The sequence below is a fragment of the Triticum aestivum genome, chromosome 2A (genome assembly GCF_018294505.1).
Source record: "Triticum aestivum cultivar Chinese Spring chromosome 2A, IWGSC CS RefSeq v2.1, whole genome shotgun sequence".
Lineage (NCBI taxonomy): Eukaryota > Viridiplantae > Streptophyta > Magnoliopsida > Poales > Poaceae > Triticum > Triticum aestivum.
This window is the reverse complement of record NC_057797.1, coordinates 435,430,199-435,502,287: the sequence shown is the minus strand read 5'-3', so window position 1 is coordinate 435,502,287 and position 72,089 is coordinate 435,430,199.

The following is a 72,089-nucleotide window of genomic DNA, read 5'->3' as shown; positions in this document are numbered from 1 at the left end:
ATGATGACAATGATTTCCCCCTCTAGGAGGGAAGTTCCCCCAGCGGAATCGCTCCGCCGAAGGGCAAAAGTGCTCCTGCCCAAGTTCCACCTCGAGACGGCAGCGCTCCATCTCGGAAGTCCTTCCTTATTTTTTCTAGGTCAAAATGACTTATATACCATAAGATGGGCACCGGAGGTGGGCCTGGGGGAGCACAACCCACCAGGGCACGCCTGGGCTCCCTAGCGTGCCCAGGTGGGTTGTGCCCACCTGTTGGGGCCCCCTTTGGTACTTATTGGCTCCAATATTCCTCATATATTCCATAAAAATTCTTCGTTAAGTTTCAGCTTGTATGGAGTTGTGCACAATAGGTGTCTTGATGTAGCTTTTCCATGTCCTGATTTCTAGCTACCGCAATTCTCCCACTTTGTGTGTACCTTGCATATTATGAGAGAAAAGGCATTAGAATTACTCCAAAAAGCATTATTATGCATAAAAACATCATAAATAATAGTAAGAAAACATGATGCGAAATGGACTTATCAAGGAGCACGGAGGGCGTATGCCTGCTTGAAGACACACTTCCGCAAGGTCGACGCAGTGACGGTGGCCAAGGGTCCTCCACGGACAAGCCTCATACTGTGGAGAAGTTCTATCATGAGATGGAGTAGGGAGCTCGGGTTACCGAGGTCATGTGTCCAAAAGATAGCTTCTATTATTAGGTAGCACTTCGGAATGCCGAAGCTATGGAATGTATAAAGCATTATTTTTTGCTTAAATGACTATGGCTTTAAATTTCGTGTGTGTTTTTCAATTGTTTTTACTTCCTAGGTGATTGTTTTAAACTGAAAGTGGCCAGTTGTTGGCTTCAGCCCCAATGTATATTATACAAAGGGTGTTCCAAGATGCATTTTTGACCCTTAGTCGACGTCTCGGTACCCAGAGGCGGTCTTCTGCTCATAGGAACTGAGGCAATCAAACTATAGTGGCTTGAGAGCTTTCACGTAGTCCTAGGAGTTTGACTGTGGGGACTGATGACCAGCCCTCGGTGTGGGAAGTGGTCGGCATAGAAGGCCAAGCTCTAGGCCATGACACACTTCAGCTTGAAATTAAAGCCCTTCGTTTATCACAGGTGATCTCTATCGTCACATCGCTTAACGCGGTCTACACTTGGCTGACTAGTTTGCGCCGACCTATATAGTCAGTTTTTGGCTTTCTCCACCGAGGCGCTCTGCCAGTTAACCTGACGGCATTATCATAGTGGTTTTCACATTACACCCTTAGCCAAATTCATCGGTATTGTAACGGGTACACATAGGAGCCGGGCAACCCAACTATTGCTCGAAGAGTGTACGGGCTGCTTCCTCGGACGCCTGTACCTCGACTACGAAAGTCATGGTCTGCTCCTCAATCCGGAGTGAGCGCTCAGTATTACCATTGACTGTTATAATACCGTTGGGTCCCAGTATTATGAGCTTGAGATAGATGTAATGTGGGACTGCGTTGAAGCATGCGAAGGTTGTGCGCCCTAAAAGCGCCTGGTATCCACTCCGAAAGGGGACGATGTCGAAGATTAACTCCTCGCTTCTGAAGTTTTCGGGCGAACCGAAGACTACCTCTATGGTGACAGTTCTGGTGCAGTGGGCTTCAACATCTAGGATGACACCTTTAAAGGTGGTGGTGCTTGGCTTGATCCGGGATGAGTCGATGCCCATCTTCCTAACTGTGTCCTTGTAAATGAGGTTGAGGCTACTTCCTCCATCCATGAGGACGCATGTCAGATGGTAACCATCGACGATTGGGTCGAGGATGAGCGTCGCCGATCTGCCATGCCTAATGCTGGTCGGATGGTCATGCTTATCAAATGTGATTAGGCAGGCCGACTAGGGGTTGAACCCCGGGGTGACGAGATCCAACGCGTAGACATCCTGAAGTACTTGCTTCCTCTCCTTTTTAGGGATGTGGGTAACATAGATCATATTGACCTCGGTTGCCTTATGGGGAAACTTATTTTGGTCTCCATTATTGGGCTGCCAAGGTTCATCCTCGTCTCTGCTGCTATTTCGGGTTTTACTTGGACCCTCCGTCATGACCTTGCTAGCTTGTTTAAAGACCCAGCAATTCCTGTTAGTGTGGGTTGCCAATTTGTCCTGCGTTCCGTGGATTTGGCACGGATGGTCCAGAATCCTATCGAGCTGGCTAGGTTCGTCTTTATTCCCTTTAAATGGCTTCTTTTTATGTCTGGATTTAGGTCCGGTGAACCCCGCGTCGACCGCAGCGTCTTTGATATCGCTTCCACCATTTTTATACATGCGCTTGTTTTTATTGTACTTGGGTTTTCCATTGGCATCGCGTGTTTCCAAGCTGCGTGCCTTGCTGTTGTGAGAACTACGGGCGAGCCAACTATCCTCTCCCGCACAAGTGATTCGTCTACAATGTATAGGCAGCCATAGTCATCGGCTTATCCTGGCCAAGGTGAAGGGCTAACCATTCATCTCAGATATTGTACTTGAATGTGGCGATGGCCTCGGCTTCCGAGCAGTCTATGATCTGGTTCTTCTTGGTGAGGAACCTATTCCAGAATTTCTGGGTTGATTCGCCTGGCTGCTGGGTGACACGGCTGAGGTCATCAGTGTCCCGAGGTCAGATGTACGTGCCCCGGAAGTTTGCTCGAAAAGCATCCTCTAGGGCCTCCTAGCTTCCAATAGAGTGGGAGGCAGACTGTTAAGCCAATGCCTAGCCGGCCCCTTTAGTTTGAGTGGCAAATATTTAATGGCATGGAGATCATCTCCATTGGCCATGTGTATATGGAGAAGGAAGTCCTCGATCCATACTGCTGGATCGGTGGTGCCATCGTATGATTCTATATGGATGGGATTGAATCCTTCGGGGAATTGATGTACCATCACCCCATCTGAGAAGCAGACCGGGGGGCAGACCTCAGAACCAAGGAGCATCTCGTCGGAAGTCGGGAGAGAGCCGTGAATAGGCCTGGTCTCAGACATGGCCATTCCTATCCATCTAGGCATCGTAGCCATCAAGCCCGTCGGGCGCGTGTCCTCTTGATCTGTAGATGGACCGAGGAGGTGCCTGTTTGCCTCGATGCTACGTCGAACGTTGTGAGGTGATGCTACTTGAAACTGTGTCGGTATTTGCCCATCGACAAAGGGATGATGTAGTACAACTATGGTAGGTATTTCCCTCAGTTATGAAACCAAGGTTATCAATCCAGTAGGAGAACCAAGCAACACTATGTAAATGGTACCTGCACACAAGGAACAAATACTTGCAACCCGACGCATAAGAGGGGTTGTCAATCCCTCCAGGGTAAAAAGATAAATTGTTTTGTACGAGATTGGATAAATAGATCTTGATCAAACATGAAATAAAATAAGTAAAGAAAAATTGCAGCAAGCTACTTTTGGTTTTTTTGGAAATATAGATCTGAAAACAAATATGGCAAAAGGTAGATCGAAAAGAAAATATGATAAAAGATAGAGCCGGGGGCCGTAGATTTCACTAGTGGCTTCTCTCGAGAATTAGCACATGGTGGGTAAACAAATTACCGTTGGGCAATTGAAACAAATTACTATGGTCTCCCTTGGGGTTGTCATCATCACCGGCTTCGGCCTTGCCATTACCGGCTGTTGCATTATTGCCGCTAGGTTCCCCATTATTGCCTCTTCCGCGTCTTCGCCGACGTCTTGGAGGGGTATTGGGGGCATCTACCGTGTAGACATCATAAGTAGATGTAGTAGTCCACCTGCCAGTTTTTACCAAAGGCGAGGTGTCTTCCAGGGGGCCATCAATGTCTTCATCCATGTCCATGGCCTCACCATAGTCCAATACGTCGGTTAGATCATCGACCATGGTGACTAGGTGGGTGGTGGGTGGGTTGGATATAAATTTCCCGATCGTCGGCCTTTAAGTCCGATATGGTCATAAGCCGAGGTCTTGCCGTCTGATATGGACATACTCTGGATACGGTCAAGCATCTCATTGAGGTGAGATAGCTCTTCATGATTCATCACTGGGCTGTAAGTGGGGCTAACTCGAAGTATGCCCAGTGTATAACTTGACATGTCTTCGGCGAGAAGGGGATCTAGGAGTGATTCCATGTTCTGCACCGAGGTCGGTTCTAGTCCTAACATTATGTCAGGGGTCTTTGGTGACGCCGCGATGGAGATCGGTTCCAGAGTTGAGCCTCCAAAGCCAGATGAGTTCTCGATTTGGCCAGGGACCCATCATGATAGGACGAGCTCACCACAGGAATCCATAATGTATTCGAGGCCGCCAAAGGTCACGATCCATCCTTGGGTGTAGTTCTCGACAGAGGCCAGATGACCTGTCAAGCCGGCGCAAAAGACCATGTTGTCGGACACAAAAAGCTGGCCGGGGGCGAAAACGCTCCCGAGGCCATTGGAGCAGTTGATCTGCAGATGAGCCATCCATCCTTCTCTTAATCGCACAACAGGACTCTTAATGAAAGCACCAGTGTCGGTGTCAAAACCGGCAGACCTCGGGGTAGGGGGTCCCAAGCTGTGGATCTCGGATCGAGGGTAACAGGAATGAAGGAGATGATGTTTACCCAGGTTTGGGCCCTCTTGATGGAGGTAAAACCCTACGTCCTGCTCTTGTCTATATTGATGAAGATGTATCAAGTATAGAGTTGATCTACCTCGAGATCGTAATGTGTGGTCTAACTCTAGGGCTAGGTGAATGATTTTGTGTTGATGTCCCCACTACGGGCTAAACCCCGAGGCTTCAATGGCGAGGTGCTCCTCCAAGATCTGGGGGTCGGCACAAATGGCAGCCATCGCGACCTCATCTGCGCGTGCGGCCATGATTTGCTTCTCTGCTGGCAAATGGTCCTTGAGCTCCTGGCTATACTGTGTGCACCATGGCTTAGGGCAGCGCTTATTTGCAGGATGGGTTGGTGATTTGGGTGGAAGGTGTCGCACCGGTTATCGGGGCATGTGGGATGTAGAAGGAGGAGGAGGATGGGGGTTGGGTGTGGATTACCTGCCTAGGTTGACAAGGCCGAGCAGTGGGAAGGAGGGTCACCGATGAGGAGGCGACGCTGCAAGCAAGCAGTGAAGGTTTGAACTTGGAAAGGAAGGAGAAAAAAAGGGGAAATGTGGCTTTTTGGTCAGGAGGAGGGGGAAGGTAGATATTTCCGGGTAAGCGATTTTTTTTGCTCGGTGCAGCGAAAAACTCACGCGCAAAGTGTCGTCAGACACGGTCCCTTATTCAGCATTGTGTATGATATGTGAACATCACAAACGGTTCATATAGCTTACCCGTGTGTGATGAGTTTGAACGTGCAAATTTTGGTTCGAATTTCCCTAGTTATAGTGGTCACCCACGTCATTGCATAACATGGGTACACAAAAGAGCCTATAGCACACCCACACTTCTTAATCGAGCAAGTTCAACAATTAAACAGAGCCAGCCAACCTAAGCATTACTCTAACAAATTAAAGACTGGCGCTCTAAACAAAGAGTACTACTCCGGCTTGCACTCACTGATCTCAGTTACCTCCTCCATGTCCAGCTCACGCCCGCCGATCTCCTGGGGAAGGGGCTCCATGGTGTCCATCACACCATACTCGGCAAGCATCTTTCCATCCACGTCTTCCATCTCTTCAGAAAATGCGACTACAAGCTAGGCATGGGCAGCTGTAGTCTGGGATTGGACGAGACCCCATCGTGGCAAGGTATGCCACGAACTAATGGACGGCTTCTCAAACGCTCTCGGTGATTGCCAACTCTTCGGCCGTGGGTTGTCGACCATTGTCGGAGAAGCTTGGTGTGATTTGTGCGGTGATCACTAGGAGATAGGCGTGCTCGGCCTCTACATGGTCGTGGGCGGCCTCCATCAGGGTTAAGGCGGCCGCTGCGGAATGGGTAGCTGTTGTGCCGCTCTCGTCAGTTGCTATCCCCGTCGCACATGTTGTTGTCGCCACCTGAGCAGCAACAGCAGCCGCTTAAGCTTCCTTGGCCGCCCAGTCATAGATTGTGACCGTGCTCATGCAGGTTGTTAGGAGGCTCATGGCGGCTGCGGCCGCACTCTTTCCAGAGTGGCTGCCGAAGTTACCCTCATGACACGGGTCCATGTCCCCATCTTTGAACGACGATGATTGAACAGTTAAATGATATTTTTGGAGCGAGCTAGTGTGCATGACGCGGCAGCTGTGGACTGTAGCCGACGAACCTTCTCGCGTAAGCCATATACTACTCTAAAGTTGCTCCAAGATATTTGGTACTGCATCTCACATGGTTGGTGATAATAAACTGTGTGATGTACTTGATTTTTCGTCTTGATTTGAAATACATAATGGGGTCACAGTGGCAAAGGAGGCTGTTTGAATTGCTAGAACTTTTATCTGCAGTGAACATGCAACTATAGGAGTATCATCAAATTTTTTGGAATTATTTAGGGTTCATTTGGACATTTTTCTACATGAACTGAGTTTTCTAGGCATTTAAGGTGCACCAAAATGGGTTGTAAAATCATACATGTGTCCACGGGTGTTTCCTTATGTCACATGCAAGAAATGGGAATGAATTTCAAACACCTCGGCACCATGGCTCAGTGGCAAATGTTGAGATACTTGGTTTTGAAATTCTAATAAATCCAAAACTCGTTTTAAATTCATGAAACTTGCATGCACTGGTGCAGAGTATGTGCTATACAAATGGTTTTTACCCCCTTTCCGTGACGGAGTTTTAAATCGTTGCCTAGTGAGTGTGCACATAGGGGTCTCCTTCCCACACGACCTAGAAATAGTCGGGGGTAGGCCCTCTGGCCACATAGGCGGGGACAAAATGAGCTTGTGTGCGGTCGGGTGAGACATCGAAGCCTAACCATTTTCGTTCGTATGTACATCCCACATAAGGAATCATAGGAAAACTTTTTCGTTCGTATATATATCACACACAGATTTTTGTGTGAAAAAGTTTGTGCAAGGTGGCCTAACGCAAATAGTTCTCCGCTGGAAGCCATGTGTGATTGTTAGTTGATGCAACACGCATACTTTCAAGAAACCCTGTGGGTTGTTTGAGTTCATCACCCACGGTGTTGTCTAAGTAACCGTATGCAATAGAAAACCCGAAGAAGAAGGGTAATTAGTCTATTACTGATAATCCATGTAGTAATCAAATTGACATTTCTTACAAAACACACCAGATATTTCATATTCATATAATGACAACTACGATGTCATAATCGAATTACATCGGATAGCTTCAGCACTCAGTTACACCAAAGAGGGACATAGCTAGCTAGGCCATTACACAACAGCACCAAGTTTCACATGCAACATCGGAAACCTTTGGAAAAGTAGCATCATACACAGTAAATAGACAGATGAATCTCATCTAGGAAACTATGGAAGCGGAAGGCGAATTTTGAGCCTTCAGTGATGTTGAATGTCCTTGCAACTTTAGGCCAGTGGCTATGGATAATTGCCCACCTAACCTTCATCCTCTTTAGGAAGACTTCAATATTGTACCGTGGGTGTTGCATGAATACCTTCCTTGCCTCTTGACCATGCAGGTGGTTTGAGAGGTAATCATCGGCGAACTGCTTTGAAAAGTACTAAAAATGAAGATATGCATAAATCATTGTTATGATTTTGAAATGGCGCAAGGGGTGAAAATGAGGTAAAAGAGTTAGTACCATCCTATAGTTGACTGATGTCTTCTTCATTGTGCAAACAAAGATCTTGTTGTTATTCATCGCAAGTTTCTTCATCCTAACAATCTTTATGAGTTTCTTGACTTGACTGATATTCATGGACATCTCATTTCCCCATATGCAAAATGGGTCAAACAATGGGTCTAACCCTTTGACAGCAAGACCTACATGTGCAAGACCTAATTGTAAGAAACCTAAATATTAGAATTATTCCTGCAACTATACAATAATGTGCTATTATCGAAAGGACCATGCGCGAGCAAACCTCAATGGTAAAACATAGTGTCTCCCATTGTTTTCGTGCAACACATATAAGGAACATCTTGATTAGGTTAACTGAGAGTTGCCATACTCTTAGTAGAATATGTATTGAGTACATCCAAATTCGATTTATTTTCTCACATGCATAACAATAAAAAATTGAACCCACAACAAATGAAAATCAAATTGCAGAATTGAACCAAACAGTTAAATGGACAGCATAACAAATGAACCAAAATAGTTAACTGCGCACGACATTGCAGAATAGAACATGTACTAGAAGATAAGAGAGTTAACGAAACCAAGAATGCTTGAGAACAATACTAAGAAATGTAGCAATTGTTGGACCAAACTGTTAGTCGAACATTACATTTCATACTATCATATTGCATATTAACATTACAAAGGACAAATCACTATAATGCACTGGCGGTGGCCTCGAGAAAATAGTACGAGCTGTATTTTAAAGTAGACAACCGTGTGGCGGTGTCGGCGGTAGCCTCGAAGACAAGGTGTGATACGTCTCCAACGTATCTATAATTTTTGATTGTTCCATGTTGTTATATTATCATTCTTGGATGTATTACAATCATGTTATATCATTTTTTGGGACTAACCTATTGACATAGTGCCAAGTGCCAGTTGTTGTTTTCTGCTTGTTTTTTACATGGCAGAAAATCAATATCAAAAGGAGTCCAAATGCAGTGAAACTTTTTGTGGATTTTTTTGGATCAGAAGACACCAGATGGGCCAGAGAAGCACCTAGGGGGTGTCCCGAGGGGGGCACAACCCGCTAGGGAGCGCCTGGGCCCCCAGGCGCAACCAGGTGGGTTGTGCCCACCTCGGTGGCCTCCTGCACCACCTCTTTGCTCTATAAATACCCCAATATTCCAGAAACCCTAGGGGAGTCGACGAAAATCAATTCCGGCCACCACAAGTTCCAGAACCACCAGATCCAATCCACACACCATCACGGAGGGGTTCATCATCCTCATTGGTGCCTCTCCGATGATGCGTGATTAGTTCATTGTAGACCTACGGGTCCGTAATTAGTAGCTAGATGGCTTCCTCTCTCTCTTTTCATTCTCAATACAATGGTCTCTTGGAGATCTATTTGATGTAACCCTTTTTTGCGGTGTGTTTGTTGGGATCAGATGAACTTTGAGTTTATGATCAGATCTATGTTTTTATCCATGAAAGTTATTTGACTCTTGAGCATGTTATAATAGATCTATCCGTAAGCAATCCTCCGTTGTTCTTCTTCGTTGTTTTTATGTGGGCATCACCACTTGGTATAGATTCGTCCTTGATATGATTACCGGTAGAAATTTCTTGATGTGTCCTCTCTTGATGCTTTTAATGCTTTGGGAAATTTAGTAGGATCGCCACCTCTTATGGTTAACGAAACAAATTTGACTCTCGAGCATGTTATGGAAAGGCTAGATGCTATTGAAAATAAAATGCTCATTGAACAACATATTGAAAACTTGGATAAAAAGATGCATAATTTTTCTAATAAAATTGGATCAAAAGCGGGAGAGGTTTTTTAAGTTGTTGAAAGAAAAGGTGACTGTAATTCATGAAACAATTGAAGAAAGCACTTCTTGGATCGATAAATTGGAAGAGATATTTAGTAATCTAAGCACGACTTTTGTTTTTGCTAAAACTGTTGAGAAAAATCCCGTAAAAATTAGCAAGATTACTCAAGCTACTAAGAACAAGCGTGCAACTTCTAGTAGTAACAATAAAGAAGATCTTAAGATGATTAGTATCCATCCCAATTTTATTGAAGTGATAAGAGAACCTACTTGCAAGAATGAATTTTTCAATCTCGTTCATAGGCGTATTGTAATTGAAAATTCGTATGCTAAATCCTTAAATAATTCCAAGTGTTTGATTGAAGAGTTAGGGAACATAGATGACATCACTTAGATCCTTCGCATTATGCCTAGCTAGGGGCGTAAAACGATATCGCTTGTTGGGAGGCAACCCAATGAATAAAAATTATTTTTATCTTTTTCTTTCTGTTCTTGAGTGTTTGCACAATTATGCTACTATTATGATTGTGTTTTTTGTGTCTTAATTAGTGTTTGTGCCAAGCAAAGCCTTTGGGATCATGTTAGGTGATAGTCCATTTGATCTTGCTGAAAAAAACTTTTGCGCCCAGGAAAATAATTTTAATTTTTAAAAGAAGCGCAATAATATACTTATTGTATTTGCATAAGATTAATATACAAATTTCTCACATTGTCCTAATTTTTCAGAATGTTTGGAGTTATAAAAGTATTCGAAATATCCAGATTGCTACAAACTGTTCTGTTTTTGACATATTCTATTTTCTTTGCATTGTGTGCTTGTTTTGATGATTCTATGGTTTTCTTTGAAGAGTTTTTGCCATAGAAAATTTGGAATGCAGTAGATATAATGCAAAAATACAATTTGAATGGGTTTGCAACAGTACTTATAGTAGTGATTTGCTTTCTTATATTAACGGATCTCACAAAGGTTTTGTTGTGTTTTGTGTGATTGAATTTTTCAAGTTTTGGGTGATATTACGATGTATGAAGGAATAAGGAGTAAGAAGAGCCTAACTTGGGGATGCCCATGGCACCCCAAGAAAATATTCAATAAGTATCATGCAACTAAGCTTGGGGATGCCCTCGAGTGGCATCCACTCTTTCTTCTAACAACTATCGGCATTTTACTTGAAACTATATTTTTATTCATCACATATCATGAGTTTTGCTTGGAGAGTCTTGTATGATATGAGTCTTTGCTTGTGCTGGACACACCTATTTGAGAGAGCCAAAATTATGTCATGACTTGTTAGAATTGCTCTCTATGCTTCACTTAAATCTTTTTGAGCTATGGAATTGCTCTAGTGCACTTATATCTTTTTGAGCACGGTGTGCTTTAGCTTTTTTTTGGAGAAATGCTCTCATGCTTCACTTAGAATTATTTGATAGTTAGTAATTTTTTAAGAAATTCTCTCATGCTTCACTTAAATTATTTTGAGAGAAGAATTTTTTTATGCTCATGTTCTTCACTTATATTTGTTTGAGCTATCAAAAGCAACATATGAAATTAGTCCCAAAGTGATAGATATTCAAGAGGGATATAATAAAAACTTTCATGAAGATCATTGGACAAAATAAATTTGATTCTTTGTAATAGTTTTGAGATATGATGATAGTGATATGTGAGTCATGTTGATTAATAATTATGCTTTAGTAAGAATATTGGTGTTAAGGTTTGTGATTCCCTATGCAAGCACGAAAGTCAATAGTTATGCAATGAAATTACATCGTACTTGTGGTGCATTATTCGGTGTTAGTTATGCTTAATGCCCGCTTATGAGATTTTTCAGTTGGATGCTTCTCAATCTTTTGCTAGCCTTCATTTGCACTAAGTATGATCACTACTTGTGCATCCAAAATCCTTAAACCAGTTTTGCCACCTGAGTCCACTATACCTGCTTATATGTGGTATTCTTTTGCCGTTCTAAGAAAATTTATATGTGCCATCTCTAATTTTCAAAATGAATTTCGCATTTGTGTGCTCGTACCGCTCATGAAACGATAGGGGGTGGCTAATATATTTCCATGCTAGATGTGTTATTCTCAAGATGAGTGCTTATCAGGGGCGGCGGTAGGGGTATTCTTCGACCTTCATGTGAATACCCATGATTTTTACAAAATAGTGTTGATTTTGGCAAAAGAGTGAAATTTTTCAAAAAACAACAATCATTTTGGCAAAATGAATAAACATGAATACCTGGTGTTTATTCACTTGTAATTGCACGAGAGTACGACAGAGGTATTAGGGATGCCCAGTCCCGAAATGAAAAATGAATTTATTTTATGTTGTCAAATAAGAAATTCCTTGGAAAGTGTTGGTATGGACGGCACCCGTGGATTTGGTTAGCCGTGGAATGTGAAAGTATGGTGGAAAAAGGAATAAACTTTATTTTCTGTTTGGGAACCGCCTATGATATATCTAGCATGGAATGTATTGGGAACTAATCGTCATTTTCGCTGATAGGAAAAGCATGCCACCCATAATGTTTTATCTCTATCTTTTTCGCTTTTAGCTCTTGCACCTCTACAAATCCCTACTTCCCTCCATGAAGGGCCTTTCTATTTACTTTATGCAATTTTTACTTTTACTTGAGTCTCCATCTTCTCTTATAAAGCACCAACTAAGAGGCACTATGATCGTACTTGAGCATTGGGTGTAGCTAATATGCGAGTGTGTTTCATAAATGGATCAATGATTGAGCATAATGAGCTAGGGATAACCTTCTTTAGCGTTGATATTTTGAAAGACATGGTTGTTTGTTGATGTGCTTGAGTATTAAAGTCCTCATGTCAAAACTAGACTATTGCTTTGGACCATATAAATGTCCAATTGTCCATGCCATAAAGGAAAGAATATGTGATGAACATTTTAGGCAGCATTCCACATCAAAAATTCTGTTTTAATCATTTACCTACTCGAGGACGAGCAGGAATTAAGCTTGGGGATGCTGATAAGTCTCCAACGTATCTATAGTTTTTTATTGTTCCATGTTGTTATATTATCATTCTTGGATGTTTTACAATCATTTTATATCATTTTTTGGGACTAACCTATTGCCATAGTGTCAAGTGCAAGTTGTTGTTTTCTGCTTGTTTTTTACATCATAGGAAATCAATATCAAACAGAGTCCAAATGCTGCAAAACTTTTCGTGGAGTTTTTTTTGGACCAGAAGACACCATATGGGACAGAGAAGCACCTAGGGGGTGTCCCGATGGGGGCACAACCAACCAGGGCGTGCCTGGGCCCCCAGGCGCGCCCAGGTAGGTTGTGCCCACCTCGGTGGCCTCCCTCACCGCCTCTTTGCTCTATAAAAACCCCAATATTCCAGAAACCCTATGGGAGACGATGAAAATCAATTCTAGCCGGCGCAAGTTCCAAAACCACCAGATCCAATCCAGACACCATCACGGAGGGCCTCATCGTCCTCATTGATGCTTCTCCGATGATGCGTGAGTAGTTCATTGTAGACCTACGGGTCCGTAGTTAGTAGCTAGATGGCTTCCTCTCTCTCTTTTGATTCTCAATACAATGGTCTCTTGGAGATCTATTTTATGTAACTCTTTCTGCGGTGTATTTGTTGGGATCTGATGAACTTTGAGTTTATGATTAGATATATGTTTTTATCCATGAGAGTTATTTGAGTTTCTTTGATATCTTATATGCATGATTACTTATAGCCTCGTATTTCTTATTCGAATCTTTGGTTTAGTTAGGCCAACCAGATCAATTTTTCTTGCCATGGGAAGATGTGCTGTGTGATGGGTTTGATCTTACGGTGCTTGATCCCAGTGATAGAAGGGGAAATAAAACGTATGTATCGTTGCCATTAAGGATAACAAGATGGGGTCTATTTCTAGATAAATAGATCTTGTCTACATCATGTCATCGTTCTTATTGCATTACTCCGTTTCTTCATGAACTTAATACACTAGATGCATGCTGGATAGCGGTCGATGTGTGGAGTAATAGTAGTAGATGCAGATAGGAGTCGGTCTACTAATCTTGGACGTGATACCTATATAATGATCATTTCTTGGATTTGTCATGATTATTTGAAGCTCTATCAATTGCCCAATAGTAATTTGTTTACCCACCGTATGTTATTTTTCTCGAGAGAAGCCACTAGTGAAATCTACAGCCCCCGAGTCTCTTCTTTATTATATTTTTATTTGCTTTTATTTTCAGATCTATTAATCCAAAAATACAAAAATACCTTGCTGCTATTTTTATTTATTTATTTTATCACGCGTTCCCGCGAGATCTATTTATCCAATCTACTACAATTTTACATATCTTTTTACCCATGAGGAATTGACAACCCCTCTCTTACGTTGGGTTGTAAGTATTTGTTCTTTGTGTGCAGGAGCTGTTTACATGGTGTTGCGTGGTTCTCCTACTGGTTCGATAACCTTGGTCTCATCACTGAGGGAAATAGCTACCGCAGCTGTGCTGCATTATCCCTTCCTCTTTGGGGAAATACCGACGTAGTTCAAGCCGCATCAAGGTGCTCCTCCAAGATCTGGCGGTCGGCACACATGGCAGCCATACCGACCTCATTCGCGCATGCAGCCGCGATTTGCTTCTCCGCTTCAAGATGCTACTGAGCTCCACATTATACTACGTGCAAAATGGGTGTGGGCGGTGCTTAATTGGAGGATGGGGCCAGTGATTTTAGTGAAATGTGTCGCTTCGTCGGTCGAGGCATGTGGGATGGGGAAGGAGGAGGATGGTGTGGGTGGGCTGTGGATTACCTAACCATATCGATGAGGCCGCATAGCAAGAAGAAGGGTCGCCGACAAGGAGGCGGCGCTGCAAGAAGAAGGGTCGCCAGCGAGGAGGCTGAGCTGCCAGTAAGCAGAAGTGAAGGTTTGAACTTGGAAAGCAAGGAGGAACAGTGTAAATGTCGCTTTTGGTGGGAGGGGGTGGGGAGATAGATATTTCCGCGGTGGTAGAAGAATTTCCCTCGGTGCCGCGAGAAACTGGTGTGCAAGTGTGGTTCAAGTGCGGGCGGGGGAATATAGACGACGAAGCTTCCCACATAAGCCAGACAAGACGGTGCGCCAATATATTTTATATCGCACCCCACACGATTCTTGCTAGTAAACTATTTTTGGTATACCTAATTTTTTTCGTTCTGTTTTGAAAGACAAAATGGTGTTTGAATTGCTAGAGAATTTATCTACAGTGACCATGCAACTATATGAGTGTCGTGTTAAATTTTGGAATTATTCCGGGCCATTTGGCATTTTTATGCATTAATTGAGTTTCTAGGCATTTAATGTGCATAACTAAAATTTTAACTACAAGCACATCCTCAAGTGCCGCAAAGTTTGTTGAAATATCACATGTGTGTCTTTGGGTGAATTTATAGGTCCCATGCAAGAATGGGAATGAAATTCAAATATTTGGGCGTCGTGGCTCGGTCGAAAACATTGAGAAACTTGGTTTTTAAATTCCTGTAAATCCCATACTCGCCTGAAAACCATGAAACTTGGCATGGTGTCAATTCATGGCACCAGCATGCTGTGGTAAAAAAATTGGCCGAATTGGGACAAGTTTTGGTATAAGCTTCTTGCAAATTGTAGGTTCTCTCGAGAAGGCGCATGATTTCGAGAGGGAATGTGTCACCTTTGTCTGCGAAATGACATACGTTGCCCCTCTTGATTTTTTACAAAGAAAACATAGAACCATATGAGTGTCGTGTTAAAATTTGGAATTATTCCGGGTTTGTTTGGCCCTTTTTATGCATTAAATGAGTTACTGGGCATTTAATGTGAATAATTCAAGTTTGAACTACAAGCACATGCTCCAGTGCACCAAGTTTGGTTGAAAAATCACATGTGTGTCCTTGGGTGAATTTCTAGGTCCCATGCAAGAAATGGGAATGAAATTCAAACATCTGGGCATCGTGGCTCGGCCAATAACATTGAGAAACTTGGTTTTCTAAATTCCTGTAAATTCAAAACTCGTCTGAAAAACATGAAACTTGGCATGGTGTCATTTCATGGAACCAACATGCGGTGGTAAAAACATTCGTCGAATTGGGACAAGTTTTGGTATAAGCTTCTTGCAAACCAGAGCTTCTCTTAAGAAGACTCGTGGTTCCCGAGGGGTAATGTGTCACCTTTGTTTGCGAAACGATATATGCTGCATCCCCCCCTTGAGTTTTTTATAGAGGCAACATAGAACTATATGAGTGCCGTGTTAAAATTTGGAATTATTCCGGGTTCGTTTCGCCTTTTTATACATTAATTGAGTTTCTGGCATTTCATGTGCATAATTCAAATTTGAACTACAAGCACATGGTAGAGTGCACCAAAGTTGGTTCAAAAATCACATGTGTGTCCTTGGGTGAATTTCTATGTCCCTTGCAAGAAATGGGAATGAAATTCAAAGATCTAGGTGTCGTGGCTCAGCCAGAAATATTGAGAAACTTGGTTTTTTAATTCCTGTAAATCCAAAAGACGCATGAAAATCATGGAACTTGGCATGGTGTCATGACCTGGTACCAACATGTTGTGGTAAATTTTTTGGCCAAATTGGGACAAGCTTTGGTATAAGCTTCTTGCAAACTGGAGCTTCTCTCAAGAAGGCTCGTGGTTCCGAGAGGGAACGTGTCACCTTCGTGTGCGAAACGACATACACTGCCTTCTCCCGCCTTGATTTTTTACACAGGCAGCTTAGACTAAATAGGAGTTTCATGCTAAATTTTGGAATTATTCAGGGTTCATTTGGCCTTTTTATACATTAGTTGAATTTCAAGGCATTTAATGCACATAATTCAAATTTGAACTACAAGCACATGCTCCAGTGCGCCAAAGTTAGTTGAAAAATCATTTATGTGTACTTGGGCGAATTTCTAGGTCCCATGCAAGAAATGGGAATGGAATTCAAACATCTGGGCGTCTTGGCTTGGCCGGAAACATCGAGAAACTTGGTTTTAAAATTCCCGTAAATCCAAAACTTGCCTGAAAATCATGAAACTTAGCATGGTGTCATGACATGGCACCAACATGATGTGGTAAATTTTTTGTCCGATTTGCGAATGTGCACACATTAACAATCAACGAAGTCATTTTGGAACAAGTGTTGTCACGTTACAAATCGGAAACACAAGTATTATTGAAACCGTGAGCGTTCTACTTACCATTTACGTGCCGCCACACGTCCCCTTTTTTATTGGCTAGGAGGTGCTGTGCGGGGTAGCTATTTGAGTATGGGAGGCATTCGATCAAACCCCTACGCATGCTCATTGGGAGGACAGCCCATTGACCTCTATCCGCCGCCCACCTCTCTTCTAACGTCTCCATTATTGACGCCCAAGCCCCTGTATAATGTCGTGGCTATGTCTCACTGGACTGAGATTTAAGAGAGAAAAAAGAAAATCTGAAAAGAAAGTTTTGCACGGATCTTGATGTAAGCTCCAACGGACCTATATAGCATCAATTGCGCCTTACAGCAAGACTGATGAATATAAGGATGATGAAAGTGGATAATAATTGTCTTAAATATTTAGGAAGATAATTAAAAAAATCCACATGCGGCAACGCCCGAAATACACAAGGGCAAAAGAAGAAGGAAGACACAGACAATGATCTGGCTCGCTGATCTCTACTTTCTTGATTCATTGCTGTAGGCCGCGGAGACTAGTTCTCGTGGTGAGCGGCGATAAGCTCTTTCGTGTCCTCAATACGCTGCTTGAGAACATCCGCGGATTCCTACACCAGCCTTTGGCGCTTGATGCGAAGCATGGCATTCTCGTCCATAACTTTCTTGACGATGACGCCGGTCCTCTTCAACAAGGCAGTGGCCTCCTTGTGCTACTTCGTCATTCCGGCGATCTTCACCCTGAGTAGGTCGCGCTCTGTGCGGAGCTTCGCCTTGTCCTCCCCTAGTCCCCGGATGACGCTGGTAGCATTTTCAAATGAGGCATTCATCTCATCCTGCAGCTTCATCCAGTCGGATATTCGACCCATCAGGTCATCGAGCATAGCGCGCATGCGCCTGTGAGAGTCCTCGCCTGCCCGCAAGACATTTTCCCAGGCCTCCGTGGTGCGGGAGGACATCTCTGCTGCATTTGCGGCATGACATGACATCTCTGCTGCTTCCGCAGCTCAGACGGGCTAGTCTGCTGCATCGGCAGTGCATCGGGACCTCTGTGCTGCTTCGGCGGCACGGCGGGACCTCTATGCTACTACGGCCATGCGGCAGGACATGCCGGCAGCTTTTGCGGTGAGGCGGGACATCTCTCGTGCTTCTGCTTCCATGCTCACCTCTCCCTGCTAGTAATCTCTCGACCCAGAACTCACGCTGGCCATGGTAGACGCAAGGGAACGACGATGAATGACTTGTTTGTTTTTGTGGATGAGGAGTTGAGGAGGAATGTGTAGTCATCTTGGAGTAGGTAGTATTTATAACCAAGTACTAATATGCTCCTAAGTGGGAAACTGTTTAGGTTTTGATCGGTGTGTAAATGTTGGAAATTATATATAGCGTGGTAGTAATTTGGAATGTGACGGGACGCAGGCTCAAAATTTATTGACGGATCTATATTTTCTTAGTGCGGCACTATTCCCGGACGGCGTAACATGGGCACGCATTCTCGTCCACAAACGTGGCGTTTGCACCATAGGGTGCACCACAATAGGTGATGTCAACACATGTACTATTCCAACAACCGTGCGCACTCGTTATTAACCACGTGCACGCTTATTTTAATTAGAATGTGTATCCATCTAGCACACACATGTTGATCTGTCTAACTATTTCTGTTTGTTGTGGATAATCACAAAAAGTTCATCCGTGTGAAGCGTATGCCGTCAATCACAGAAAACTTGATCTGGCTGGACATTTCTATTGTGTTTCCTAATAGCAAACAGTTCACCCGTCTGAAGTGTATGCCCTCAATCGCACACACCTTCATCTGGCTTCCCGTTTCTGTTGTTCCGGCTCATCACAAACAGTTAATCTGACTGAACTGTATGTCGTATATCGCACACGCTTCATTTGGCTACCCATTTCTGTTTGTCTGCCTCATCGCAAACAATTCACTAAACTGAACCGTATGCCCTGCATCACACACGCAACTGAAATCTGAACCGTGTTTGATGTATCCACCATGGCAAATGTTTGCATCTTTTTTGACGGGTTTTTACACCACCATTTGTGATTAATGCATCGCACACAGTTTCATCGAAGGGTCTCTGATTCTAGTGTCATGTTAGCAGCATCCTGCAGTACTGATGCTATCATGGAATGGAACCAACATGATGTGGTGAAAATATTGTCCCAGTTGGGGCAGGTTTTGGTATAAGCTTCTCACAAACTAGAGCTTCTCACAAGAAGCCTCATGGTTCTGGTAGGGAACGTGTCACCTTTGTGGGCGAAACGATGTTCGTTGCCTCTTCTTGCTTTCAATTTTTTTTCTAGTGGCAGCAAAAACCAACAGGAGTGTCATGTTAAAATTTGGAATTTTGGGGGGGGGGGGGTTCATTTAGATATTTTTATACATTAACTGAGTTTTCTAGGCATTTTATGTACATAATTCAAATTTGAACTATAGGCACATGCTCCAGTGCAGAAATATGGGTTGAACAATCAAATGTGTGTCCTTGGGTGCATGCTTAGGTCCCATGCAAGAAATGGGAATGAACTTCAAACACCTCGGCACACTCGCTTGGCCACAAACATTGAGATACATGGTTATTAAATTCTAGTGAATCCAAAACTCGTATGAAATTCATGAAACTTGGCATGCTATCATGGAACACCACTAACATGTTGTGGTAAAAAAATGTCCCATCTGGGGCAGCTTTTGGTATAACCTTCTCATAGACCAGAGCTTCTCACAAGAAGCCTCATGGTTCCGGTAGGGAATGTGTCACCTTTTGAGACGCAACGATATTTGCTGCCTCTTCTTGCTTTCAATTTTTTTCTAGTGGCAACATAGACCAATAAGAGTTTCGTGTTATAATTTGGAATTTTCCTGGGTTCGTTTGGACATTTTTATACATTAACTGAGTTTTCTAGGCATTTTATGTGCATAATCCAGATTAGAATTACGGGCTCATGCTCCAGTGCAGAAAAATGGGTTGAAAAATCAAATGTGTGTCCTCGGGTGCATTCTTAGATCCCATGCAATAAATGGGAATGAATTTCAAACACCTCGGCATCGTTGCTTGCCGGCAAAGGTTGAGATACTTGGTTTATAAATTCTAGTAAATCCAAAACACATCTGAAATTCATGAAACTTGGCATGCTATCATGGAATGGCACCAACATGTCGTGGTAAAAAACTTGTCCCATTTGGGGCAGGTTTTGGTATACGCTCCTCACAAACCAGAGCTTCTCACAAGAAGCCTCGTGGTTCCAGTAGGGAAGTGTGTCACCATTCTTGACGAAACAACATTCACTGCCTCTTCTTGCCTTGAATTTTTTTTCTAGATACAACATAGACCAACAAGAGTGTCGTGCTAAAATTTGGAATTATTCGGGGTTCGTTTGGACATTTTATACATTAACCAAGTTTTCTAGGCATTTTATGTGCATAATTCAAAATTGAACTACATGCACATGCTCTAGCGTAGCAAATTTGGTTGAAAAATGATATGTGTGTCCTTGGGTGCATGCTTAGGTCCCATGCAAGAAATGGGAATGAACTTCAAACACCTCGACATCATGTCTCGGCCGCAAACATTGAGATACTTGGTTTCAAAATTCTAGTAAATCCAAAACTCATTTGAAATTCATGAAACTTGGCATGCTATCATGGAATGGAACCAACATGGTGCGGTATTTTTCGTGTCCAATTTGAGAAGGTGCATGAATTAACAGCCAACAAAGGCATTTTGAAATGAATAGTTGCCACGTTATCATCTCAAACATTTGTATAATTTAAATCATGGGTGTTCTGTTAACCATTCACGTGACGCCATGCGTCACACTTTTAATGGCTAGGAGGTGTCGTGCGATAGCTACTTAAGTAGATGGGAGGCGTGCAAGCGCAGTCCAATGTGCAGGCTGGCCAGGAGGCATGGAAGTAGTCCTCTGATGCGCAGGCTCATCGGGAAGCGTGCGAGCTGTAGGCTTCGCATGCTCATTGGGTAGCAAGCCCTTTGACTTCCATGGTCGCCTGCCTCGCTCCCAACCTCTCCATTAATGGCGCTCGAGCCGCTATTTCTAGAGATCTTTTAGATTCCGCCACGGTTGGTACTTTTATGGAGCTTACTTTGGGTTAAGCTACTAAATTTCTTGATAATATTATGGCAAATTATTCGCAATGGCATACCGAAAGATCACCTACTAGTAAAAAAAGTTAATTTGATTGAAGAAATTAGTACTTTGAGTGAAAAACTTGATGCTCTTATGAAATTTGTTGCTAGTAAAAGTGCTCCTATTGATCTTAATGATATTCCTTTGTCTACTTTCATTGAGCAAAATAGTGATCCCGTAGATGTGAATTTTGTCCCATGAAACAATTTTAATAACAATGCTTATAGAGGTAATTTTAATCCTAGGCCTTTTTGTGGAAATTCCTCTATTAATTATGGCAATTTCTATGGTAATTCTTCTTACAATAATAGTAGGAACCCCTCTGATCTTTAGATTAATATTAAAGAATTTATCAATGCTCAAAAAGTTTTCAACACTACGATAGAAGAAAAATTGAATAAGATTGATGATATGTCTAGATGCATTGACAAAATTTCCCATGATGTAGAAAATCTCAAGATAAAAAAATTTCCACCCAAGGTTGATATCAATGAATCAATGAAAGCTTTATATATTTCTATGGATGAAAGTAACAAAAGAACCGCTATGCTTAGAGCTAAAAGGGAATTTTTAGAAAGAGCATTTTTTACTGATTGCTTTCATAAAAATGATGAAGATCTTAAAATGATAGGTGTTTCTTTTATTGATTCCTAGTTTAGTAAGATTAAAATTGATGATAAAGGGACTGAAGAAGAGTCAACTTTAGCTAGAAGGAATCCCGATGATTCGGAGGGTGAAAACCTTGTTCAAAAAAATTGATAAAAGTGGGTTTGGAGAGGTCAAAACTTTAACTAGTGATGTGACAACTCTTTTGGATTAAAAAGACTTTAATTATGATAATTGTCTTTGTTGCAATACATAATAAATTCACCCCATGCATACGAACAAAATAAAGCTTTTACTAAACATATTGTAGATGCTATGATGAAAGCTTTAGAAGAAAAGTTGGAACAAGAGATCTCAATTCCTAGAAAATTATATGATGAGTGGGAACGTACTATTAAAGTTGTCGGATGTGGGGTTCCGGCAAACCCTTAAGGTTTGAACACTAGGGTGCGGGCAAAGTCTTTCCCTCCTACCGATCTACGCTCTAGCTCGCTAAGATCTTGCGGATGAACTCGATGAAGCCACGACACAGAAAGACACGGGGTTTATACTAGTTCGGGCCACCGTTGTGGTGTAATACCCTACTCCAGTTTGGTGGTAGTGGATTGCCTCTTGGGCTGATGATGAACAATACCAGTGAAGAACATCCTCCTGAGGTTGAGGTGTTCTTGTGCTTTCGGACTTGTGTGTATCTCTGGGTCTGATGAGATCTCTCCCCTCTACTGTGTTGGCTAGTCCTACTTATAGAGGCCCTGGTCCTCTTCCCAAATATTGAATGGGAAGGGAGCCAACAATGGCATGCTAATTTGAAGGGGGACAGCTAGTACGAGCTATCCTGACAAAAGGTAGTCTGCGCCTGTGAAAGGCTCTAGGGTGACGTCGTCTTGGGCTCCACGATGACCTCTGCTTTGCCGCCCGCCTAGTCTTGGTCTTGTTGCACCAAAATGGCAACCTTTGCCTGAGGCCTCGGTACTCCGCGGCTGCGCTTGCCTCCCTTGCACCAAAGAGGAAACAAGTACGATGCGCGCGCTGGCGCCCGCCTGGCGCCCGCCTGGTGTCGATCATCATGGCTCACGTCACGAGAGCCTCGTGAGGTTCGCCTCGCCTTGATATCTCCGCTCCTTGCGAGCCTACCTAGCTTGGCCACTCTAGAGGAGGTCTCGCTTCGTCCGCCTCGCGAGGCTTGGCCCCTCGCGAGGGTCTTGGGTGCCTTGTTGGTGAAGATGGGCCGTACGGCCTGCTGCTTGACCACGCCACGGGCCGCAGGCAGGCAAGTCTGGGGACCCCCATTTCTAGAACACCGACAGTAGCCCTGGGCCCAAGGTGCGCTCGGGCTTGGCTTTGCGGCGAAGCCAAGGGTCAAGTTCGGAGCACCGCGGGCCCCCAAAGCCTGTGGCCTCGGTTGACGTGTGGCAGTTTATTGGACGTGGGCGTCTCCGCTTCCCCATGTTGCCTCGGCAACTGCACGACTTGACAAGTCCCTGCGACATGCAAGGGAAACCATCATTACCTGCGATCGTGGGAGGTGCCGGTTGGCCTTCTTCCACTATAAATGGAGAGGGGGGCGGAGCCCCCATCGCCCATCTCTTCCTCTCTTGCTTGCTTCTTCTTTGCTTCATTGCTTGCAGTGCCTCTGATGGCATCACGTAGGAAGTTCTCTGCCACCGAGAAGGGGAAGGCCCCTCGCGAGGGCCCCGGTTCCCCGGTGCCCAAGCGCGGTTGTGGCCGTCCGTGCAAGCACGCTGCGACCCCCGCCGTGGCCCACCGTCGAGGCGACGCCGCGGCACGCGGAGGGGACCGTCCCAACCATGGCGGTCCAGATGACGAGGGGAGGCGCGTGATGGTGGCGCGACCTCCCCGCCCGCACTTCCATTCAGTGGAGGTGTCGTCGGAGTTCATTGTCTGGTCAGAGAACCCGGCCAGCAACTGGCTCCAGCTTCCGCGCTTTCTTGTTGATGAACTGCCGGCCCCTGGTCCAGGCGGGTTCTGGTTGCAGGCGGATGGTTGCTGCAGCAAGGCCTCCTGGGTCGCGGTCGAGACTTCCGCCGCGGGCAACATAGCCCTAGCCCGCGGCTGGCAGACGTTCGCCCACGCGCGCGGCCTGGGCAGGCGTTGCACGCTCCACTTCAAGTATGACGGTGGGTCGACCCTCCATGTGAGGGTGTTCGGGGAAGATGGTCGCCGCGCCGGGTGCTACCCCAAGACGACCGACGCTGAGGAGGTGCTCGGCCTTGGTGATAGTTGCGACGAGGATGAGGGCGAGCCAGCCCTCGACGGAGACCGCGTCTCTTCCAGCTACGGTAGCTCTTCCTCCGGTGACAGCTCCAACAGCAGTGGCTACGACTAGCCGCCGTGCCCGCTTCGAAGGAGGCAGCGGGTCATCTCGTCGCCGCGCATCCGTGAAGCGCGAGGAGGGGTCTGGCTAGGCTCGGGGCGTTGCAAAGGGCCTGCCTTCGTGGATTGCTGAAATGCCTCTTTGTTTAGCTTTTTCCTTTTCCCCTGCATCAGAAAATGAAACTAGTATGGGCCCAGAGGGGCGTGTATCGAACTGTGGTTCTTGGTTAATGCAACGTGCGTGCTATTCCCATGCCGTGTTGTTATTTTGCGCAAAAGATAACTTAACCTGGCACGTTTGGGACGCCCTTTCCTTCACAAGATGTCTGTGTTTGCTCAGAAACTGCAAAAAATTTGTTAGGGGGTGCGCTAGAGGATTTGCCGTTTACCCAAACCTTGACTTGGCGCTTTGTATCACAGTACCCGAGGGGCACAAATTAGAAGAGATGTGCCAGCTTTCAGGCTCGAACAAGGGTGACTCGCGAGAAGGTAGAGAGAAAAAAAATGCTCCCGAGCGCACCTGCCTAGCCCCCTCGCGAGGTATGCAAGAGAGAGATCGTGAGCAAACCGGAGCCGAAAAACATGGTAAAAGACGAAGTAACCAAATCAGCAAGGAACGCCAAGGGCAAACTTGATTAACGAGAAGCGAGCCAACTTCGGAAAGCAAATGAAAAGCCGCGTCCGGCACCTAATCTAGTCTTCAAGTCTTCTCACCAGCGCGGAGCTAAGTGCTATCCACTAGGCGTGGGAGGGAGCCCTAGGGACTGAAGCCGACGCTCCTGAGACTCCGGGGCGTGTACAACCCCAACTCATTATTACGTGAGAGTGTCACGGGCGGTGATTCTTCACAGGCACCGGGCCTTCTTCACAGGCTCTGGGCCTTTCTTCACAGGCTCTGGGCCTTGCTTCACAGGCTCTGGGCCTTGCTTCATAGGTAGAACCTCCAGAGGTGCTGGATGTTCCAGGCGTTTTGGATAGCTGTCCCTTCTTGCGTCTCCAGGCGCACCGCGCCAGGCCTGGAGATGTGGACGACCCTGAACAGGCCCTCCCACATGGGTGAAAGCTTGTGCAACCCTTCCCTGGAGAGGACCCGCCTCAGGACTAGGTCACTCGTCTCGAGCGTCCTAGAGCGAATGGCAGTGTTAACGCCGCAACGCTTGCTGGTACCTTGCCGCCCTTAATGTAGCTTCGCGACGATGTTCCTCCCCCAGCACGAGGTCCATCCCCTGCATGGTGTCCTGATGCGTTCCGTCGATCGCCACGCGCGGAGCGATGCTTGACCTCGTGAGGGAGGACTGCTTCAGCTCTATAGATGAGGAAGAACGGAGTCTCGCCCGTTGGCTTGGTAGCGGTGGTGTCTATGGACCACAACACGGACTAGAGCTCGTTGTGCCAGCCCCTGCCACAGGCCTCCAGCTTCTTCTTGAAGGTCCTGGTCTTGAGGCCCCTCAGGACCTCAGCGTTGGCGCGCTCAGCCTGACCATTGCTCCTGGGGTGGGCCACCGAAGCATAGCAGATCTGCGTTCCAAGGTTAGCACAGTAGGTTTTAAAGAGGTTACTAGTAAACTGCGACTCTTTATCTATGATGATACGGCTGGGGACCCTGAAGCGGCTCACGAGGCCCTTGATGAACTTGACAACAGAGCCGGCTGGAATGGTTCGGACGGCCTCCACTTCCACCCATTTGGTGAACTTGTCGATGGCGGCGTAGAGATAACGGTGGCCCCCTGGCGCTCGTGGGAACGGGCCTAGGATGTTTAGCCCCCAGACTGCGAACGGCCACATGAGCAGGCTGATGGATTTGCTTGGCATGGAATTGGCAAACTTCGCAGGATTTCACCAGCTCGGCTGCATAGTTGAGTGTTGTGGGCCAATAGAATCCGCTGCGGAAGGCCTTGCCGACGAGGGTCTGTGATGATGAGTGATGTCCATAGTCCCCGCCATGTATGTCAGTCAGCAGCTCCCTCCCTTGATCGCTGGAGATGCAGCACAGCGTGACATCGTTCGGCCGTTTCCTGTACAACTTGTCGTCTTGAATGCAGTATGCCATGGCCTGTCGAGCCACGCGCTCCGCGTCCTCTTCCTTCTCCGGCAGTGTCCCTTGCATCAGGTACTCCTTGAACTCCTTGGTCCAGCACTCCTCCTGGGGCTCGAGTGCCAAGAGCAGCCGAGCTCCTGAGGTTGGGCCGCAAGCTGGTGATCCCGTGGTCGGGGGCTGTGGTAGCTCCTCTCGAGGCTGAGTCGTGCTTGAAAGAGGTGGTGTAGCTGATGGCTTGAAGAGCCGCTCTTCAAAGATGCCGGGCTCTTGCGGTTGCCGCTTGGATGCTCTCTTGGCGATGTCATCGGCTTCCTTGTTGGTGCCCTGGGGCACGTGCTGCAGCTCCAAGCCCAAGAACTGCTTTTCCATCTTGCGCACCTCCGCAAGGTAGGCCTCCATGTGCTCGTCCTTTGGCTCGTACACTTTGTTGGAGAAGTTGACGAGGAGCTGCGAGTCGCCCTTGACGGTAAGGCGCCTCACCCCCAGAGCCGCCGCAGCCTTGAGGCTGGCTATGAGGCCTTCGTATTCTGCGATATTGTTGGAGACCTTCTCACCATGCTGGAAGCAAAGTTGCACGGCGTAGTAAAGCTTGGGCGAGATGAGCACTGCTCCAGCCCCCGCGCCCTGGTGCGCAAAGGCGCCATCAAAATACATGACCCAGTCGTCTGGTGCCTCACTTCCTGGGGAGGTGGACCGGTCTTCTCCTTCCTCAAGAGCCGGGGCATCTGTCCATTCCGCCACAAAATCGGTGAGCGCGGCTCCCTTGATGACCCTGGTGGTGCTGAACTCCAGCTAGAATGCTTGCAGCTCGATGTTCCATTCAGTGACCCTTTCGGCTAAGTTTGGGCTCCTGAGTACCCTCTCCAATGGGTAAGATGAGACGACCTTGATGGGGTGCCCCTGGAAGTAGTGTCGCAGCTTGCGCGAGGCCACCAAGAGTGCGAGCAGGAGCTTTTGCGGCATGGGGTAGCGTGCCCTTGCATCTCGCAGTACGGTGCTGACGAAGTATACTGGGTGCTCGACGAGGGATGGCACACTGTTGAGGCTCGGGTCTTGCGGAGATTGTGGTGTATCCTGAGGTGGAGGGTTTCTTGAGACTTGTCCATCGTCAGAAGTTTCCGCGATGCTGCCCTGCCGAGCTTGGTCTTCCGCCGCTGATGGCTCTGGTGTGCCTACCTGACCCTGCGCTGCATCACCTCTGGTGCGGCACACCCTTGTCTTTGTGCTCCTCCCGAACCGCCACCAGGGCCACGCTGGCGGAGTACGGGGTGGCTGCGAGGTAGAGCACCAGAGGCTCAAGAGGCCGCGACGCCACCATCATCGGGGGGCTGGTGAGGTATTTCTTGAGGTCTTGGAAGGCCCGGTGGGCCTTCGGGGTCCACTCAAAGGGGCCTTTCTTCTTCATGAGCTTAAAGAAGGGTAAGGTGCGCTCGCCTAGCTTAGAGATGAAACGCCCTAACGCGGTCACTTGTCCTGCCAGCTTTTGCATCTCCTTGAGGGTCTATGGTGGGCTCATATCTTCGATGGCCTTGATCTTCTCCGGGTTCGCCTCGATCCCTCTGTGGGATACGAGAAACCCCAGCAGCTTGCCAGAGGGGACGCCAAACACGCACTTCTCCGGGTTAAGCCTCAAGTTCACCCGGCGCAAACTCTCAAAGGTCTCCTCCAAGTCTTGAATCAACATCCTCGCCTTGCGAGATTTGACCACTATGTCAACAACGTAGGCCTCTGTGTTCCTGCCGAGCTGCTGCCCCAAGGTGATGTGCATCAGCCGCTGAAAGGTTGCGCCCGCGTTGCGAAGGACGAAAGGCATGCAGGTGTAGCAGTACACCCCACATGGTGTCAAGAAGGCCGTCTTCTCCACATCCTCCACCGCCATCTTGATCCGATGGTATCCAGAGAACGCATCCAGGAAACATAACAAATCGCACTCGATGGTGGAGTCGATGATCTGATCGATGCGCGGAAGGGGGAACGTATCTTGGGGACAGGCTTTGTTGAGGTTGGTGAAGTCGACGCACATCTGTTCCTTCCCACCTTTCTTCGGTACTACGACGGTATTCGTCAGCCATTCGGGGTATCGAACTTCTCGGATGGTTCCTGCCGCCTCCAGCTTGCGTGTCTCTTGGACGATGAAGGCCTGCTTCTTAGTGGACTATCGTCTTGCTCGCTGCTTCATGGGGTGTATGTTGGGGAATACCCTTAGATGATGCTGGATTACCTCTCTCGGGACCCCTACCAGCTGATTGGACTCCCACGTGAATATCTCCTTGTTCGCACGCAAAAACCTCACCAAAGCTTCTTCTTGTCCCGGGCCAAGGTCGGTTCCTATGGTGAAGGTGGCTCCTGAAGACCCGTCCTTGTTGACCGGCACCTGCTTGGCCTCCGCCTTGTCTTGGGTGAGAAGCTGCCTCTTCTTGGTGGGTGCGGTCTCCTTGGCCTCGGGCGCACCAGCGCCGGCTGGCTATGCCACTGCCGCGGTCTTGAAGGCGAGCCTGAGCACCGTCACGGCCTCCTTAGTGTCCCCCTTGATGGTGAGGACGCCCTTGCTCCCTGGCATCTTCATGAGGTTGTAGGTTGGGTGAGTCCCCGCCATGAACCGAGCGAGAGCCGGGTACCCGAGGATGGCGTTGTACGGGAGACCGATGCGGGCGATGTCAAAGTCCACCAGCTCAGTGCGATGGTTGTCTCGCGTGCCAAAGATGATAGGGAGGCGGATCTGCCCCAGAGGGTGAGCAGCTTCACCACCCACTCCTGTGAAGGGTTTGCTGAGGCCGAGCCGTTCGAGCGGCACATGAAGAAGGCTGAAGGCTTCCACTAAGAGCAAGTTGAGGCCGGCGCCGTCGTCGATGATGGTCTTGGTGACGGCCACGTTGCAGATGGTGGGCGTGCAGAGCATCGGGAGCATCCCGGAGCCGGTGGTGGAGCTGGGGTGGTCATCCGAGTCGAAGGTGAGGTCGGCCTCCGGAGCAGCCCAACCCGGCGGAGCCCCCGGGCGCTTGCGGGCTGCCCCAATCTAGCGGAAGAAAGGCTTGACGTGGCAATCTGAAGGAGGTGCTTGGGAGCCACCCAGCAGTTCTGCGACTACGTGGTGTGCCGGCTCCGCGTAGTGCGCAGTGAAGAGGTCGCAGAGTCCCCCCCAGGATGTCACCAGGGATCCCAGGAGGTTGAGCAGCCAGGCGCGTGGATCACCGGCGAGCGCCAGGGGGAACAAGTTTGCCATGATCTTGTCGTCGCCTCCGGCTTCGAGGACGGCCTCCTCGTATGCTAGTAGGAATAGCGCCGAGTCTGCCACGCCATTGTAACGCGGCGGCATCTCCGGCCTGAACTTGGATGGCCACTGCACTTGCCGCAAAGCGGGGGCCAGGGCTCGGTACCCAGACTCCCTGCTGCTGGTGTTGGCCGCAGAGGTTGGTGGCGGGGCGCCTACCATGGGAGCATAGTGCGGCGGTGCGGGGCGCTGGTTGGTGGAGAGAAGCCCCGGCGCACCCCTACCTGGCGCGCCAAATGTCTAATGTGGGGTTCCGGCAAACGCTTAAGGTTCGAACACTGGGGTGCGCGCGAAGTCTTTCCCTCCTACCGATCTACGCTCTAGCTCGCTAAGATCTTGCGGACGAACTCGACGAACTCACGACACAGAAAGACATGGGGTTTATACTGGTTCGGGCCACCGTTGTGGTGTAATACCCTACTCCAGTGTGGTGGTAGTGGATTGCCTCTTGGCTGATGATGAACAATACCAGGGAAGAACATCCTCCTGAGGTTCAGTTGTTCTTGTGCTTTCGGACTTGTGTGTATCTCTGGGTCTGATGAGATCTCTCCCCTCTACTGCCGTGGCTAGTCCTATTTATAGAGGCCCTGGTCCTCTTCCCAAATATTGAGCGGGAAGGGAGCCAACAATGGCGGGCTAATTTGAAGGGGGACAGCGAGTACGAGCTATCCCGACAAATGGTAGTCTGCACCTGTGAAAGGCTCTAGGGTGACGCCGTCTTGGGCTCCACGATGACCTCTGCCTTGTTGTCCGCCTGGTCTTGGTCTTGTTGCACCGAAATGTCAACCTTTGCCTGAGGCCTTGGTACTCCGCGGCTGCGCTTGCCTCCCTTGCACCAAAGAGGAAACAAGGACGTTGTGCGTGCTAGCGCCCGCCTCGTGTAGATCGTCATGGCTTACGTCACGAGAGCCTCGTGAGGTTCACCTCGCCTTGATATCTCCGCTCCTCGCGAGCCTGCCTAGCTAGGCCACACCAGAGGAGGTCTCGCACCGTCCGCCTCGCGAGGGTCTTGGGTGCCTTGTTGGTGAAGATGGGACGTACGGCCTGCTGCTTGACCATGCCGCGGGCCGCAGGCAGGCAAGTTTGGGGACCCCCGTTCCCAGAACACCGACAAAAGTCAAGATTAAAAATTATGAGTGCTTTGCTTTATGTGATTTTAGTGCTAGTGTTTCCACAATTCCAAAATCTCTCTATGATGTGCTTAGTCTTACCGATATTCAAGAATGTTCTCTTAATTTGCACTTGGCGGATTCTACTATTAAAAAACCTTTGGGAAGAATTAATGATGTTCTTATTATTGCAAATAGGAATTATGTGCCCATAGATTTTATTGTTCTTGATATTGATTGCAATCCGTCTTGTCCCATTATACTTGGTAGACCGTTTTTACGAACTATAGGTGTCGTGATTGATATGAAAGAAGGGAATATTAAGTTTCAATTTCCACTAAGAAAGGGTATGGAACACTTACCTAAAACAAGAATTAAGCCACCATATGAATCTATCATGATGGCATCCTATGGGTTGAAAACTAAAGATGACAATACTTGAATCTATGCATTATGCCTAGCTAGGGGCATAAAACGATAGCGCTTATTGGGAGGCAACCCAATGAATAAAATTTATTTCTTTATTTTTCTCTTTGTTCTTGAGTGCTTGCACAATTATGATACTATTATGAGTGTGATTTTATGTTTTAATTAGTGTTTCTGCCAAGTAGAGCATTTGGGATTATGTTGGGTGATAGTTGATTTGAACTTGTTGGAAAACAGAAACTTTTGCATCCAATAAAATAATTTTCATAAAACACAGAAGCATGATAAAATTCCAATCTTTTTACACAAGATTTATATACAAATTTCCTATGTTGTCCTAATGTTTCAGAATTGTTGGAGTTACAGAAGTATACGAAGTTTCCAGATTACAACATACCGTTTTTTGATAGATTTTGGTTTCTTTGTATTGTGTGCTTATTTTGATGAATCTATGGATTGTATCGGGGATATAAGCCATGGTAAAGATAGAATATAGTAGGTATAATGCAACCATAATATATGAATGGGTTTGCAACAGTACTTAGAGTGGTGATTTGCTTTAATATACTAACGGATCTCACGATGGTTTTGTTAAGTTTTGTGTGATCGAAGTTTTCATGTTTTGGGTGAGATCACGATGGATAAAGGAACAAGGAGTGAAAAGAACCTACACTTGGGGATTCCCATGGCACTCCAAGTTGATATTCAAGGATAACCAAGCAACTAAGCTTGGGGATGCCCCGGAAGGCATCCCCTCTTTCTTCTAACAACCATCGGTAATTTTAGTTGGAGCTATATTTTTATTCGTCACATATCATGAGTTTTGCTTGGAGCGTCTTGTATTATATGAGTCTTTTCTTGTTTTGCTTTTTAGTTTTCCTCGTCTATCCTTGCCGGACACACATATTTGAGAGAGCCAAAATTATGCTACGATTTAATAGAATTGCTCTATATGCTTCACTTAAATATTTTGAGCTATGTAATTGCTCTAGTGCTTCACTTATATCTTTTTGAGAACGGTGTGCTTTAATATTTTTGGAGAAATACTCCCATGCTTCTCTTAGATTTATCTGAGAGTTAGTAAATTTTTTGAAGAAATTCTCTAATGCTTTACTTATATTATTTTGAGAGATGAAACTTTTATGCTCATGATCTTCACTTAAATTTGTTTGAGCCTATCAAAAGCAATTGCAACATATGAAATTAGTCCCAAAGTGATAAATATTCAAGAGGGATATAATAAAACCTTTCATGATTGGCTAGGTGTTTGTTACCTCTTGGAGAGTGGTGTCTCCTAGATTGGCTAGGTGTCACTTGGGAGACTCCATCAAGACTGTGGAGTTGAACCAAGGAGTTTGTAAGGGCAAGGAGACCGTCTACTTCGTGAAGATCTACCCGAGTGAGGAAAGTCCTTCGTGGGCGATCGCCATGGTGGGATAGACAGGGTTGCTTCTTCATGGACCCTTCGTGGGTGGAGCCCTCCGTGGACTCGCGCAACCATTACCCTTTGTGGGTTGAAGTCTCCATTAACGTGGATGTACGATAGCACCACCTATCGGAACCACGCCAAAAATCTCCGTGTCTCCAATTGCGTTTGCACACTCCAATCCCATCCCTTTACATTCTTGCAACTTGCATAACTTACTTTCCGCTACTCACATACTCTTGTTATGGTTGCTTGAGATGTATTGTGAATGTTCAAACTTGTGCCAAAACTCAACTTCAACTTAAAGAAATTAAAAACTGCAACTTTTCTTGCTTAGAGTCTATTCACCCCCCTCTAGACACCTCTTCTCGATCCTACAACCTCCTTCCATCTATATAGGGCGTAATGCGTTTTTAAGACCGCCTTTGACTACTGACAAGATTAATAGTACATGACAAGCACAATGTGAAAATTATATCATTGAAAGAACCTTTCACAGACGAATTTAACGGTGTGCTTTGTGTAAGTTGCATGTCATGTATTATTGCTCTAATATTTGGTCAAAGTTAGCATCGAAAAATGCATTAGGCCCTATATAGATGGACGGAGGGAGTAGCTTTGAATAGCACTCTTATAGTAAAACGGTGCAAGACTCTCTCTTTGTGTGGTGTGAATATTTTTATTTTTTTCATTTTCTTTTTGGTTGAAGGAAGTGTGAATTGATTTGGTATGTACAAGTACAATATTACATGTTAGGCTTGTCCCTAAAATTCAACCCGCGCCTTGTTATATCCCAAAAGTTCAGATATCGTGCTCCCAAAACTGGCGCCTTCACAACCCGCGGCTTACTATCCCGAAATTACAACGCGCGCGAAAACTCCCTCCAGCTACCAAATCCCGACACGCAAATCCCCCTTCTAACCCTGAGCCGAAAGGGCCGCTAGTTCAAATCGGTTGGGGTACTTTTGTAACACACCCTACATTTTGGACAAGCGCGTCCCTAAGTCATGATTCAACCCCTCCCATCGCCTCATTTTTGCCATTCGAAATCCTAGGCCGCCATAACCTCTCCGCTCCAGCCGTGAAAGCCCACCCTCCTCCATCCGCCACCTCACCACCGCCCAGCCGGAGCCTCTTCCCCGATGATGTCGTCCACCGCAACAGCTCGACGTCCCTCGCCCACCTCCCCAGATGAGGATCCGTCATCCATCTCATCGTCTCGCTGGTTCAGCCGCCCCGTCCTCCACCTCCAAGGAGCTGCTCCGACGATCACCTCGTCTATCGCGGCTGCTCCATCCTCACAGCGTCGCCTTAACCTGCTCCACCGGAACCGCGACATCCTCACTGACTCCTCGGACGAAGCTGAGGCCTACTCGACGCCACCAAAGAGGTTGTACACTCATCGCATCGCACCTTCTCCTTAGCTCGACCTCCCGGTGCCGACGGTGCTCCATCCCGCACCCCCATGGAGCAACTACCTTGAAGCCGACGCCGCGGGCGACATCTCCACGGCGTCTCTCCCCCAGTGCGAGGCCCCTTCGGCGGCGGCATCCATACCAGCCGGATCTGCTGCTGCTGCTCCGGCTCTCGCTCGCTCGCTCGCGCTGCTGCTGCTGCTGTTGTTGCTCTGGCTCTTGCTCGATCGCTCGCTTGCCCAGCTGCTGCTGCTGCTCCGGCTCTCGCTCGCTCGCTCGCGCTGCTGCTGCTGCTGCTCTGGCTCTTGCTTGATCGCTCGCTCACCCAGCTGCTGCTGCTCCAGCTCTCGCTCGCTCGCTCGCGCTGCTGCCGCTGCTCTCCCCCTCACTCATGCTGCTGCTCTGCTCCGATTTAACGACACTTCAGTCGACTAAATCGACTTTTGGGTCAGTCGATTTTCAGGGGGTGGGGGGGGCTCGCCGGAGTTAAGGAAGAACCACCCGCAGCAGGGACGGGGGCTCGCCGGAGAGGTACCCCACTATCTATATTAGGGCTCAGGGTGGGGGCGGGGGGCCTATAGGGCTAGCCGGGGCTGCGGCGGACCAGTGGTGGGGAGTTGTTTCGGGGCGGTGAGGCGGCGCTGGGGCCGGCGGTGAGGCCGGTGGTGGTTGGTGTCTCAGGGGGGTGCAGATTGAAGATGAACTGCAGGCCCTCCCTAAACTACATGTCAAGCGCCTCTCTGCTACCATTGCGTTCAGTTTTGACAGTAACGTTCAGATTCCACAGTAAATTTCAGTTTCGACAGTTAAGTTTAGAGTCAACAGTTTTTACCTCATCTGTTGTAGTTAGGTGGTTTTTGGTGATGCAAATTTTACATCTATTTTACATCATCTACTAGAGATGCTATTAGAATCCCACTAGAGATTGACGATGTCTGTCCTGTGCTGCTTCAGCCTTGACGTCTTACGGCTCACCGGGGCTGCTCCAACAATAGAATGATCCATCACAACATAGCAGTGCCTTGGACGCCGCCTACAGATTCCTCAGATCATCCTCCACACCTCCGACAGCCACCTCTGCCTCAACTGCTTCAGCGACCAACCCAATGATGCTGAGGTCGACACGGCTACGGCAAAGAGGTTGTACACTTGTGGCATCACTTATTACTATGTCGATCCATTAGGGCTATTTTGGTTCGACGGAAAAACATAGAAATAGGGAATTTTCCAATGGCACTCTACTATTCAATTATTCATGCATTTTGTCAAAAGGAATGAAGCAAAACATCCAGCTGGACCTACTTTTCAAAATCCTATGCATGAAAACAAGACCAAGTGCATTAGTGGTAGAATAACATTCTAACTGTACACGCTTTCATATGGTTTCACTTTATTTTGGCGATATTTCTTTGCATTCCTCTGCTCTTCCAATTCTTGTAAACCAAACACTCAAGTTGACAGAAATCATGTGTTTACAAATGCTCTGTTTACCATGTGCATTCCTATCCTATTCCGGTGTTTTTCCTATCCCTACACTAGAATCATGCAAGCCCAATGAGCCCTTACAGAATTACTTCAGTTATAGGTAGGTGTTGAAGGGAACTTTGTGTGGTTTGCCTTGCTCCTGCCGCGATGTCGTCCACCTCAACTTAGCTGCTCCATCGAAAGAAACATCCACCAAACCAGATATCACGACTCCTGACCATCTTTCGCCGCCTGAGATCTCCTTCCCTGCCGCCGGCACCCACCGCAACGACATCACCATCATCGACTCAGCAGATGAACCTGAGGAGTACACTGGTCCACAAGAGAGGTCACACTCTTTTTTTCTGCTTATGTTATGGATTGCTTAAAATTACCTGCTACTTTATCATCCTGTTCACCTCTTGGACTCCAAGTCAGGTCCAAATTAATGTTCAAACTTGAGTTCTAAATTAGTTGTGGGGCACATATCGAGGAAGCAATGAATAGTATCTCTGTCTAATATCTGGTTCACCTAGGGTATGCCTATGTTGTTCATCTTGGGTGGCAAACAAATAGTAAAGCAATCATCATCTGTCTTTTTATTAAATTAAAGCAATCATCAGCTTGCTATCATTATTTTTGGATCCATCCACTGGTTGTTACAATCACTCTAAATTTCTGCATGCTCTCCTTACATAATCTCACCATATTTTTTCGTATGCATGTCAGATATTGTACACAGTCATGCTGAACATGTAGAGAAAAAGAGAAGAGTTTTGCGCGGCAATACAATGTCATGAAGACATCACTCCATGGTGGGTTCAATGGCAAACCCTCCCCACCCCTCTCTAGATTGTAATCCAGAGGAAGATATCTGTTCTGAGGCGGATTCAGACGCCACTGACCACTCCTATTTACCCCCAAGGTGTTTGCTCTACCTTGGCATGATGATGTTACTCATATCATGCATATGTTGCCTTGCAGTGCCTACTTTTGACATCATATATGCCATCTGCTTAGTTTAGACATGTTCTGTAATGCCACATGTTTAGTTTCTATATCATATATGGGAATTATGCAGTCTCATGTCTTTTAGCCAGCCATAATATACGTGAAATGTGCAATGCCATCCTGTTTAACCAAGCATCATATATTTGAATGATATCTTGCCCATCCTTTTCTTCATTACATTTCCATTTGTCGACAATGTTTGTACATTAAACTACTCTTCCTATGAATCAGCCATTTGGGTGTGAGATTGAAAAATCTGGAGTGAAAACAAGGCCTTCAGAGTAGACAGTGCTACCTGTCAAAGCAGATCTCTTGTTGAGTCCCGATAGCTCCTCGGAGATGGATTCAAGGACAGATGACCAGTCCTATTCCCCTACCGAGGTGTATGCTCTAACTTGGCACGGTTATACTGCTCATATCATGCATATGGTGTCTTGCATTACATAGTTTAGACATCATATGCACAATATTCAACACCATGTTCTTAGTTCAGACATCATATCTAATGCCCTATGTTTAGCATATAAATCACATATGTGAATTAAATGATGCGATCCTGATTACTTAGATAAGATGTAGATGAATTATGTCATGTGATCCTGTTTAGTTATTCATCATATCTTTGAATTATGTTATGCTTTTCTATCCAGTTTAGATAGACATCATATATGTGAAATTATGTCATGCTATCCGTTTTAGTTAAACAATATACATGTCAACTATTTCATGCCCTCTTTTTTCCACACTATCTATTGCATCTGTCTCTCATACAATGTTTGTACATCCAACTATGTTTCCTGTTTATCAGCCATTTGAATTGGAGCGGTTGATGCCAGCATCTAGCGGACTAAAAACATGGTCTTCAAATAAAACGGTGCTACCTCTTGGTAGAGATAGCACCCCGGTTGTACATGCACGAGAACCAGCCCTACCACACATAACCCAAACTCTAGCAGATTGTACCCCTACTGTGATGGACAGAGAACCAGCTTCACCCAATATAACCCCAACCCCAGCAGATAGTAACCCAGTTCCTGTTGACACAGCACCATCTCCACCACAAAGCTCCCAAACAAGAGTAGTTAGTAAGGTAGCTCCAGTGCCCAAAGGGCCAGTACTACCACGGCGAACCCCAACTCCACAAGTTAGTACGCCTATTCATGTGGAGGAAGCACAACCAACTAGTCGTAGTTTAGCATCTGTCGCATTTGATGTTGTTAAATCGTATGTGTGTATCTTCCCATCTTGGAAATATTATACTAAAGATGAAGGAAAATGCCAGTTGCAGGTGTTTGTCCAGGACTTATGTGTAAGTAATGTTATTCATGGCAATTACTTTGCTTTGTCCCATACATCCTACCTCCATGATGATTATAATACACCAACATTTCCCATTTTTCTCTATTGAGAAGGACCGATTTGGAAACTTTGGATGAGGTATCCTATGCTAATACCTATGCTATCTTCAAGAATTCTTGGTGGCAGTATTGGAATTACCTGAAGAAAACATACTTCACCGGCAAAGAAACTCATCAAATTCCCTTACGTTCTCCTGAGACACATTTACTAGACGATGACTGGGAATGCCTTGTTCTGTACTGGTCCCGAACCAATAATGTGGTAAGGTCTATGAGCTCATTTTCTATTTTTAAGTACTATATTCTTGCGTCTTACTGTACTCTGTTCATGTAGAACAAGTGCCTAAATCTGAAGAACAACTATTCTCATTTAAGATTCCATTGCTATCATAGTTCAAAAAAGCACTAGGCGTTAATTGTGCATTTTGACACTGCCTTGCGCTTTACTGACCAAAGCGCATGATTATGCGCAATTATGCATAGATTAAGCGTAGTTATGCACAATGCGTTTCGCCAACGCCTAGAGCCTAGGCGCGCTTAAGCGCTCGCTTAGGCGCGCCTTTTTTAACTATGATTGCTATCGTGCATACTGCTTTTCTCTTGTATCACTATATTTACTCATACAAACTTATTTTTAAATTGAAGGATCCAACCGAAACTCCAATGGCGCAGCAGGTATGTTCACGCATGTTTCTTTAACAGGCTTGCCCTTATCAATAGCTCTGTTGATTTCAATTTCAATTGTGTATACAATTGACTTCTCATATCATGCACATTACTAGCATCACAACAGAGCCAATAGTGTTGTTGTACATGTAGACCCATGGTACCCATCTGAAATCTTGTTGTGCCTTGTAGTTTCCCACACTTTGTATTCTTTCACTGCCGCTTTGTCTTGAACTGATATGATTTGAACCGTGTCTCTATTTTGATTTGGCAAGACAATGCAGTGACCATAGGACATAGATATATGTTTGTTTGAGTCTTTTATTATGTACTAGTACTTGGCAATAGAAGACTTGGTAGTTTAATCCTGTCCACCTTACTAATGAACTGGTTCACCAAAATGAGTTTCATATACTAGTACATGCTAAACCTGTTATGTGTCTGCTTGTTTCTTCTTTTAGAATGCTGATAGAATATTAGGGAAGAGTGCCTTATTAAGCAATGGTAAAGGAAGTAATGCAAATAAGGTTCAGGATAGTGACACATCCTTGTTGGTCTCCAAAAAGCTGATAAAACAGCTAAGGAAGACTATCTCGAAGACAGTGAGACAACCCCAAAGTCCTGTCTTGGTTTAGTGTTCGAGTTACTGGCCACTACCACTTGCACAAGCTATTCGAACTCACTGTCTAAATCAGTTCGGTTTCTTGAGTCTCAACTACAAGCTGAAAGACATCGATCAGCTGTGCTGCAACAAGAAGCAGAAGGACTGCGGAAGTCCCTGGAGCATTCAGATGCATGCTTTTTGGTGCAACAACAAGCGTTGGAGGATTTTAGCGCCAAACAGGAAAAAGCTAATAAGCTTGCTAAGCTTATTGCCAGCATGGTGGATACCACGTTTCTTGAGCTCTTCTGAAGTTGTTTCAGTTATGCTCTTGTTTTGCTATCGCGTTTATTTGCACTGGTGGCCAATTTTGACGGCCAGTGTATGTAATAAGCTGCTTTGTTCCCTATATTTGCACTGGTGGCAAACTTTGATGCCCAGTGGATGTAATATGTGTAATAGCGGTAATAGGCTAGCGTTAATTGCTTGCTTATTTATTTCCTTAGTGTCTTGTTTAGTTGTTTGCTTGTAGTCACTGCAGTTCTTTTTCTGTGTTTTTCTAGTGGCCACAATAACCTATTTTTGGAAACTAGGCCAAAATAATCATGGCAACACACGGACTGTTGTAACCATGGGCCTCCTGCGGGTCATATGATCCATGGTCCTTTTACGGGCCGTAGGATCCATTGGCCTTCTATATGGGCCGTAGGATCCATTGGCCTTCTATGGGTCGTACGATCCATGGGACTTTTATGGGCCGTAGGATCCATGGGCCTTCTACGGGGCGTATCATCATTTCGCCAATCACGGGCCATACTATTCGTGGACAATAACGGGTCGTTAATAGGCCGTATTTGATAACTCTATGAAAACAGCCCAATGGGGTTTTTTCGACATGAAAACGGCCCAACGTATTAACGGGCCACAAACGGGCCAACTGTAACCATGGGCTGAATTTGGCCCACAAGTAGAAAATGACAATAACGGGTCGTAAGTAACCGAATGCTGGAAATGAGCCCAAGAATAAATGGGCGTTGAGAAGGCCGAAAGATAACATGGTCTAGAAATGGCCCAATGAAATAATGGGCCGTTAATGGGTATAAAGTGATACACTGTTCATTACGGGCCAGTTTTACCATGGGCCATTGGTTACTAAAGGCCTCATATGGGCCGAAAGACATCATGGGCCATACATGGGCTGGAAGTTAAAACGGGCTGGAATTATATTGGACGGCCCAGATAACACTACTGGGCCTAATTCAGATAGGCCGTAAATGGGCCCTGGGATAGCGGGATGTAAATGGGCCATATGCGAACATGTCGTTAACAGGCTTGCCGTGGGCCGGCCCGCCACCTTTTGACCAAGTCAAACAGGTCGACCTTTTCACAGGAATGGGCCTCTGCTGGGTCGTGCCACGTGTCGATGTATTATAGGCGCTTTGAGTACAATGAGTGGATGACATCTGTCCCAACGGTGAGCCGACACGTGTTTCCTCCAGCCACTGATGATTTTACACATGGAAAATCCCCATTGGTCGGGGCTGTTAACGGGTTATCGGATCCAAAACCGGACCCGATAGCTTAACGGTGTTCCGTTAAGGTGGATGCCACATGTCGGTCACCCTTGACGAAAGCACTTCAGTGACACACGATTTATCGTCATTGAAGTGGACACTTCTGTGATGATAATTTTGGTAATGTCATGGAAGTGGACACTTCTGTGATAATTTTGGTAATGTCATGGAACACTTCTACGACAGCACAGGTATGACTATCTTGATTCTATCATAAATTTGTCATGGATGTACATGCATGATAGAAAATGTGACCTACTATGACAAACATGTATCATCACGAAAGTGTATTTTTTTGTAGTGCTAGGGACACTTTGTTTGTCTATGTATTCACACATGTACTAAGTTTCCGGTTAGTACAATTCTAGCATGAATAATAAACATTTATCATGATATAAGGAAATATAAATAACAACTTTATTATTGCCTCTAGGGCATATTTCCTTCAGTCTCCCACTTGCACTAGAGTCAATAATCTAGTTCACATCATCATGTGATTAGTTCACATCTTCATGTGACTAATACACAAAGGGTTTACTAAAGTCAATAATCTAGTTCACATCACTATATGTTTAACACCCAAAGAGTGGTCATGTTTTGATTGCAAGAGAAGTTTAGTCTACAGGTCTGCAACATTCAGATCCGTATGTATTTAGCAAATTTCTATGTCTACAATACTCTGCATGGAGGTACTCTAGCTAATTGCTCCCACTTTCAATATCTATCTAGATCGAGACTTAGAGTCATCTAGATCGGTGTCAAAAACTTGCATCGACATAACTCTTTACGATGAACTCTTTTATCACCTCCATAACCGAGAAATATTTCCTTAGTCCTGTAAGGATAATTTTGACCGATGTCCAGTGATCTACTGCTAGATCACTATTGTACTCCCCTGCCAAAATCATGCTAAGGTATACAATAGGACTGGTACAAAGCATGGCATACTTTATAGAACCTATGACTGAGGCATAGGGTATGACTTTTCATTCTCTTTCTATTTTCTGTCGTGGTCGGGTTTTGAGTCTTTACTCAACTGCACACCTTGCAACACAGGCAAGAACTCCTTCTTTGACTGTTCCATTTTGAACTACTTCAAAATCTTGTCAAGGTATGTACTCATTGAAAAAACTTATCAAGCATCTTGATCTATCTCTATAGATCTTGATGCTCAATGTGTAAGCAGTTTCACCGAGGTCTTTCTTTGAAAAACTCCTTTCAAACACTCCTTTATTCTTTCAACAAAATTCTACATCATTTCCGATCAACAATATGTCACTCACATATACTTATTAGAAAGGTTGTAGTGCTCCCACTCACTTTCTTGCAAATACAAGCTTTACCGCAAGTCTGAATAAAACCATATGCTTTGATCACTTTATCAAAGCGTATATTCCAACTCCGAGATGCTTGCACCAGTCCATAGATGGATCACTGGAGCTTGCACACTTTGTTAGCACCTTTAGGATTGACAAAAGCTTCTTGTTGCAACATATACAACTCTTCTTTAAGAAATCCATTAAGGAATGCAGTTTTGACATCCATTTGCCAAATTTCATAAAATGTGGCAATTTCTAAAATGATTCGGACAGACTTAAGCATCGCTACGAGTGAGAAAATCGCATCGTAGTCAACATCTTGAACTTGTCCAAAACCTTTTGCGACAATTCGAGGTTTGTAAATAGTAACACTACTATCAGCGTCCGTCTTCCTCTTGAAAATCCATTTATTCTTAATGGCTCACCGATCATCGGGCAAGTCAAATCAAAGTCCATACTTTGTTCTAATACATGGATCCCATCTTAGATTTCATGGCTTCAAGCCATTTTGCGGAATCGGGGCTCATCATCGCTTCCTCATAGTTCGTAGGTTCATCATGGTCAAGTAACATGACCTCCAGAACAGGATTACCGTACCACTCTGGTGCGGAATGTATTCTGGTTGACCTACGAGGTTCGGTAGTAACTTGATCTGAAGTTTCATGATCATCATCATTAGCTTCCTCACTAATTGGTGTAGGAATCACTAGAACTGATTTCTGTGATGAACTACTTTCCAATACGGGAGAAGGTACAATTACCTCATCAAGTTCTACATTCCTCCCACTCACTTATTTCAAGAGAAACTTCTTCTCTAGAAAGGATCCATTGTTAGCAACGAATATCTTGCCTTCGGATCTGTGATAGAAGGTGTACCCAACAGTTTCCTTTGGGTATCCTATGAAGACACATTTCTCCGATTTGGGTTCGAGCTTATCAGGTTGAAACTTTTTCACATAAGCATCATAGCCCGAAACTTTAAGAAACGACAGCTTAGGTTTCTTGCTAAACCACAGTTCATATGGTGTCGTCTCAACGGATTTAGATGGTGCCCTATTTAACGTGAATGCAGCTATCTCTAATGCATAACCCCGAAACGATAGTGATAAATCGGTAAGAGACATCATAGATCGCACCATATCTAATAAAGTACGGTTTATGACGTTCAGACACACCATTACGCTGTGGTGTTGCAGGTGGCGTGAGTTGCAAAAATATTCCGCATTGTTTGAAATGAAGACCAAACTCATAACTCAAATATTCTCCTCCATGATCAGATCACAGAAACTTTATTTTCTTGTTATAATGATTTTCCACTTCACTCTGAAATTCTTTGAACTTTTCAAACGTTTTAGACTTATGTTTCATCAAGTAGATATACCCATATCTTCTCAAATAATCTGTGAAGGTTAGAAAATAACGATACCCATAGCGAGCCTCAACACTCACCGAATTGCATACATCAGTATGTATTATTTCCAATAAGTCAGTTGCTTGCTCCATTGTTCCTAAGAATGGAGTTTTTAGTCATCTTGCCCACGAGGCATGGTTCTCAAGCATCAAATGATTCATAATCAAGTGATTCCAAAAGCCCACCAGCATGGAGTTTCTTCATGTGCTTTACACCAATATGATCTAAATGGCAGTGCCACATATAAGTTGCATTATCATTATTAACTTTGCATCTTTTGGCTTCAATATTATGAATATGTGTATCACTATGATTGAGATTCAATAAACCATTCACCTTGGGTGTATGATCTCGGAAGGTTTTATTCATGTAAACAGAATAACTATTATTCTTTGACTTAAATGATTAACCATATTGCAATAAACATGATCCAATCATATTATGTTCAACGCAAACACCAAGTAACATTTATTTTAGTTTCAACACTAATCTCGATGGTAAAGGGAGTGTGTGATGGTGATCTTATCAACCTTGGAATCACTTCCAACTCACATCATCACCTCGCCCTTAACTGGTCTCTGTTTATTTTGCAACTCCCGTTTAGAGTTACTACTCTTAGTAACTGGACCAGTATAAAATACTGAGGTGTCGTTATAAACACTAGTAAAGTACACGTCAATGACATGTATATCAAATATATACTTTTGTTCACTTTGCCATCCTTCTTATCCGCCAAGTATCTAGGGAAGTTCCACTTCTAGTGACCATTTCCTTTGAAGTAGAAGCACTCAGTTCCATGCTTGGGTCTAGCTTTGAGCTTCTTCATGGGAGTGGCAACTTGCTTGCCTTTCTTCTTTAAAGTTCCTCTTTCTTTCCCTTTGCCCTTTTCTTGAAACTAGTGGTCTTGTTAACCATCAACACTTGATGCCATTTCTTGATTTCTACATTCACCGATTTTAGCATCCCGAATAGCTTGGGAATTACTTTCATCATCCCTTGCATATTATAGTTCATCACTAAGTTCTACTAACTTGGTGATAGTGAGTAGAGAACTTTATCAATTACTATCTTATCTGGACGATTAACTCCCAGTTGATTCAAGAAATTGTAGTACGCAGACAATCTGAGCACATGCTCACTGGTTGAGCTATTCTCCTCCACCTTGTAGGCAAAGTACTGTCAGAGGTCTCATACCTCTCGACAAGGGTATGAGTATGAAATACCAATTTCAACTCTTAGAACATCTTATATGTTCCGTGGCGTTCAAAACGTTTTTGATGTCCCGGTTCTAAGCCGTAAATCATGGTGCACTAAACAATTAAGTAGTCATCATACCGAGCTTTGTCAAACGTTCATAACGTGTGCCTCTGCTCCTGCAATAGGTCTGTCACCTAGTGGTTCATCAAGGACATAATTCTTATGTGTAGCAATGAGGATAATCCTCAGATCACGGACCCAGTCTGCATCATTGCTACTATCATCTTTAAAGTTATTTTTCTCTAGGAACATATCAGAAAATAAATGGGGAGCTACATCACAAGCTATTGATCTACAACATAGATATGAAAAAACTATCAGGACTAAGTTCATGATAAATTAAGTTCAATTAATCATATTACTTAAGAACTCCCACTTAGATAGACATCCCTCTAATCATCTAACTGATCACGTGATCCATATCAACTAAACCATGTTCGGTCATCACGTGAGATGGAGTAGTTTTCAAAGGTGAACATCTCTATGTTGATCATATCTACTATATGATTCACGTCGACCTTTCGATCTCAGTGTTCCGAGGCCATATCTGCATATGCTAGGCTCTTCAAGTTTAACTGGAGTATTCTGCACGTGCAAAACTTGCTTGCACCCATTGTATGTGAATGTAGAGCTTATCACACCTGATCATCACGTGGTGTCTCAGCACGAAGAACTATCGCAATGGTGCACGCTTAGGGAGAACACTTATACCTTGAAATTTTAGTAAGGGATTGTCTTATAAAGCTACTGTCGCACTGAGCAAAATAAGATGCATAAAAGATAAACATCACATGCAATCAAAATATGTGACATGATATGGCCATCATCATCTTGTGCCTTTGATCTCCATCTCCAAAGTACCGTCATGATCTCCATCGTTACCGGCATGACACCATCATCTCCATCGTCTTGATCTTTATCAATGTGTCATCACATGATTGTCTCGCCAACTATTGCTTTTGCAACTATTGCTATCGCATAGCGATAAAGTAAAGCAATTATATGGCGCTTGCATCTTATGCAATAAAGAGACAACCATAAGGCTCCTGCCAGTTGCCGATAACTTTAACAAAACATGAACATCTCATACAATAAATTTAGCATCATGTCTTGACCATATCACATCACAACATGCCCTGCGAAAACAAGTTAGACGTCCTCTACTTTATTGTTGAAAGTTCTACATGGCTGCTACCGGCTGAGCAAGAACCGTTCTTACCTACGCATCAAAAACCACAACGCGGTATAGTGATTGCTTTTTGATCTTCAGAAAGAACCCTGTTTATTGAATCTGATTCAACTAAAGTTGGAGAAACTGACACCCACCAGCCACCTGTGTGCGAAGCACATCGGTAGAACCAGTCTCGCGTAAACGTGCGCGTAATGTCGGTCTGGGCCGCTTCATCCAACAATACCGCCGAATCAAGAATCAACTAGTGACTGCAAGCAATATATATATACCCACGCCCACAACACCTTTGTGTTCTACTCGTGTATATAACATCTACGCATAAACTTGGCTCGAATGCCACTGTTGGGGAACGAAGTAATTTCAAAAATTTCCTACGCACACGCAAGATCATCGTGATGCATATCAACGAGAGGGAAGAGTATTGTCTACGTACCCTCGTAGATCGTAAGCGGAAGCGTTATGACAACACGCTTGATGTAGTCGTACGTCTTCATGATCCGACCGATCCTAGTACCGAAAGTATGGCACCTCCGTGATCTACACACGTGATGTCCCTCGTACTCTTGATCCAGTTGAGGCTGAGGGAGAGTTCCGTCAGCACGACGGCGTGGCGACAGTGGTGATGAAGTTACCGACGCAAGGCTTCGCCTAAGCACTATGACGATATGACCGAGATGTGTAACTGCGGAAGGGGGCACAACACACTGCTAAGAGATTGTCTGTTGTGCCTTTGGGGTGTCCCCTGCCCATGTATATAAAGGAGGGAGGAGGAGGCCGGCCCTAGAGGGGGCGCACCAAGTGTGGGGAGTCCTACTAGGACTCCCAAGTCCTAGTAGGATTCCCCTTTTTCCTTTCTGGAGTAGGAGAGAAGAAAGAGGGAAATAGAGAGGGACTTGGAAAGGGAAAGGGGGGTGCCGCCCCCTTTCCCCAAGTCCAATTCGGACCCATGGGGGGGTGCCTCCTTCCCTTTGGCCTGCCTCCTCTATTCCCGTATGGCCCAATAAGGACCAATACTTCTCCCGGCGAATTCTCGTAACTCTCCAGTACTCCAAAAAATACCCGAATCACTCGAAACATTTGTGATGTCCGAATGTAGCCTTACAATATATCGTTCTTTACCTCTCGACCATTTCGAGACTCCTCGTCATGTCCCCGATCTCATCAAGGACTCCGAACAAACTTTGGTCATCAAATCACATAACTCATAATATAAATTGTCATTGAATGTTAAGCGTGCGGACCCTACGGGTTCGAGAATTATGTAGACATGACCGAGACACGTCTCCAGTCAATAACCAATAGCGGAACTTGGATGCTCATATTGGCTTCTACATATTCTACAAAGATCTTTATCGGTCAAACCGCATAACAAGATATGTTGTTCCCTTTGTCATCGGTATGTTACTTGCCCGAGATTCGATCGTCGGTATCGTCATACCTAGTTCAATCTCATTACTGGAAAGTCTCTTTACTCGTTACATAATGCATCATCCCGTAACTAACTCATTAGTCATATTGCTTGCAAGGCTTAAGTTGATGTGCATTATCGAGAGGACCCAGAGATACCTCTCCGACAATCAGAGTGACAAATCCTAATCTTGATCTATGCCAACTCAACAAACACCATCGGAGACACCTATAGAGCACCTTTATAATCATCCAGTTATGTTGTGACATTTGGTAGCACACAAAGTGTTCCTCTGGTATTCGGGAGTTGCATAATCTCATAGTCATAGGAACATGTATAAGTTATGAAGAAAGCAATAGAAACGAACTAAACGGTCATAGTGCTAAGCTAACGGATGGGTCTTGTCCATCACATCATTCTCTACTGATGCGACCTCGTTCATCAAACAACAACACATGTCTATGGTCAGGAAACATAACCATCTTTGATTAACGAGTTAGTCAAATAGAGGCATACTAGGGACACTTTGTTTGTCTATGTATTCACACATGTACTAAGTTTCCGTTAGTACAATTCTAGCACGAATAATAAACATTTATCATGATATAAGGAAATTTAAATAACAACTTTATTATTGCCTCTAGGGCATATTTCCTTCAACTCATGCGCTTGATGGCCTTGATCTTCTCCGAGTTCACCTCAATGCCACGCTCCGAGACAAGGAAGCCGACCAGCTTCCCGGTCAGCACGCCGAAGACGCACTTCTTCGGGTTGAGCTTGATCTGGTACTCGCGCAGATTGGCAAAGGTCTCCTTCAGGCCGTCAAGGAGCGTGAGGTGTTGCTTGGTCTTCACCATGATGTCGTCCACGCAGATGTGGATGTTGCGGCCGAGTTGCGTCAGCAGGCAATTCTGCATGCAGCACTGCAAAATGGTGCCAACATTCTTCAAGCCGAATGAGATGGTGAGGTAACAATACGCCCCGAAGGGCGTGATGAAGGACGTCTTCAGGGCGTTGTCTGGGTCTAGCTTGATCTGATGATAGACGAAGTAAGCATCCAGGAAGGACAGGAGCTCGCAGCTGGCGATGGAGTCGATGACTTGATCTATCCACGGGAGAGCGAACAGATACTTGGGGCAGGCCTTGTTCAGGCTAGTGTAGTGTATGCACATGCGCCAGGTGTTGTTCTTCTTCAGGACGAGGACCGGGTTGCCCAGCCACTCGGGTTGGAACACTTCCATGATGAAGCCGGCCACGAGTAGCTTGGCGACCTCTTCACCGATGACCCTTCTCTTCTCTTCTGAAAAGCGACGTAGGGGCTGACGGATAAGCTTGGCATCCTTACGAACGTGTAGTTTGTGCTCATCGTACTTCCTCGGAGTTCCCGGCATGTCCTTTGGGGTCCATGCAAAGATATCCCGATTCTCACGGAGGAAGTCGACGAGCCCGCCTTCCTATTTGCTGTCGGGGCGGGTGCCCACGGCGACATACTTGCTGCAGCTGGGGTCTTTTGGGGTCATCTTTACCTTCTTGGTCTCCTTGGATGGCTAGAACGAGGCCTCGCTAGTCGGATCCTAGGCGGAAGCCGGCACAGCCGGCGACTCGTTGGCCAACGCAATGATCCGGTCGAGCTGGCGCCGCTCCTTCCTATGACCAACGACTCGGCCAACCTGGCGCCGGCTTGAGCGCACTCCAGAGACTTCTTGTAGTCGCCGACGATGGTGATGAGGTCCTTGGGACCCGGCATCTTCATCTTTAGGTAGGCGTAGTGGGGAACCGCCATTCATTTGGCAAGCGCAGGCCAGCCCAGCAGCGCGTGGTACGCGTTGGACATGTCCACCAGCTCGAACCAGATAGGCTTGCACTAGAAATGACCGCTCGTGCCGAAAAGGACGTCAAGCCAGATTCGGCCGATGGGGGTGCAGGAGAGACCCGACACGATGCCGTGGAACACTGTCCGGGATGGCTCCATGTCCTTGGCCTTGAGGCCGAGCATGGTCATGCTGTCGCGGTAGAGGATGTTGATGCTGTTGCCGCCATCAATGAGGACTCGCGAAAACTTGCAGGTGTGTCGGGCCACGACTATGGTGGGGTCGAGGATGAGGGCGTCGCCACCCGGGTTCAGCATGACGGATGGGTCGTCATCTGATACGTCTCCATTGTGTCCACTTTTCCAAACACTTTTGCCCTTGTTTTGGACTCTAACTTGCATGATTTGAATGGAACTAACCCGGACTGACGTTGTTTTCAGCAGAATTGTCATGGTGTTATTTATGTGCCGAAACAAAAGTTCTCTGAATGACCTGAAACTTCAGGGAACGTCTTTTTGGAAATAATAAAAATCCTGGCAAAAGATCAAGACCAGGGGGCCCACACCCTAGCCATGAGGGTGGGGGCGCGCCTGCCCCCCTTGGCGCGCCCCCTACCTCGTGGGCCCCCTGGAGCTCCTCCGACCTCAACTCCAACTCTATATATTTGCTTTCGGGGAGAAAAAAATAAGAGAGAAGGATTCATTACGTTTTATGATACGGAGCCGCCACCAAGCCCTAAAACCTCTCGGGAGCGCTGATCCGGAGTCCGTTCGGGGCTTCGGAGAGGGGAATCCATCGCCATGGTCATCAACAACCTTCCTCCATCACCAATTTCATGATGCTCGCCGCCGGGCGTGAGTAATTCCATCGTAGGCTTGCTGGACGGTGATGGGTTGGATGAGATCTATCATGTAATTGAGTTAGTTTTGTTAGGGTTTGATCCCTAGAATCCACTATGTTTTAAGATTGATGTTGCTATGACTTTGCTATGCTTAATGCTTGTCACTAGGGCCCGAGTGCCATGATTTCAGATCTGAACCTATTATGTTTTCATGAATATATGTGAGTTCTTGATCCTATCTTGCAAGTCTATAGTCACCTACTATGTGTTATGATCCGGCAACCCCAAAGTGACAATAATCAGGACCACTCCCGGTGATGACCGTAGTTTGAGGAGTTCATGTATTCACTATGTGTTAATGCTTTGTTCCGGTACTCTATGAAAAGGAGGCCTTAATATCCCTTAGTTTCCATTAGGACCCCGCTACCACGGGAGGGTAGGACAAAAGATGTCATGCAAGTTCTTTTCCATAAGTACGTATGACTATATTCGGAATACATGCCTACATTACATTGATGAATTGGAGCTAGTTCTGTGTCACCCTATGTTATGATTGTTACATGATGAACCGCATCCGGCATAATTCTCTATCACCGATCCATTGCCTACGAGCTTTTCATATATTGATTCTTCGCTTATTTACTTTTCCGTTGCTATTGTTACAACCACTACAAAATACCAAAAACATTACTTTTGCTATCATTACCTTTTGCTACCGTTACCACTACTATCATATTACTTTACTACTAAACACTTTGCTGTAGATATTAAGTTTCCAGGTGTGGCTGAATTGACAACTCAACTGCTAATACTTGAGAATATTCTTTGGCTCCCCTTGTGTCGAATCAATAAATTTGGGTTGAATACTCTACCCTCGAAAACTGTTGCGATCCCCTATACTTGTGGGTTATCATCATCCCGACTCCAAATAACCGGGCGCTCCGACCAGTTCATGTATTCCGGCTTGGCCGGGACGACGGTGTTCACCTCGCCGCCGAAGCAGGCGCTCGCTATGTTTGTCGTCGCCGAGGCTGGTGAAGATGACATAGCTCGTGTTCTGGTTGGGGTAGACTTCATCACGAATCACGCCGTTTACCGGGGGCGGGGCGGAGGAGGCGGAGACGGCTGCCCCACTCCCGCAGCTGGAGCCGGAGCCGGCAAGATGTCGCCCCTCATGATGCACTTGGTCATGGCGCACTGCCGGAGCGTGTGCATGGACGGCCTCGCGTCATTGTGGTGCTTGCAGGGAGTGTCGAGAATCTCTTCGAAGCTCATGGTGGGTTGCCATGGCGTCTTGCTGGCCGGCTCGGTTGCGGGCGCCTGCTTGGCGGACGCGGCGAGGCAGTTTTCATAGCGGGGGGCTGCTGGTCGGCCTTTCACTTGTTGTTCTGTTGGTGATTGTTCTCGCGAGCTCGCTTGGGGGTGGCGCCGTCATCGTCTTGCCGGCTTCATCCAGTACCACATGGATCTTCATGGCGGAGTCAGCGTTGGCATACTTATCCGCGATGACCATGAGCGTGGCCAAGGTGGTTGGCTCAGAGCGCAGGAGCTTGTCTTCAGGAGGGTGCCATCCTGGCAACCTCTCGTGAAGTACTGAATGGCTTCGACCTCGTGGACGCCCTCGTAGTTGTTCTGGAGCTCGGTCCAACGCGCGAGGTACTCACGGCCGGTTTCAGTCGGCCCCTGCATGCACATGGCGAGCTGGCTGGGACAGCCGGGATGCTTGTAGGTGCCAGTGAAGTTGCGCACAAAGCCATGCTCGAAGTAGACACATGCGTTGATGCTGCCGGCTGGTAGACTGTTGAGCCATGTCCGGGCCGAACCAAGAAGCATGAGTGGGGAATATCGCACGGCAAGGCGGCGGTTGCCTCCCGCGATGCCGATGGCGGTGGTGTAGTTGATGAGCCAGTCCTCCGGCTTGAAGGTGCCATTGTACTTGGGGGTGTCATCACTACAAAAAAAAGACACATTCGTGACATTTTGGGCCGAATGAATTTTTTTCTGTCATACATATGACACTTCTATGATGATAATTGTGACAAAACCCGGTATCATCATAGATGTGGTGGGCTCCTACTTCTATGACAAAAAATCATGACAGAAAATGGGCTTTTCGTCCTGGGCGGGCCGGAGACGCAGCTGCATGACATTCTTTGGGCCGTCCATGACGGAAAAAACCGTGGTAGAAGCGAGGGGGAGGAAAATTTCGGGGAGTTCCCGGTTACGGTGGGAGGTCGGGGGCCGAGCGATGCGCGTTTCTCTCGTACACGTACGCGCGTGTGTGCGAGGCGTTGGCTCTAACTGAACTCGAGCGAGGTGTTGGGCTCTAACTGAACTCGAGCGATTGCACTGCAGGCTACGAGTTACTGAACCCGAGCGATCGATCGATGGCTGTTAACTGAACCCGATCGAGCGATTCCTTCGCTACTACTGCTATCTGAAGCCGATCGATGGGATGAATAGTGAGCGTTGCGGGGGGGGGGGGTTGGATGAGCAGTGAGCGGTGGCGTTGCGTCTGGATGAACAGGACCCCGTGGTGTGGTGGAGGGTGGATGAACAGTAGACGCTGGAGGGGTGCCCGTGGAGGGGTGGATGAACAGGACCCCGTGGTGTGGAGGGCTGGATGAACAGTAGATAGTGGAGGGGTGGTTGAACAGGACCCCGTGGTGTGGAGGGCTGGATGAACAGTAGACGGTGGAGGGGTGCCCGTGGAGGGGTGGTTGAACAGTAGCCGGTGGAGTAGCGCGCGGTGGAGGCTGGATGAACAGGAGCCCGTGGAGGCTAGAGGAGGTCGACGGCGGAGATGAACAGTATCCCGTGGAGTCCTATTTTGCGGTACGCCACACCCCTCCCGATGAACTGGACCCCTGTTTCGACCGTAGCGCTCCAACACAAGTCCGTTTCCTCTGTTTTGCGGTACGCCACACCCCTACCGATCAACAGGACCCCCGTTTCGACCGTAGGAGGTCCGTTTCCTCTGTTTTGCGGTATGCCAGACCCCTCCCGATGAACAGGATCCCGTTTCGAACGTGGCTGGTCGAACACAAGGCCGTTTCCTCCGTTCTGCTGTACGCCAGGCCTCGTTTCCATCGCCTGTTCCGTCCAAGCCCTTCCGATGAACACGACGCATTCCGTTGCCTCCCCATGAACACGACGACGACGATGTTTCTCCGTTCCGACCCAGCAATGTACACGAGCCCTGGCCGTACATATGCGCGAGTAGGTGTTCGAGACCCCGCCCGTATGTACACATACGTGGCCGTATTTTCTTTCTTGCACCCTGGCCGCTGTACGTACGTGTACATGCTACGTGCGCGCCACTACTACGACACGTGCGCGCCTCTACTACGACACGTGCGCGCCTCTACATCGACCAATATGTACGTACACATTCGCGACCAGAATGACAATGCTTCGTACGCTTCGACCAGGTGGGTCCCGACTATCAGGCACTTCCTTACCTGGGAAGATGTAGCTAGTGGGTCCCAGCAGTCAGGGGGCGAATTGTTTTTTCTTGCCAGGACGCACTTCCTTGTGTGCGAAGATGTAGCTGGTGGGTCCCAGCAGTCAGGGGGAAACGTTTTTTTCACGAAATACAGTGGCTCGTCTGGTGGGTCCCAGCTGTCAGGTGGAGGAATCATTATTTTGTGCGTAATAAGGAGGCACTTCCTTGCTATGGCCGTGGACCCAGCTGTCAGCCTCTCCACGTACAGTCCACGTCCGATGGAAGTCGTTCCTTGACCATGTTGACCACGCCGCGCCGAGAGCACGAGGGCGGTGGACAACGGTGAGGCCTAGGAAGGGGACGACATGGAGGCAGGGAAGACTCGGCAGTTGTTTCCCACGCGGAGGGGAGTATGACTGTACGAGGGTTTACTGGTTCGCCTGCTGTCGCCGGAGAATAACAGCAGGTGTGGGTGAGTAGAGGGATGGCTAGGCCAGCGATGGGAGTACGGTCGGGCGGTGAGGCCTGCGCGGCAGCACAGCCAGCCACGAGGAGGAGGGAGAAGGCAGTACCGCCGGCGCTTGTTTGAGCGGCTGGAGCAGGAAGAGCAGAGATTGAAGAAGCACGACGGCCGTTGGATGGACATCCAACAGTCAGTGCTTGTGCGTCAACCTTTTTTTAGGAAAGCCTCAAATCTGTGGAAAACAGCATACATCCCATCTGCCATTATTTCTAATAATTTACAGCCCATTTGCTAATTCTTAAGGTTTTTTTTGGAGCCCATATTCTTTTTGTTAGCATTACAGCCCATATTGTGGCAACGGTTAAAAAATTATACGAAATTTTGCATATTTCGGTGCGGTCCGAACTGTTTTTAATCCCGAAATTTCAACTCACATTCAGACTGATTTTAAAAATAAATGTACATAAATATAAAATCCAAAAAATTCTCCACGCATAAAAACTAATGTAATCTAAAATCTTGAAATAAAAAAAGAGATATTTGGAACTAATTGCCGGTTTGATGTGTTTTAAAAATGTACAACCCATTGCTCATTACTGATGGGCCATTTTCTCGGCCAGCCGAATGAAAGCTCTCCTCATCTTGAAAGATTTGCAGCCCAACAGGCCTGACAAAGCGACTTACTTGGCAAATCACAAAAAAACTGGGCTGTGGCCGTGGAACCAGCTGTCAGCCTCTCCACGTACAGTACTCTTCCGATGGAAGTCGTTCCTTGACCATGTTGACCACACCGCGCAGAGAGCACCACGGCGGTGGACAACGGCGAGGCCTAGGAAGGGGACGACGCGGTAGTGGAAGCCCGCGTGGAGAGGACTACGAGGGTTCACTGGTTCGACTGCGGTGTGAGGCTGCCGTCGCCGCAGGGCCTGGCCAGCGGTGGGAATAGTAGGGGGCGGGGAGGCCTCTACGGCAGCACAGCCGACCACGGGAGTAGGAGCATGCGGCACGACCGGCACTGCTTTGGGCGGCTGGAGCAAGAAGACCAGAGGTTAAAGAAGCACTACGGCCGTTGGATGGACATCGTACGGTCACTTGAGCTAGAATCGTTCATATTGACTAAGTTGACAAAGCCCTTCGTCCCCGTCAACTTAGTAGGCCCACAAGTCAGTCTCCCAGCAAGGTGGGTCCCAGCTAGTCGGGGGAGTATTCATTTTTTGTGCATAATAAGGGGGCACTTCTGGTGGGTCCGAGCTGATAGCGAGGGGAACATTTTTCTCGCGAAATACGGTGGCCCGTCCGGTGGGTCCCAGCAGTCAGGGGGAAATGATTTTTTTCACAAATTACTGGTGGCCCGTCCGGTGGGTCCCCGCTGTCAGGTGGAGGAATAATTATTTTACGCGTAATAAGGAGGCACTTCCTTGCGGCTGCCGTGGACCCAGCTGTCAGCCTCTCCACGTACAGTACTCTTCCGATGGAAGTCCGTCGTTGACCACGTTGACCATGCCGCGCCGAGAGCACCAGGGCGGTGGACGACGGCGAGGACTAGGAAGGGGACGACTCGGAGCCGGGGAAGACGCAGAAGTGGATGCCCACGCGAAGAGGAGTACGAGGGTGCACTGGTTCGGCTGCAGTGTGAGGCTGCTGTCGCCGCAGAATAACAGGGGGTGTGGGTGAGTAGAGGGATGGCCTGGCCAGTGGTGGGAGCAGTAGGGGGTGGTGAGGCCTCCGCAGCATCACAGCCGGCCACGGGAGGCAGGAGCACATGGCACGACCGGCGCTGGTTTGGGCGGCTGGAGCAAGAAGACCAGAGGTTGAAGAAGCACTACGGCCGTTGGATGAATATCGTACAGTAACAGGAGCTAGAATCGTTCATATTGACTAAGTTGACAAAGCCCTCCGTCCCCGTCAACTTGGTAGGCCCACAAGTCAGTCGCCCACTATGCTGGGTTCCAGCTGGCAGGGGGAATATTCATTTTTTTGTGCGTAATAAGGAGGCACTTCCTTGCGTGCGAAGATAGCTGGTCGGTCCGACATGTCAGCGGGGGGCACTTTATTTCGCGAAATACAGAGGCCCTTCCGGTGGGTCCCAGATGTCAGGTGGAGGAATCATTATTTTGCACATAATAAGGAGGCATTTACTTGTGTGCGGCCGTGGACCCAGCTGTCAGCCTCTCCACGCACAGTCTACTTCCGATGGTGTCGTTCGTTGACCACGTTGACCACACCGCATCGAGCGCATCCAAGGTGGTGGACGACGACGAGGCCTCGGACAGCAACGAGCCGGAGATGGGAAGACACGGGAGTAGAGTCGCAGACAGAGAGGTGTACGAGGGTTCACTGGTTCTAGTGCGGTGTGGTTCGGCAGTCGGTGGAGAAGAACAGGAGGTGTGGAGGGGTGGAGCGGTGGAGGGATGGCCTGGCCAACGGTGGAGTAGCGCTTCATAGAGAAGCATGCTAAGCAGAGCTACTAGCAGCAGGAGGCGGGAGGTGGTCCCGGCAGCGCTGGAGGAAGAAGACGAGAGATTGAAGATGGATGCCGGTCATTGGATGTAAATCCAACGGCTAACATGTCAGAATCATTTGTTGACTAAATTGACAACGACTTGCATTGGCTTCGACCTATTGGCCCACATTTCAGCCTCCAAAAATGTGGCACGTATTCAACCCATTTTTTCAGAATTTACAGTCTTTTTTGCGCGGTAGAATTTACAGTCAATTTGATCTTTTTTTTGAATTATAGCCATTAGCTGGGCTGGGTGAACAAATTATGTAGCGTCCATGCGGCCCGTTTATTTTATTTCCTAAAAAATTACAGCCCATTTGCACTTTCTCGAAATACACGATTTTGCTGGGCTGATTCTAATTATAATGTTGGGTTGGGCCAGCAATGTTATCAAAAAATAAAAAGGGGCTGAGCATTTTGTTATAAATATATTTAAATAATAAGTGATATTATTACATTCGTCCTTAAATTTACAGTCTTACCAAGCTTTATATAATAACATATAAAATATATTTTTTAGAAAAACAGGGAGCATCTCCCCGGTTCCATTGCTGAGAACGAAACCACAACATATTCTGATACAGCAGCTCAAAGAGCAGTTCGAAAGCAAAGGTAGAAAAGCTACAAACTAGGGGGTGGATGAACAAGTTCTCTGAATAACACAAATCACCCGAGCGGTGCCAAAGGCAGAGCGGATAGAGCACTCAAATGACACAAGGAGGGTCCAGCGAAGCCTTCATGGTCTTCAGCCGAGGGGCCGTGTCAGCCTGCGGCGACCAGTAAGCAAGCGGAGACACCGGGCTGGAAGGCGTAGCATGGTGGATGTCCCTCTTTTTCGGTGCCAGGTGCTCATCATCTTCATCAGAGATCTTGAGACGAGCCCACGGGTCCAGCCCCAGAGCAGGTCGAGCCTTGTTCAGCCACAAGTGATCGCCAACGGTTTCTGGAGGGATCTTGTTAGGGTTTCCACGAAGCTCATCAACTTGTCCTTGTCTGATCCGGAGGAGAGAATCGCCCAGTTCCTCACCATGTTCCTGATCAACCTCAAGACCTGCGGAATGGAAATCCAGGAGGTGTTACTGAAAAATCATAGCATTTCTATATTTCCAGAGGCACCAAAGGACAGCTGAGCTAACAGTGTTTAAAACTGAGCACTTTTTGGTAGCAATCCAGAATCTGGCGACAGATTCGAAGGATGAGCCAATCTGACTAGAGAAATATTCCTCAATGTGGGCCCAGAGATGTTTAGCAACTATACATTCAAAAAATAGGTGAGAACAAGACTCTTGTTCCAAGCAGTAAACACAATCAAGGGGTTTGATGATGTGTCTCTTCCTAAGGTTATCCCTAGTCATCAATTTGTTTTTGGAGAGAAGCCAGAGAAATACATGAATTTTAGGGGGAACTCTCAATTTCCAGACAGCAGGGATAAACACGGGTTGAACCCCTCTAAAGTTGATAACATGATAGAGGGAGCTGGAGGAATACTTCCCCTTATTGTCCAGCTGCCAAATCAGGGCATTCGGCTCGGCAGTAAAGGTAATGCTTTTGGCAATTTCCTCCAACTGGAACCATTGTTCCATGAGACTATCACTAAAGTTCCTTCTAAAAGAGAGTTTTAGGCATTGACCGTCCCAAACTTCATTGACACTTTTGTTAAGCTCATTGCGGACAGAGTAAATAGGCCAAAATTGGACTGCTAGGGGGGATGTGCCAAACCAAGTATCTTCCCAGAACCTGGTTCTGCTCCCATCCCCTATGTTCCATCTGTAGCCAAATTTCACAGCATGCATAATAGATTTTAATCCTTTCCAGAATCTAGAGGTCTTAGGGTTGGAGGAAGGGACAAAAATATTAGGTTTATTTCCTAGGTATTTATGGGCAATAAGAAGCTTCCAGGGTTTCAGGTCTTCCTCATAGAATCTTTTAATCCAAGACCCTAGAAGACAGATGTTAATTTCTTGGAGGTTAGGTATGCCTAGGCCTCCAAAATCTTTTTTCATAGAGACTAGGGCCCAATTAGCAAGGTGTAGCTTCCTATTTCCCTCAAAATCATTCCACAAGCAATGAGACATCTGAGAATTGATGAGGTTCACTGCCCATTTAGGGAACTTGAAGAAGGAGAGGAGATACACTGGAATGCTAGCCAAACAAGCTTGTATGAGGATCAATCTACCTCTGTAAGAGAGAAGTTTGCCCCTCCACCCAGCAATCCTTTTAATGATTTTATCCAGAAGGGGTTGGATATCCTCTCTCCTCAGTTTATCATAGTGGAGAGGGATACCTAGGTACTTAATGGGGAAGTTACCTTTATTACAGACTAGAATAGAGAGGAAGTCAGCTAACTCCTGATCATCCATGTTGATAGGGATGAGTTCACTTTTAGAGTAGTTGATTCTCATGCCTGAGACTTGTTCAAACCAGGTTAGAACAGTTTTTAGATTGCTAGCATGTGTGGAGTCATTGTCTAAGAAAAGGATGGTATCATCTGCATATTGAAGGCAGATGATGCCACCAGGGCAGACCTCAGGACAGAGCCCTGCAATCAGACTATGATCAGCAGCTTTGCTCAGCATTTTAGTAAGAACGTCCACTACTAAATTAAACAAAAGCGGGGAGATGGGGTCACCTTGCCTAAGGCCTTTACCAGCAAGGAAAAAATCACTTTCACAGTTATTTAACTTGACCCCAACAGACCCCCCATGAGTAAGTTGCTGGATCCAACTCTCCTCTATGAAAGGCTTGGAAAAGATCTAAGAGATCATTTTTCACCAAGTCCCAAAAATGCTGGTAAAAAAAGAAGGGAATCCCATCAGGACCAGGAGCCCCATCAGGATATGAGCTAAAAATGGCTTCCTTCACATCTGTCTCTGAAAAAGGGGCTTCTAGCAGCTCATTTTCAGCAGGAGAGACTTTTTCAGAAGCAGAGAAAAAATTGTTTTGTAGAGAGAACCCAGAAGTGTTTTCTTTATTAAACAGGTCTTTGTAGAAGTCACTAGCCACTTTCAGCATCTCATCTACCTCAGTAACAGGGCCATTAGGGCCATCAAGGGAGTGAATGAGGGTTTTTCCTCCTCCTCTGGTTAGCTACTGCATGGAAGTAAGCAGTATTTCTATCACCCTCCTTAATGTTCCTATCTCTAACCTTTGTTTGGCTTTGATTTCTTCTTGAAGCCAAATTTTCTTGATCTCTCCATGGACAAAGTTTAATCTATTAGTCTCGGCCTCAGAGAGGTCTGTGGTTTCTGCCTTAATATCTAGAGAATCAAACTCAAGGAGGAGAAGCCTTTTGTATCTTCTAAGATTAGCTTCCTCTTTGGAGTTCCACCCTTTGGTAGTTCTTCTAAATCTCCTGATTTTGATCTGTCAATTTTCTAGGGGGCAGCTGCTCCCAGTAGGCTCATTCCAGATTTTCCTGACTAGCTCAGTAAAATCTTCTCTAAGCAACCACCACTTTTCAAATTTAAAACTATTGCTCTTTGGAGTTTGGTTAAGACCAGAGTCCTAGAGCAAAGGAGTGTGGTCACTACCACATCTGGGTAGAGCTCTACAACTAGAAAGGAGAAAAAACTATCTAATTCTGTGTCACAGAAAATTCTGTCAATGGTGGACATAATCCTGGGCAGCACTTCCAACATATCTAGCAGAACTATGGGTTTTCCTTCTGACAGGGCAATTCTCAACTTTATGGGTAACCATTTTGCAGATAAAACAACTCTTGGGCTTGACACATTTATCCAAATCATGCCCTAGTTCCCCACAGTTGTAGCAGATCACCTCAGAGTATGCCATAAGGCCCGAAGCAGGGGCAGGAGCAGTTTTCTGGATGTCCTGTCTCTTCTTTTGCTGATTCTTGCCTTGAGATTTCCCACTGATCTGAGAGTCAGAACCACCAGTAGATTGATCTTGGGCAATTACAGGAGCCTGCCCAGATTATGCCCCCATTTGGGGCGGAGGTGGGCCATACCACTACCCAACCAGCGCTCCCCCCATTGTGATAGGGGGAAATTCATTGGAGTTCTTGGTTCCTTGTCATCCTCCAGCCAGATGTTGTCTCTCAGAAGCAGAAATAACCACCAGATAACTCAATTGAAGCAGATTGCAAGCCTAATTTCAATCTTCTGCAGGTTTGGGGGAGAGGTAAGGTAGGGGATCCACCTGCTCCGACTCCGGTGGCGTGCTGGTGGGCAGGAGTTCAGTCAAGCATTCCCATCTCGTAGCATGGCGTGGATCTCCTGAATTCACTTCTCCTTTCGCCCATCGAACGAACGCAATCGGCGGCTCACTGGGGTGGGGCATCCTGTGCTTCTCTGAGAAATCTCCTTCGAAGTAGATCCGCAGGGCTAGATTCAGCAGCTCCCAATCCACACGATCCTTGCACATCCGAGCATACCTGCGCGAGTGAGAGAACGGATTCGGTCCCTCCTTGGCTTCCTCCCTCGGAGCTTCCTCCTCTGCTTACCTCCATTTGCACGTGCGCTGGGTCCAGGAGAGAGCGTCGTCGCGGATCCGCATCGCCTACTCCCTCCATCTCCTCCCTCGAGTCTCCCACAGCACCGCCGGCGCGACGGAGTCAAGCGGCTGGAGCATCCATGGGAAGGCTTTGTAGACATGTGGCAGATGCATCTTGTACTGTAACGCCCTCGACGCGGCTATAACTTCCACATGTCGAGGCACGACTTAGAGGCATAACCGCATTGAAAGCAATGTCGCAAGTTAGGCAATCTTCACAACATCCCATGTAATATAGATAATAAAAGGGGAGATACATAGTTGGCTTACAGTCGCCACGTCAATCAAAGTACATAAATAGCATTACAACATTCAAACACTCATGGCCCGACTACGGCGCCAAAATAAAAGATAACCCAACATGCGACACGGTCCCGATCACCCCAACTAGGCACCACTACTGATCATCAGGGAAAGACACGTAGTATCGGCGTGAGTCCTCATCGAACTCCCACTTGAGCTCAAGCGCGTCATCTGGAATAGAATCATCAGGCCCTGCATCTGGTTTGGAAGTAATCTATGAGCCACAAGGACTCAGCAATCTCGCACCCTCGTGATCAAGACTATTTAAGCTTAATAGGTAAGGCAAGGAAAATATGTGGAGCTACAGCAAGCGACTAGCATATATGGTGACTATCCTGTTCGCAAAAGAGAGCGAGAAGAGGAGGCAAAGCGCGAGCGAGTAACTAGAGGGCATCCTGCGGCAAGCATTACTCCAACACCGTGTTCACTTCCCGGACTCCGCCGAGAAGAGACCATCATGGTAACTCACACAGTTGATTCATTTTAATTAAGTTAAGGTTCGAGTTATCTACAACCGGACATTAACAAATTCCCATCTGCCCATAACCGCGGGCACGGCTTTTGAAAGTTCAAATCCCTGCAGGGGAGTCCCAACTTAGCGCATGACAAGCTCTCACGGTCAACGAAGGAATAGACGTCCTCCTGAGACGTTTCGATCAGACTCGGTATCTCGGTTCTTCAAGACACTTCGACAAGTTAAAACAAATCTAGCAACACCGCCCGAATGTGCCGACAAATCCCGATAGGAGCTGCACATATCTCGTTCTCAGGGCACACTCAGATGAACACTACATACAACTAAAATTAACCCTCGAGTTGCCCCGAGGTGGCGCTGCAAGTGGCTCTGTTTGGACCAACACTCAGAGGAGCACTGGCCCGAGGGTTTTTAAAATAAGATGACCCTCGGGCTCCGGAAACCCAAGGGAAAAAGAGGCTAGGTTGCAAATGGTAAAACCAAGGTTGGGCATTGCTGGAAAAGCTTTAATCAAGGAGAACTATCAAGGGGTTCCCATTATAACCCAACCACGTAAGGAACGCAAAATCCGGGAACATAACACCGATATGACGGAAACTAGGGCGGCAAGAGTGGAACAAAACACTAGGCGAGAGGCCGAGCCTTCCACCCTTTACCAAGTATATAGATGCATTAAGATAACAAGGCAATATATTGATATCCCAACAAGTAAATAATGTTCCAACAAGGAACGGTCTCCAAACTTCACCTGCAACTAGCAACGCTATAAGAGGGGCTGAGCAAAGCTGTAACATAGCCAATCAATGGTTTGCTAGGACATGGTGGGTTAGAGGTTTGACACGGCAATTTGGGAGGCATGATAAGCAAGTGGTAGGCATCGTAGCATAGGCATAGCAAAAGAGCGAGCATCTAGCATAGCAAAGATAGTAGTGATTTCGAGGGTATGATCATCTTGCCTGCAAAGTTGTCAGAGTTGACTGGATCCTCGAAAGCAAACTCAACGGGCTCCTCGTTAGCGAACTCGTCTCCCAGCTCTACCCAAACAAGAGCTTAACATGGCATGGCATGGAGCTACTCAAAGAGCTTAACAAAAGTCCCTTAGTGACCTTGAGCCAAAAGGGATCAGAAAATACATTTGCAAGCATGTGAACAAGGCAAAAACATAATCAGATCACAGACTTAGTGAAAATTGGAGCATGCTGAAAACAGATATCAAGTAGGCATGTTTACGAGCTCGATGCACTCACTACAGAGCAAGTCATGACAATCTAAGCATACACCCATCAAGAATACACAAAATACAAGCTAGAAATGGCAAGAACAATAACATATCATGCACGGATCAACTACAACATCCTCGGGAAAATCGCTAACAAGTAGACAATCTGCCCAGATTCACGAATTGACAAAAGTAGAGCTCGATTGACTCAAGCTAGGGTGGTCCATAACTGCAAACAAAGACATGGATGGATAGATCACTACAAGATTAACGAAAGATCCTTATTGATCATCCCCAAAAGAGGCACGGATCACTAGGAAACAACATGAACATATGGCATATTGAGATGAACAGGTCAAGGACTTAGTGGAAATGCTAAGTCCCTGAAATCAGCATTAACGAATGCTCCACTTTGCAAGCTTGTGCTAGTCACCACACACATCACAAAAATACATGGGTTGCACCTTTGGATAGATGGCAAAACATATAACAAAACTCATGAAGAGCTCAGGGGCATATCATGCACACAATAATCATGGCAAAAATGACAAATATCTAAATGGAGCAGCAGATCTGACAATTATCTCAAATAGCATTATTCTAACAGCATTTTGGGCATCAAGGTGAACTCAAATGAAAATGATGCAATGAGATGAAATGATGTGCTCTCTGAGGCGAACATTTTGATATGCTATATGCCCAAAACGGAGCTACGAATGCAAAGTTACGATGCGATGAACATGTGAAAAATATTAAGGTTTCGGGGATAAAAGTCAACCCCGACGGGATCCGGATCCAGATCTGGCCGGGCGCGGAGTTCGAGGATGGCCGGCGCCGGAGTTACTGTTCACCGGAGGGGGGGGTCGTCAGAGGGAGATGAGGCCGGGCGTCGAGGAGGCAGCAGGGTGCGGCGGCCGGGGCGGCGGCGAGGTCCGGCCGCGTCGGGCGCGCGGTGCGCCGGAGCTGGGCGGCGGAGGCTGCCGGCGGCGGTGGTGCCTCGCCGGAGCGGCGGGGCCGGCAATGGTGCGCGGCGGCGCCGGGCACCGGGCGCGGGGACGGAGGAGGGCGCGGGGCGGCACGGGGTGCCACGTGGCGGCGCGGGAATGGCTGGCGGCGGCTGACGTGTCCGGCCGCGCGGAGGGGGGGTGGATTTAGGGTTTGGAAGAGGGGATCGACGAATTTTGGGAGGGTGGTGTATATATAGGCATAGAGGGAGCTAGGAGTGTCCAAAAGAGGTGCGGTTTTTAGCCACGCGATCCTGATCGAACGCTCTAGATGATGGAGAGGGTTTTGGTGGGTTTTGGGCCAACTTGGAGGGGTGTTGGGCTGCAACACACACGAGGCCTTCTCGGTCCCTCGGTTAACCGTTGGAGCATCAAACGAAGTCCAATTGGTACGAAACTTGACAGGCGGTCTACCGGTAGTAAACCAAGGCCGCTTGGCAAGTCTCGGTCCAATCTGGAAATGTTTAATCCCCACACACGAAAGAAAGGTAGAAATGACCATCGGAGGAGAACGAAGCGCCGGAATGCAAAATGGACAACAGGGAAAATGCTTGAATGCATGAGATGAACACGTATGCAAATGCAATGCACCTGATGACATGATATGAGATGCATGACAATGATAACAACACACAGAGACAAAAACCCGAACCCGAGAAAATAAAATAACTTAAGGCCGGAAACAGCAAGAGTTGTATTACATATTGGGTAAATTACATCCGGGGTGTTACATATACATCTGCCTGTCTTCCAGCCGTTCCCCCGTGGATATGGCCGGCGACTCCATGGGGCGCGTGAGAGGACTTGCTGAGGGGGGTAGGCGCGCTCGGAGTCAGGAAGCGGGGGGTGGCAGCGAGATCTATGGCGGCGGCGAGGGTGGAGGTAGTGGCGGGGGCGGCGGCGAGGGTGGAGGTCGTGGCGGGGGTGAAGGGGATCGCGAGAGCGGTCATCTATTTGCCAATTATGTGAACTAAACAGTCAACATATAAAATAATTTAAATATATACAATATAGTTAGAAGGGAAACATAAGTTGGACCTGGCGTTCCTATTCTTATATAAAAATAGAACAGACCTCTGCGTTTTCTTCAAAAAAAATACATAAATTGGGCTGCCAAAAATAAAACCTCGGATGGGAGGTCCATAGGCTGGTCGATACATGATGGCCCTAAGAAAATACAAACAAGCCTATGGACCTCCCATCCAAGGACGTGGGTTGCGCATGTTAAAAATGAAAGCCTAGACGGGGCAGCCCAAAACCACGGCCAACACTTGCCAAAACTTCGTCCCTCATTTTCTCTGTGTTTCACACACTCGACATTGTGTGGGCATTTTGACTGTGCATCATATGAAGATCTTCTATGCATGAATGTTGATCAGCATGATATTAACTGGGTGGTAGTTCCATTTTCGACCATGAATAAAACTTCCAACATGATGTTAACCCTGTTTGAAAAGGCCGTGTTAATATAAATGCTCTACCTCTGAAAGTTGCAGTTTCTTATCTGAAACTGAACTTGCAGTTTCTTATCTGAAACTGAAACTTGCAGTTTCTTCTCTGAGAATCACATTGTCTGCACTTTTATACTCCTATGAAACTACATTTTTTAAGTGCTAAAAATAGATATCTAGAATTCATAAAATACTTCATATGCTCAATACTGCAAATCTGAAATTCAAAAGACATTCATATCTGAAAGTACTCTCAAAATACACAACACAAAACACAATTCACAACCTGCAAATACTGACAACCCTAAGCTCCTTCTAACAATTCACAACCTGCCCGACTATTGGGCTGGGGGGCAGCCCCCTCCTATTCCTTGGCAGCAGGCAACCGCCCCATGAGACAATGTGAACGGCGAGGGAGACGATGCGGGAAAGCGTTGTCGGGCCAACTTCTTTTCTCCTCTTGCAGTTGGGTTCGGTCGACGAAGACTCCACCGGCTCGCTCTGGCAAGCCACCCTCACAAATGGCACCCTATAGATGCTCGATCCTTCAATCTCTGGTGGATGCTCCATCTGGGATCGATACTCCCACCACCGCTCCCTCACGATCGGATTCAGTGAATCTGTTTGCTCCATGGCCCAGAGGAGCAGCTCTATGTACTCCGGCGCGACTACCTTCGGGAGTATCACCGCCTTTTCACTCTGTTGCAAATATTTGGCCATGGATGTCACCGTCGCCGCTAGTTGGTCCTTGTTGTCAAACCAAGACTGTATCTCCAACATCCTAGCTAGCTTCACAGGGTCGCCGTCTACGATCCTCACATATCGGTTGTACTCCTCCATCAATCTACTTCTCCACAGCACCTTCACTCGCCGGCGGTGGTTTTTGAATGGAAGAGGAGAGGAGCAGCGCTGGTTTTGGATTAGAACGGGAGAGGAGCGATGCTGGTTTTGGACTAGAACAGGAGAGGAGGGGCGGTGGTTTTGAAATGGAAGAGGATAGGAGCGGCGCTGCATTTAGATTAGAATAGGAGAGGAGCGGCGGTGGTTTAAGAGGAGAAGAGCGGAAGAGCGGCACTGGTCTTGGAAGTATTTTTTTGTTGTTTCGCGTATTTTGGGTCAAAGTTTGACCATGTACTGTATTTGACAAGCAAAATGTGAATGCATGTCACCAAATTGATTTTGATTTTGATCCGGTAAGAGTGCGCCGGCCCTCTCGTCCAATCCTAAATCGCTGTCGCACGCTCCTCTCCCTCTTCTCAATTGCAAAACCACCTCCTCTCCTCTCCATCATCTCCATTCCAAAACCACCGTCTCGCCTCTCCCTCTTCTCTATTGCAAGACCACCGTCTCTCCTCCGTTTTCTAGACGCTTTGCTCCATGGCGCGGGCGCAATCCATGGATACAAAATTAGTATATTGTATACTATTTAAAAGTCGAGGGCGAGGCTTTTCTTGCGCGGTAGACGGCGGGGCAGTTCCGCCTAGTCAGTTCGACAGAGACGCGAGAAGACGAGGGAGTAGGCTGCTGCAAACGTAGGGCTGTGTGATTTGACAGCGACTTACTGCTGGACAGGTGGGGCCCCGTGATTTGACTTGCCATTATCATTTTAACTACGGTGCTACGACCAGCGTGAGTCTCCCAGATTCCTGACCTCCTCCATACAGGTGCCTCTCCCAATGCTCCACCATGTAGTAGAGGCTGGCTCTTGCATGAGAGCCCACTTCTCCACTTTTTCCTTGCCTCTCTTTCCTCCACATATGCAAAAATGCCATGTAAAGCGCACTATTATACTTACTTTTACTTGCTCCTACAGGTGCTTAAGCTTGCCACATAAGCATAAAGTCTGATGTGGCAAGTTAATCAAGAAGAGAGAGACTAGTTTGGTGACCCAAGGAAGAAACGGTGCTAAGCGCGTGTACCTAGGTGAAAATACAATTTTGAGTCTACAGCTAATTAAATGAAGCAAACTTAGCAACACCATTTCATTGGAAGAGGTCACTCCTTGGCAAATGCAATAAATACACGCGCTTAGCACCGTTTCTTCCTTGAGTACGAAGAAAGAGATAGAGAGGAGTAAAAAAATACACTTATAGCCAACCTTGTTGTAGTATGAGTGACTAAGTGATGACTATGTATGACATGCCAACATCAGATAGCCTAACGCACCGTGTTAAATCTCCAAGGGCGCGACCGCGCGAGCGACGCGACGGTCGTGGTAGGCGCGACCATGATACGGGCTGCTGGCAGCCCTTGGATCTGAGATCAAACGGTCGCATGCTAAGTTGTTGAATAATTTGCAGAATAACCCTCCAGGATAGGATATTCACCCATAGGTCTAGAATCACGCCATGCAACCATTCGATCTCAGATCCAAGGGCTCTCGGAAGCCCGTATCATGGGAGAATGGAAAGCCACTACCCTGCCGTTCGCACGCTGGCAGTTCGCTCCTACTCGTCCCCGCACGTCCTTCAATACTACGGCGGTTCGCTCCTAGTCGTCCCGTCCATTCACATTTCGGCAGTTCCACTAATCTTAACCCTCCTCCCAAATCCATGGCGTCCCAAATCTCCACGATCGGCGGTGAGTACAAGGTTAGAACCATCACCGGCGATGAGTTCGACGTCATCTACACCCGTTCTTCTGCGACGGTGAAAGGATGCCTTTCTCGCTTCAGACGCATGTTCGAAGACTCAGATGATGAGTGGGTCGCTGGGCTAGATGTTGAGTACACCACAGTCCTGGGACGAGAGAAGGATCTAAAGGACGAAGAGAGGAAGAAGCCCGCCGTGATCCAGGTTTGCGTGCATGACTTATGCTTGGTCTACCACATATGCCATGCCGACGTTGAGTGCCAGGATTTTAAGGACTTCCTCGAGAGCAACCTAGTCAAATTCGTTACTGTAGACTTTGGTAACGACAAAGAAGTCCTACATCGGATAGGCCTCGTTGTAGGCAACACCTTCGACCTCCAGAAGAATCGGCTCGTGTCTGCTCGTCAGCCTTCAATGCTGACCCTGGCAGGAGCCATGGTTCATCCTTCGTACGGTAAACTGGAGAAACCTCCATACACGTTTCATCGTCATGCATGGCAGCAGAATGTACTAGATATAGACCACATCCACTACGCTGCAATGGATGGCTACCTTTGCTTCAATATCTACAAGGGTTGGATGAAGAGCAACAGCCAAGTGTGCGGTTCAAGCAAAGAAGTATCGGCCAAGAGGAAGAGGGACAAGGACGAAGTCGAGGACGTGGACGAGGACTCCGAGTAAGGTGGGAGTGTCGTTGCTCATGGTGGTTCTAATGCAGTGTCTACCGGAATAGTTGCAAAGTTTAATTTCAGGTGTGCTTAATTTAATTTGAGGGGTGTGTTGTGTTGAGCCCCCAGCAGAACTATGTTATGTTTCTTCTCGTTACTTTAACTCTTCAGTACGTACATACTAGTATTTCTTACATTTCATCTTTTAGTTGGTATAGTACTACCACTCATTTCTTCACATTATATACGTACAATATATATGGCCAACATCATATAGCCAGCAGTTTAGTTGTCAAAGAATTTTAGGGTGCTTAGTTTTGTCAAAGAATTCCAGGAGCTAGAGGGTGCTTGGATCCAGGGACTTATTTTAGTCTGACTAAAAATAGTCTCTTTAAGAGGCTAAAGTCCAAGCACCCCTGACTAAAGAGGGGCTAAAACTAGTCTTGAGACTAAAATTTTTAGTCAGGGGTACCCCTACTAAAATGTGGATTAGACCTCTCTCTACTCATTTAACTCCTCTCCTTTAACACAGGCGAGTTCTGGATTGGAGGGTTTGGAGGATAATAAATGCTCATTAACTTGATTTTAGCCTTTTTAGTATTTGGATCCAAGCATGGGTGAGGCTAGCATGTTTTAGTCCCACTACTTTTAGTCATGGGACTAAAACGTATCCAAGCACCCTCTTAGTTTTATTTGAGGGGTGGGTTGTGCTGGACACCATTATTGTGACTAGCCTTTTTAATAGTACTATATGCATAATTTGGCGACGAGCGCTCTCTATATGTACCACCTTTTTTTAATTTCAAGTTTTGCTCCATGGCGCAATCCATCGATACTACTGTTGTACAAAAGTATACATTTTTTAAAAGGCTAGAGGGCGGGGCAGTCTAGCTTGGTCGGTTTCACGAGAGGCGAGGGCCTTTGTGATTTGACGGCTCATTACTGCTGGAAGGCGGGGCCTTGTGATTTGACTGCTCGTATAAATGCGTGGACGACCTGATCGAGGAGGAGCAAAGAACCGTGCGGTATACTCAAGTTTTCCACTGGAGTAGTACTGCGACGGAGGAGCACGAAACACGGCAGCCCAGTGCCATATGGCGATAAAAATGATCTAATTTGCTAGTCATCTCATTGTTAGCATTGTTCTATTCATTCCCTCAAAAAAACATTGTTCTATTCATGCCTCGCAGAGAACGTGACATGTGCGGCGAAACACCCGAAGCAAAAGATGAAACACAGGAGCAAAAGAAGAAGGAAGATTATCACCCCAAATGATCTAATTCGCCGCAGAGTCGTAACTGCTTCTTCATCGCCTCCACGACCTCCATCTCCTTGCGCGTCTCCTCCGCCATCTTCATCATTGTGTCCATGAAGCGGACATTTCTCGACGCGAGCCTTCATCATCTGTTCCACGACCCATTACGTACCTTGACAGCAGCCGGGTGCTCGATGCGGAGCTTCGCCAACTCTTCATTCTGTTATATGGCGAGGGCCTGCATCATCTTCATCGAGGAACTACTATTCTCATGCAGCTTCTTCCAGCCGGCGTTCTTTTCCTTCAACAGGTCGATCTCGTGGCAGAGCTTCACATTGTCCTCCCAAAGTCGCGGGATTTCGCCGGTCGCCTTCTTCTCCGAGGCAATGCTCTTCTTCAGCAGCATCACCAAGCCGGCGGTCAACTCCCCCTGCTGATTGAGCTCAGCGGGCATGTCGTCGAGGCTCTCCTTCAGCAACTCCATCAAGCCTTGGATGAACTCCTTCTGCTTATTGAGCTGATCGGGCATGCCGTCAAGGGATAACAACTCTAGCTCCGCCGGCTCGGCATGTTCACCTCCGCGGCTAGGGTGCTCCTAGGAGCCATCGCCTGCCCGTGAGAGATCTTTCGAGGTCTCTGTGTGGCGGCGAGCCCTCTCTTTTTTTCCGCAGCCTTGGTTGCCGCTCCCTTATTACGAGTAGTTCTCGACCTAGAGCTCTGCTCACCGGCCATGGCAACGACGACGAAGAAGCACTTATGAGGAGGAAAGGTAGAGCATTTTTCGGTTAGGTAGTTCCCCTTTTTATAACCTAAGTACTAGCACTAGTACTAATACCTGCATAGTGGGAACACATTCAGGTTTGGTAGTACTACTAGTAGGTGTGAGCAGGCTTTCGAATGTGATGGGAACAAGGTAAAGATTAATTGATGATTTGGTTTCGAGGCCCGAAACGGCTCCCGATGAGTTTAGCGGAACATAAATTTCAAGTACTACACTGCTCAAATGCGTAAATATTATGTTACTGTCAAAAATTGGCACAAAATACGAAGAAGACCAATGGAAGTACTACTAGCAACCCACGATTTAACTACTCGCATGCGCGCAGTGGAGTAATAATGTCTTTCTTCCGCCCTCACGTCCACTCAATTTGCATGCGCTGTATTAATTGACCATCAATGAAGTGAATGACTTTACACGCGTCAAATTATCACATGGGTGGATCTTGGTACAAAATTGCGTCCGCCCATGTACCCGCATGTGCGTGCGAGGAATGAGTGCGTGCATGGCGTGCGTGCACATCTTCGCTTCGTGCATGTACCGCCAGTATGGCTCAGGGAGGACGAGTACATTCTTCTGGAATCAGCAGCACGTCACTGTGATCAATCCACGCAAGGAGGTCGCGACAACGCCTACACATGTGCCACATGGCTTCATGAACTGTAAGAGAGACACTGTGTAGCGTGCCATTGGTATTCTAATTTACGTGTTTTGCACATACTCGAAGTACTAGTAAGGTACACGTGCATTGCACGCATCAGATTTTGCAACCAAATTATGTAAGCTCTGAGTCATATATGCCTGATGTAGCCCTTCGTTTAATTCTTATAGTTCATCTCATTCAAAATCAATTAGTTTTTATAAAAAAGCTAAGAACGCGGGAATAGGAAAAACATGGGATTATAGTGGAATGTCGTCTTGAATCCTACAGGATTGTACGAGTGTTTGATTGTGCATAGAAAAAACGTAGAATTCTTTCAAAGAGGTTTGAGTGGATGGGATGTTTCCTATGAAATCTAGTGCAAATGAATCATATGGAAAAATTCCTATGGTTTACAATCCTACGAATCAAACAACCAAGATAGGAAAAATTCCTAATGATTAGAATCCTCCAAAATTCCTTTGAGAATCCTTTGAATCAAAGAAGCCCTTAATCTATTTTATGATTCATGGAATTGTGCATTGTAAAGAATAAAGTAAAAACAATTAATGGCAATTCAACTAAAAAAAAGTTTGGGCAATTATGATACGGAAGATTCTAGAACAAAAGAGAACCACTGTTGTTTTGAGGTTTGTGCATTATTCTTAAGTTCAACCATGGAGTCTGCTAGATTGTACATGTGGCAAAATCCGGTGGGGGCTAGCAGATGGTGCGAGGGGCCGAGTGGAGGGAGACTATGAAGGAATGCACAAGTGCGAGATCGATATTTAGAGAGAGGGGGCGAACACGTGCGCTGTTGCGCGCAGTGGCGGAGGCATGAAAAATAAATGAGCTAGGGGGCCAAGCATTGCTAATCCTTTACGAGGAGGGCCAATTCATGAACTTAAAACATTTTTAGCAGCAATTGTATAATGATCACATTCATATTAGCCTCGATATATAGTGATGTTAGGGGGGAGGGGGCAGGGCCCTTACTGCCCCTGTCTTCGCCATTGTGCACGCGTCTGAGAGATGAAGCGGAAGGCATGGATGATGAGAGGGGGACGTTGGATATATAATTAATGTGGGTGTATTAGCTATATATGTTAATCCTATATAGAGAGGTATAGATTGATCGATGTGGACGTGGGAAAGAGGGTGAGACCTCACTGGATATATCGATTGATCGGTTTGTGTGGAAAACTATGAAAGACCTAGCTATATACACACATACATAGAGGAACATCGATCGTTGCGCATGCACGCGTGAGAGATAAAGAATGCCCGATATGATGGAGAGGGGGATGTGTGCCTTCATGGGAGACCGACCTAAAGAAAAAGATTGTATGCGTGCGATGGATAATGCCGACTGGTAGTGTGTGTGCATGCATGCACGAGAGAAAGTTAGTGGTACAATTATAAAGAGAAGACTACTGTGTGGGTGTAAAAGAATAG